Source organism: Mobula birostris, chromosome 3 (genome assembly GCF_030028105.1).
Source record: "Mobula birostris isolate sMobBir1 chromosome 3, sMobBir1.hap1, whole genome shotgun sequence".
NCBI lineage: Eukaryota > Metazoa > Chordata > Chondrichthyes > Myliobatiformes > Myliobatidae > Mobula > Mobula birostris.
In genome coordinates this window covers 226,761,270-226,833,358 of record NC_092372.1, presented here as the reverse complement: position 1 = coordinate 226,833,358, position 72,089 = coordinate 226,761,270, and the positions used below count along the sequence as shown (strand labels likewise).

Genomic DNA, 72,089 nt, shown 5'->3' with positions numbered 1-72,089 from the left:
CGCTGAGTGTAGCGTTACAGATACAAAGAAAGTAGAGCACATGGAAACGAATAAAGTGCAAGGGCTGCGATGAGGTAGATTGGGAGATCGAGTTCGTCTTCACTGTATGAGAGTTCAGTTCAAATGTCTGATAGCAGAGAGGTAGAAGCTGCTCTCGAGCCTGGTGGTCTTTGCTTTCAGGCTTTTGTATCTTCTGTCCAGTGGGAGAGGGGGGAAGAGGGGAAGTCCAGGGTGGCTGGGGTCTGTCTTCACACTGAGACAGGCAGGCGGACAGAACTCATGGAGGGGAGGCTGGTTTGTGTGATGGACCGGGCTGTGTACACAATTCTCTGCAGTTTTTTACGGTCTACGACAGAGCAGCTGGTGTACTGTACCAAGCTGTCTTAGGACCATAAGACATAGTCACAGTATTCAGCCATTCAGCCCATCGAGTCTGTTCTGCCATTCCATTGTGGCTGATTTATTATCCCTTTCAACCCCATTCTCCTACCTTCCCCCTATAACCTTAGAGGCCCTGACAAATCAAGAACCTATCAATCTCCACTTTAAATATACTCAATGACTTGGCCTCCCCAGCCATCTGCAGCAATGAATTTCACAGATTCACCACCCTCTGGCTAAAGAAATTCCTTCTCATCCCTGTTATAAATAGAAGTCCCTCTATTCTGAGGCTGTGCCCTCTGGTCCTAGACTCCCCCACTATAGGAAACATCCTCTCAACATCCATTCTATCTGGACCTTTCAATATTTTATCAGTTTCAGTGAGATCCCCCTCCCCTTATTATTCTAAACTCCAGCAAGTACAGGCCATCAAGTTCTCTTCATACATTAACCCTTTCATTCCCAGAATTATTCTTGTGAACCTCCTCTGAACCCTCTCCAATGCCAGCACATCTTTTCTGAGATAAGGGACCCAAAACTGCTCACAGTATTCCAAGTGTGGTCTGACCAATTCCTTGCAGACCCTCAGTGTCATACACCCAGATTTGTAGAACCTGGGGAGAGCTGATGAGATTCTTGGGAGAATAAAAATGATATTAATGTAGGATTAGTGTAAGATAGGTAGCTGATAGGTAAGCTAGGGTGGTCTTGATGGGCCGAATGGTCTGCTTAGGTATGGCATTTCCCAATGACTATGTCTCTAAATCACCATCACGTATTGTTGGCCTGTTGTTCTTACGCCCTCCAGAAGGTGGCGGCATTGCTGGGGTGTCTGGAATCCTCACTGCCATCCAGAGATGGCGACAAGACCTCATCTGACAACTAGCATGATTATAAAGGCCATTCAGCCCAAGCGTCATCAATCCATGCTATCCAACTTATATTTTGGGCCCAGGGTCTCCTTGTCCAGAAGCAGCAAAAGCAAACTGCAGGTGCTGGAAATCTGGCACGCACCAGAGAATGCTGGAAACACTCAGCAGGTCTGGCAGTATTGGTGGAGAGGGAACCAGACTACATTTCCAGTCAATGGCCTTTCACCAGGACTAGGAAAGCTTGGAAAGAAGTTGGGGGGGAGGGGGAATAAGTAGTTGAAAATGAGCAGAGACCAAAAAATTGAAGCTGGCAATATCAATACTTATCAACCTATGGACTTGCCTTCAAGGATTCTACAACTCATGTTACTAGTAGTCTTTCTTTCTATCTTTCTCTATTTCTCTTTCTTTCTTTTTGGACAAATTGTCTTCTTTTGCACATTGGTTGTTTATCATTTCATTTCATTTATCATCATTGTATACAACTCTGAAATTCTTCTTCAGATAGTCAAGAAACCAAGAAAGAAAAGAAAGGTAGCTTGATCATCAACCCCCAATTCACTCCTCCTGCCTGTACGAAAAATGGAACAGGCATATTGACCCCCAAATCCTTCCCACCCCCCACACACAAAAAAAAAAGCGAGAAAGACTGGGCAAAAAACACAGAATACAAATAAATCATAAGACTGGAAAAAGTCCACAGTCCAAGTCCACATCCAAAACGCAGAAAATCTGGGCAACATTCTCCCTCTCTGTCAGTTTTTGTGTGTAGTTTTTCATTGATTCTATTGTATTTCTTTGTTCTACTGTGAATGCCTGCAAAGAAATGCATCTCAGGGCGGTATATGGTGGCATATACAGAATGTAATTCGATAAGAAATTTACTTTGAACTTTTTTCAATAAGGGAAGTTAGGGCGATATACTTAGACATTCAGAAGGCAAAGTTCTCTTTGCACAGATCAAACATTGCTCTGAGCAGGAAATTTTTACACAGCCTGAAAACAATGTGGCACTTCAACAGTTTTTTTGTAATATGCATACTATATATAGTTATAATGAATATTGAAAAATCACATGTTTATCTTTGATTTATTAATTGAATGACATCGTGAAATGCAGTACAACAAAGAAAATCTTTCACATTTTGTAAACTTCTTCTTGTCTGTCTTTATTCTGGCTGCACACCAACAATGTGCGCACGGGCATTTCAGTTACAGCACGGCCGAGCACCCGAGCAGCTTAGTGGGAACAGTAGTGTTAATAGAACATATAGAACATAGAATAGTACAGCACATTACAGGCCCTTCAGCCCACAAAGTTGTGCCCACCCTCAAACTCTGCTTCCCATATAACTCCCCACCTTAAATTCCTCCATATACCTGTCTAGTAGTCTCTTAAACTTCACTAGTGTATCTGCCTCCACCACTGACTCAGGCAGTGCATTCCACACACCAACCACTCTCTGAGTAAAAAACCTTCCTCTAGTATCCCCCTTGAACTTCCCACCCCTTACCTTAAAGCCTTGTCCTCTTGTATTGAGCAGTGGTGCCCTGGGGAAGAGGCACTGGCTGTCCACTCTATCTATTCCTCTTATTATCTTGTACACCTCTATCATGTCTCCTCTCATCCTCCTCTCCAAAGAGTAAAGCCCTAGCTCCCTTAATCTCTGGTCATAATGCATACTCTCTAAACCAGGCAGCATCTTGGTAAATCTCCTCTGTACCCTTTCCAATGCTTCCACATCTTTCCTATAGTGAGGCGACCAGAACTGGATACAGTACTCCAAGTGTGGCCTAACCAGAGTTTTATAGAGCTGCATCATTACATCGCGACTCTTAAACTCTATCCCTCGACTTATGAAAGCTAACACCCCATAAGCTTTCTTAACTACCCTATCTACCTGTCAGGCAACTTTCAGGGATCTGTGGACATGTACCCCCAGATCCCTCTGCTCCTCCACACTACCAAATATCCTGCCATTTGCTTTGTACTCTGTCTTGGAGTTTGTCCTTCCAAAGTGTACCACCTCACACTTCTCCGGGTAATATACCCAGCTTTCCTGAGGACACAAAGCGGGATAGAAATGTGAGCGATGAGGAAGTTGCTGAGGTACTCCAGGGAGGATATGGACAGGCCACATGAATCGGCAAGGACACAGAAGATGGAAATTAGAATGATAGAGTCATTTAGCATGGATGTGGGCCCTTTGGCCCAACTCATTCATGCTGGTTGTATTGCCCAGTGAGCCAGCCCCACCTGCCCATTGCCCTCTGAACCTCTCCCATCCATGCACTTATCTAGACGTCTTTCAAATGCTGCTAGTGTGCCCTGCCTCGACCACTGTTTCTGGCAGCTCATTCCAAAAGTCTGGAGTGGGAATGATCCTTGATTACCTTAGCTGGATTCCTGAGGTGGAAGGGGGAGTGTAGATTGAGCTCTTGGAGGAGAGGCTGGTTTGCATTATAGACTGAGCTGTGTCCACAACTCTCTGTAATCCTTTTGTGGTCTTGGGCAAAGGAGTTTCTGTAGCAAGCTGTGATGCAGTTGGATTGGTAGAATCCGGAGAAACTGATGAGATTCTGGGAAGAATAAAAATTGGGATTTTAATATAAGATTAGTGCTGGGGGTTAGCACGATTTCAATGGGCTGAATGGTCTGTTTATGTGTTGCATCTCTCAGTGACTCTATGATTTGATAATTCATAAAATGCTGCAGAGAATTGAGGACTCTGCTCATACACCATGGACACGTCCCTCCCCACCCTCGGGAGTATCTACAGGAGGTGCTGCCTCAAGAAGGCAGCATCCATCATCAAAGATCCCACCACCATCTTCTGACAGCTTCCATCAGGCAGGAGGAGCAGAAGCCTGAGGTCCCACACCACCGAGATCAAGGACAACTACTTCCCTTCAACTACTCAGTTCATGAAGATCCAAGATTCAGGATTGTTTGATGTCATTTCCGGTACACGAGTGTAAGGGAGAACAAAATAATTGTTACTCCAGATCTGATGCAGCACAAAAAAACACACAATGAGATAAAGAACACAAAAATTTAAAAAAACACAAGATAGTTTATATACACAGATTGATTGTATGTCCATAGGTGACACTAGGCAGAGGAGTGTCTGTACACAAGGTGACTGACAGGAAATGATAAAGTAGTGGTGGTTTGGGGTGTGGAGGGGTGGGTTAGTGGGTGGAGGTGTTGATCAGCCTTACCGCATGGGGAAAGTAAATGTTCTTGAATCAAACCGCAAAACCCTAATTGCAACCTCAATAACTCACTCCACAATCCACTTACAGCCGAAACAATCTCATCCCTCACATCCTCAGCAGCCTGGTATAAACAGGAGCCTTCGTACTCATCTCGGGAGTATCTGGAGAGCAGGGGAACCTCTGTGCCTTTACTCAAAAAGGTGGGCTGAGAGCAGAAGGTACCCGCAGCAACGAGCTGAATGCCAAGAGAGCTCGCCAGATGGAGAGGGCCACTCCAACCAGATGCCCGTCTCCCTTCATCTGTGGCCAGACTGGCAGAGACTGTCGCTCCAGAGTGGGATTCCTGATCTACCATAGGAAGCACACCACATCAGCTGATGTTTCCCGTGGGCTACCCACCGTCTTTCGAGACGGAAGGAGGCCAGCGCAAACCTGTGTCGTCTGGTTGTTGGTTCCCCAACTCTGGGGAAAAGATTATACGCATTCACCTTGTCTTTATCCTGCTGAAGGATCTCGGCCCAAAACGTCGACTGTTTATTCATTTCCATAGATGCTGCCTGGCCTGCTGAGTTCCTCCAGCATTTTGTCTTTATTCCTCATGGCTTTATACACCTCTATAAGGTTAGCCTTTTTACACTCCAAAGAGTGATGTCCTAGCCTGCCTTTATATAACTCTTTATAACTCATGCCCTCGCGTCCTCGCAACACTTGCAAATGATGTTAAAGCTGGACGTTGTACAGAGAGAGAGAGAAGTAGGCGGTGAAAGTTGGGGTGGAGGGAGGTCAGGGCTGGCGAGTGGCTGGGGGAGAGACGGAGTCGCTGAGCAAACAAAAGCCCCTGAACAAGGAGTGGTGATTTGCCACAAGCACGTTGCTATATGGGACGTTGCTCTCACCCTTCAGCCATCAGACCCCTGAACCAGTGTGGATAACTTCACCCACCACAACTCCGAACTGACTCCGCAACCTACACGCTCACTTTCAAGGACTTACAACTCATTTCTCAGTATTATCATCTATCTATCTATTTATTTTTTTATTATGTTGCCATCAGGAAGAAGGTACAGGAGCCTCAGGACCCACATCACCAGGTTCAGGAACAGTCAATACCACTCAACCACCAGGCTCTTGAACCAGAGAGGATAACTTCACTCAATTTCACTCACCCCATCAATGTACTGTTCCCACCACCTCTGGACTCACTTTCAAGGATTCTTCATCTCATTTTCTCGATATTTATTACCTAGTTCTTCTTTTTGTATTTGCAAGGTGTGTTGTATTTTGCATACTGGTTCAACACTAAATGACAATAAACGAGGACTGAGTGTCCTCATAATCTTAAAAAAACACGCAAGTTGGTGCAGTCTGTTATGGTTATTAATTCTATTATAAAGTATGCCCACAAGAAAGTGAATCTGTGGGTTGTATATGGTGACATATATGTACTTTGATAATAAATTTACTTTGAACTTTGTTTACTGCCCTGACTCACCCCAGCACCTCTCTACCTGCACCTGGGTCCAGCCGTGGCTGTAGACCTCCCCTTCAGTGGGTCGCTGTGACGGGGAGCTTCCTGATGAGAGGTTGCTCAGAATTAGCTCCACTTGTAACCAGAATTCCTGTGGGTTTCCAGAGAGGTTTCTGCTTTTGACACGGCTCCCTACACAAATCCCCCTGCCCACACCCCTCCTCTGGTCCCTGCTGGCCTGCTGAACAAGCAGCTCGCCGGCAGGGGGGAGCTCAGCTCGCACTGTGGTGTGTTGTTCAGTAATTCTGACAACAGGGGCTGGGTGAGATCCCAAAAACAAAAGGGTAGAATTACCTCTCAATAGCATGCAGACAAATAGGTGTGTGTGTGTGTGTGTGTGTGTGTGTGTGTGTGTGTGTGTGTGTGTGTGGGAGAGCGAGAAAGCAAGTCTATGTGCGTGTGAGTGTGAGAGAGAGAATGTGTGTGCATGAGTGTACGTGTTTGTGTCAGTGTGAATGTGTATTTGCTCTACAGTAACAAAGGGGCTGGTGATGAGGAGTTCCACTAGCTGTCACTGTAATGTTTCAGAATGATCCAGGATATTGAGGGTTAAACCAAGAGCTGTCTCAGACCGCAGTGGTGTTCTGAGTGAGAAGAACACCAGCAGAGAGACACTGGCAACAGAAGGGATGCAGAGATACCAGCAGAATCACACTATCCCCGGCAGAGACACAGACACCCCCAGCGGTACAGAATTACCAGTAGAGGCACGCTGACACCAGCAGAGACTCACAGACACCAGCAGAGACACAGAAATTGTCAGAGCGCCACAGACACCAATAGAGACACTCAGACATCAGCAGAGACGCAGACATCATCAGAGAACCACTGACAGCAGCAGGGACACCCAGACACCAGCAGAGAAACACTCTGGCACCAGCAGGGATCCCCGGACACCAGCAGAGACGTAGGTTTACATTTGCCTGGTTAAAACAGCCGATTTATTTGGTTCCTGTCATATCATAATTCCGTGTGATCCACAGGATGCCCAGAAGCTGCTGGGATTTCTGCTCGAATGGCTGACTGTCCTTCAGCAGCTCTTCCTGCTTGCCAACTCCTCGCACGCACTCTCCTCCCTCCCCCGTCCCGACTCTATCCCCATCCCCTCTCTCCCTTACTCCCCCACCTTGACTCTCCCCCCTCACTCCCCTCCCGACCCCAATCCCCAGTCTCCCCTCTCCTACTCCCCACCCTCTCCAACTTCTGCTGTTGAGAGAATCAGCAGTTTTCCAGCCTAGAAATATCTCTGCTTCTTGTAAATATTTTGCAATATTTTAAAAAATCTTCTTTGTTCACTTGCCAGACGTTACAGCACCCATCCCCTCACTGATTCACCACTCGCCAGTACAATCTTCTCTGCGGTGGTGTGCTGGGGCAATGGCATCAACACAGGTGATGCCAACAGGCTCAATAAACTGATCAGAAAGGCTGGCTCTGTTACAGGAGTCAAACTGGACACACTGGAGGCTGTGGTAGAACAAAGGACCCTCCGGAAAATCCTGACAATTCTGGACAATGTTTCTCACCCTCTGCATCACCCCCCCCCCCGCCCAGAATCGACCTCTCACTCACACACAAGGGACAATTTACAGCGGCCAATCAACCCATCAATTTACCTGTCTTTGAGATGTGAGTACTCGGGGAAACCCAACACGGTCACAGGAAGAGCCGACAAACTGCATGCAGACAGTGCCGGGAGCTGGGAATGAACCTGGGTCTCTGGTGGGAGCGGCAGCAGCTCTACCCACTGCGCCAGCGGGCCACCGACCGCTTCTTCTCAACTCCAAGTGAGCTCGATCTTCCTCTCCACTCCTCACATTATCTCAAGGTCTGCTGACAAAGCACAGTCAGAATCAGCAGCTTATAGGATATCCATGTCTGTGCCTTCTGCTGGCTGATGTGAATAAGGAACCAGCTAACTACACATGGCAGTCAAGGCCAAGCAAAGGAGACCTTTGCAACACACAAAATGCTGGAGGGAGTCAGCAGGTCAGGCAGCATCTGTGGAGAGGAATAAAGAGTCGACGTTTTGGGCCAAGACTGGAGAGGGAGGGGGAGGATGCAAGAATAAGAAGGTGGGGGAGGGAGAGGAGGAGAAACTAAAAGATGATAGGTGGGTGGGGAAGACGGGGTGTAGGAAGGTGGGAGGTGATAGGCGGAAAAGGTAATGGGCTGAAGAAGGAGACATCTGATGGGAGGAGAGCGGACCTTGCGAGAAAGGAAGAAGCGAAATGGATGGATGACTGTGGCGGAAAGTGAAGCCCATAAGATCATCAGACATAGGAGCAGAATGAGGCCATTCAGCCCATCCAGTCTGCTCTGCCATTCCATCATGGCTGATCCCAGATCCCACTCAACCCCATACACCTGTCTTCTCACTATGTCCTTTGATGCCCTGACTGATCAGGAAAATATCAACTTCCGCCTTAAATATACCAACGGACTTGGCCTCCACTGCAGTCTGTGGCAGAGCATCCCAACGATTTACTACTCTCTGGCTAAAAAAAAATTCTTCCTTACCTCTGTTCTAAAAGGTCGCCCCTCAATTTTGAGGCTGTGCCCTCTAGTTCTGGATACCCCCACCATAGAAACATCCTCTCCACATCCTTCCCATCTAGTCCTTTCAACATTCAGTAGGTTTCAATGAGATCCCACGCATTCTTCTAAATTCCACTGAGTACAGGCCAAAAGCTGGCAAACACTCCCCCTATGTTAACCCCTTCATTCCCGTAATCATCCTCATGAACCTCCTCTGGACTCTCTCCAATGTCAACACATCCGTCTGAGATATGGGGCCCAAAACTGTTGACAATAATCCAAATGCCTGACTGGTGTCTTATAAAGCTTCGGCGTTAATTCCTCGCTTTTATATTTTATTCCCCTTGAAATAAATGCCAACATTGTATTTGCCTTCTTTACCACAGACTCAACCTGTAAATTAACCTTCTGGGAGTCTTGCACCAGGACTTCAAAGTCCCTCTGCACCTCTAATGTTTGAACCTTCTCCCCATTTTGACAATAGTCCACACTATTGTTCCTTTTACCAAAATGCATTATGATACATTTCCCAACACTGTATTCCATCTGCCACTTTTTAGCCCATTCTTCCAATTTTTCTAAGTCCTGCTGCAATCGCATTGCTTCCTCAGCACTACCTACCCCTCCACCTATCTTCATATCATCTGTAACCTTTGTCACAAAGCCATCAATTCCATTGTCCAAATCATTCACAAACAATATGAAAAGCAGCGGTCCCAATACTGACCCTGAGGAACACCACTGGTCACTGGCAGCCAACCAGAAAAGGCCCCGTTTATTCTCGCTTGCTGCCTCCTGCCTGTCAGCCATTCTGATATCTATCTGTAATCCTAACAGATTTGTCAGGCAAGATTTCCCTTAATAGAAACCATGCTGACTCTGACTTATTTTATCATTAGTCTCCAAGTACCCCGAAACCTCATCCTTAATACTAGACCCCAACACTGGGATTAGGCTAACTGGCCTATAATTTTCTTTCTTTTGCCTTCCTCCCTTCTTAAAGAGTGGAGTGACATTTGCAATTTTCCAGTCCTCCGGGACCATGCCAGAATCAAGTGATTCTTGAAAGATCATGACCAATGCATCCGTTATCTCTTCAGCAACCTCTCTCAGGACTCTGGGATGTCGTCCACCTGGCCCAGGTGACTTATCCACCTTAAGACCTTCCAGTTTGCCTCACACTTTTTCCTTTGTAATAGCAACGGGACTCATTCCTGCTCCCTGACACTCACAGATCTCTGGCACACTGCTGGTGTCTTCCACAGTGAAGAAAGATGCAAAGTACCCATTAAGCTCATCTGCCATTTCTTTGTCCCCCATTCCTACCTCACCAGCATCATTTTCCAGCGGTCCAATATCAACCCTCACCTCCCTTTTCTCAGTATATAAAGAATAAACTTTTAGTATCCTGCTTTATATTTTCAGTTAGCTTGCCCTCATATTTCATCTTTTCCTTTTTTACAGCTTCTCGGTTGCCTTTTGTTGCATTTTAAAAGCTTCCCAATCATCCAACTTCCCTCTCACTTTTGCTGCCTTATCTGTCCTTAATGCCCTTTGTCAGCCCCAGTTGCCTACCCCTGCCATTTCAGAACTTCTTCCTCTCTGGGCATATCTGTCCTGCGCCTTGTGAACTATTCCCAGAAACGTCAGCCACCTCTGCTCTGCCGTCATCCCTGCCAGTATCCCCCTCCAATCCTCCTGGGCAAACTCCTCTCTCATGCCTCTGTAATTCCCTTTATTCCATTGTGATACTGATACAACTGACATGCTTCTCCCTCTCAGATTGCAGAATGAATTCATATGAAGGAGGGTGGCACTCCTCCTTCGATACCCCCGCCCCCAGCTTCTTATTCTGGCTCCTTTCTCCCAGGACTGAAATATCAAAAGCACAGGAGATTCTGCAGATGCTGGAAGTCCAGAGCAACTCACACAAAATGCTGGAGGAACTCAGCAGGACAAGAAGCATCTATGGAGAGGAATAAACAGTCGATGTTTCGGACCGAGACCCTTCATCAGGACTGGAAAGGAAGGGACAAGAGGCCAGAATAGGAAGCTGGGAAGAGGTGGAAGAGTACTGTTGTGTATTTAGTATTTCAGAAGTACTTGAATAATTTTTATACATATTGGTTGATTAAGCATTCTTGCGCTTTAAATAATTCCTTACAGGTTATATGTAAAAATACATTAATTGCCTACGTCATCACACTACCACATGATACGTGCACACCTCACTTAAAGTAAACTTGAAGTTAAACTCACAATTTAGACTCCCATGTCTTCCTTTGAATTAAAATAATACTTTGAACAAATAAAAGTTAGCAGGTGATAGGTGAGACTGGGTGAGGGAGAAGGTGTGTGGGTGGGGCTTGGGAAATGTAGTAGGAAGCTGGCAGGTGATAGGTGGATAAGGTAAAGGGCTGAAGAAGAAGGAATCTGATTGGAGAGAAGAGTGACCCATGGGAGAAAGGGATGGAGGAGGGTTCCTCTCCACACCACTTTCTTCTGGTGTGAGTGTCCAGAGAATGGAAGGGTTTGGACATTTTCTGCTGTCTTAATAAACCAGACCAAGAACTAAAGGGGGGAGAGAGGGGATTGTTCAGTTAGGCGTTTAATTAGCTTGGCATAACTTGTGGGTCAACAGGTCTGTTCCTGTGTTGTACCGTTCCTATGTTGTATAATCTTGAGGGTTAACTCTTTCACCCAGGGGTGGTCGGTATCTGGGACAAGCTGCCAGTGGAAGTGTTTGAGGCAGGAACATTAACCACTGTAACATTCTCTCTTCTCCCCCTTCCAATCGGGCAGACGGTACAAAAGCCTGAAAGCATGTGCCACCAACTGAAGAACATCTTCTACCCCGCTGTTAAAAGACGATTGAATCATCCTCTAATACAAAAAGATGGATTCTTGACCTCACAGTCTACCTTGCACCCTATTGCCTGCCTGCCCTGCACTCCCCTCCCTCTGCAGCTGTTGCACTTTGTTCACACCTGTCTCTGTAGATGTCCTGAATCATGGGAAGTTCACATCTACAGATGCGCTGGGCTGTCCACACCACTCTCTGCAGAGTCCTGCGATTAAGGGGAGGTACGGTTCCCATACCAGGCAGTGATGCAGCCAGTCAGGATGCTCTCAATTGTGCCCCTGTAGAAAGTTCTTAGGATTTGGTGGCCCGTATCAAACTTCCTCAACCGTCTGAGGTGAAAGAGGAACTTTTACCTCAGAGGAAAGAGGAACTGTCTGCCTGCACTGCATTCTCTCTGTAGCCGTCACACTTCATTATGCACTCGGTTATTGCTTTACCCTTGTTTTGCCTCAGTAATGAAATGATCTGTACATTGTTGTCATCAGCATTATGTAACGTGTCGTACGACGTGGCCAATCCTGATCTTTCCCTCACCATAATTGTTCTCAGCAAGTTCTTCTTCTGCAGAAGTGGTTTACCATTGCTTTCTTCTGGGCAGTGTCTTTACGAGACAGGTGACCCCAGCCATTATCAGAGATTGTCTGCCTGGCGTCAGTGGTCACATAACTAGGACTTGTGATGTGCACCAGCTGCTCATACGACCATCCACCACCTGCTCCCATGGCTTCACATGACCCTGACTGGGGGCTAAGCAGGTGCTTTACCTTGCCCAAGGGTTACCTGCAGGCTAGTGGAAGGAAGGAGCTCCTTACACCTCCTTTGGCAGAGACCTATCTCCTCCCCGCCGCACAACCTTGGTATATTTGACAAAAGTAAACCAATATCCAAAACAGAAACAATATTTACGAAGTACCTGGACAGCTACATGGATATGAAAGAGGGAGATGGGTCAAAGGCAGCCAAATGAGACTAGTGTAGATGGGGCATCATGGACTCGATGGGCTGAAGGGCCTATTTCCATATTGTATGACTCCTATGAATCTACACTCAGTAACCACTTTATTAGGATGTTTCCTATGGTGAGGGAGTCTAAAACCAGAGGGCAATGACTCAGAATAGAGGGACATCCATTTTAAATGGAGATGAGGGGGGATTTCTTTAGCCAGAGGGTGGTGAATCTGTGGATTTCATTGCCACGGGCAGTTGTGGAGGGCAGATCATTGGATATATTTAAAGCAAAGGATGGTAGGTTCTTGATTAGTCAGGGTTACGGGGAGAGGGCAGGAGAATGGGGCTGAGAAGGATATGGATCAGCCAAGATCAGACTCAATGGGCCAAATAGCCTATTTCTGCTCCTATATCTTATTGTCTTATGGTCTTACACCTGTACACCTGCTTCTCAATACAGATATCTCATCAGCCAATCAGGTGGCAGCAACTCAATACATAGAAGCATGCAGACATGGTCAAGAGGTTCAGTTTTTGTTCAGACCAAACATCAGAGTAGGGAAGAAATGTGATCTAAGTGACTCTGACAGTGGAATGATTGTTGGTGCCAGATGGGGTGGTTTGAGTATCTCAGAAAATGCTAATATCCTGGGATTTTCGCACACTACAGTCCCTAGGGTTTACAGAGAACAGTACAAAAAAACAACCAGTGAGCAGCAGTTCTGTGGGTGAAAACGCCTTGTGATTGAGAGAGATCAGAGGAGAATGGTCGGACTGGTTCAAGCTGACAGGAAGGCGACAGTAACTCAAATAACCACACGTTACAACAGTGGTGTGCAGAAGAGCATCTCTGAATTTTGAAGAAGGTTGTCTACAGCAGCAGAAGACCGTGAACGTACACTCAGTGGAAAGGGAGAGATAGAGAGGGAGAGATGCTGAGAGAGAGAGAGAGAGAGAGGATCCCTGGGGAAGTGTGTGAGAGATTGAGAAGGAAATATTTACAGAGATGCAGAGAGAAAGAGAGAGACAGAGAAAGATAGAATATCTGGGAAAGAGTGTGAGAGATACAGATGGACAGATGCAGAGGGAGTGAGAGAGAAAGATAGAAACAGACCGGGAGAGAAGGGATACGTGGAGAAGGGATGAGAGATATAGAGGGAGAGACGTACAGAGATGCGGAGAGGAAAGAGCGAGAGAGAGAAAGAAAGGATCTTTGGGAAAATGTGGGAGAGCTGTAGAGGGAGAGAAAAGGGATATCTGGGGAAGTGTGTGAGAGATGGCGAGGGAGCTGAGAGAAAGAGAGGATCTGTGGGAGAGTGTGGGAGAGATATAGGAATGACTGAGAGAGAATGAGAGAGAGGAAGATATGGATGTTGAGAGAAGGCGAGACAGACAGAGAGAGAGAGGGAAAGGGAGGGACATAAAGGGAGAAAAATGGGACCTCTGGAGAAACTTGTAAAAGATGGAGATAGAGAGGGCTGTAGAGGGAGAGAGGGAGGGACATCAGGGCAAGTGGGTGACAGATGTAGACAGAGACATGTAAAGATAGATTGAAAGGGAGAGAGAGAATGAGAGAGAGGGGGAAAGAGATAGAGGGTGAGAGAGAGAAAGAGAGAGAGGGGGAGAGAGTGAGAGAGAGAGACAGAGAGAAAGAGAGAGAGGAGGGAAGTGATAGATAATGAGAAAGAGAGAGGGAGAGAGTGTGTGTGAGAAAGAGAGAGAGAGAGAGTCGTATTCTCTAGGGAAACGAGTGAGAGATGGACAGGGAGAGAGGGAAAGTGACAGAGTAATGCAGAGGGAGAGAATTCATGAACTCAGATGTTTTCAGGAGTGTTAATAAAAGCATATTATGGGCTGGTTATGAATAAACAATGATTGACAAAAAGGCTTTTATTGACCATTTGTCACATATTGATTGAGGGGTTGACGAGCTCCCTGTGAATTACAGAGCCTCATCCCCCTGCCCCTGCCCCTGCATCGGGCTCTGTCTGGCGCTGGTGAAATAATGACTCTCTTTTTGTGGTGAATTTTGATTTAATTTGGTTGGTAGAGCGTTCCTATCAGGACGAGGCAGAGGGAGAGGGGGAGGGCTGTGTGGGAAGATAAGGCCCATTCCTGGCTCGGGCTGGGGGAGGGGAGGCTGGGATTTGCCTCTGACACAGCGGTGAACGGGAGGAGGTGAGAAGAGCAGTGGGATCAGCCCAACAGGGTCTTTTGTCTGTGTGAGATCAACAGAGGGGTGAGGAGAGAGGGGAGGGGAGTGACAGGAAGGAGGGGGAGGGAGGGGAGAGGAAGAAATAGAGGGAGGGGTGTGAGAAGAACACTGGTAGAGTAACCAGGTGTCTGTCCCTCACCCCATTCCACCTCTGAGTCGGATAATACACACACACACACACACACACACACACACACACACACACACACACACACACTCACAGGCATGCACGCACACGCACCCGCACACACATTCATACACTCATATATACACACACACTCTCACACACATATACATATATCAAATGATGCCACACACAAGGAATTCCCCACAACCCCTCACCCACCCACTCTCCTTCCCCCGTCTCACTCCCTCGTCCCCTTTTTAACAAACACTCTCCTCCCGTCTCTCATCCCGCTGTAGGGCTTTCCCTCTCCGCACTAAACTCCCGCCCCTCACACCTTCCTCTTGTCTCCTTCCCCTCACCCTCCACTTTTCACATTCCCCCCGTTCCTTTCCTCCTCTTCCTCTCACCTCAGCTCTGCTCCCTTCTCCCTCTCCTGCCTCTCTCCCCTCCACCTCCTCCTGCTTTCTTTCCTCCACTTCCTCCCTCTTTCTCCCCCCACCTCCCTCGTGTCCCCCTCCACTTTGTCCCTCTCTCTCCCCTCCACAACTTCCTGTTCTCCCCCTCCAGCTCCTACCCCTGTCCCATCCACCTCCTCTCTCTGTCCCCTCCATTTCCCCCATGTCTCCCACTACGTCCTGTCTGTCTCCCTGCACCTCTTTCCTCCCTCTGACTTCCATTTGCTCTGTCTCCCCTCTATCTCCTACTTCCCTCTCCCCTCCAACTCCCTCCTTGTTTTCTTCCTTCCCTCTTTCCTCACCTCTTCCGCCTCTCTCTCCTCCACCTTCTTCCTCTCTCCCTGTCTCCCTCCAACTCCCTCTCTCCTCTTGACCTCCTCAAACCCTCTCCCCTCTCTCTCCACTCCACCTCCTCCCTTTCCCTCCTCTCTCTCCCCCTCCAATTCGCCCCTCCCTCTCCTCTCCACCTAATGCCTCTCCACTCTAACTCCTCCCTCCCTCTACCTCCAACTCTCCCCACCACCTCCTCCCTCTCTCCCCTCCACTTCCTTACTCTCTCCCCTCCACCTCCTACGTCTCTCCACTTAACATCCTCCTCAACATCCAAACCTCATCCTCCCTCTGCTTTCTCCACCTTCCCCCTCTCTCCCCTCCATCTCCTCTCTCCCCTTTCCCTCTCTCCCCTCCACTTCTTCCCTCTCTCTCCACCTCCTCAATCTCTCTCCTCTCCATCTCTCCCCTCCACCTCCATACCCCCAACACCTCTCTCACTCACTTGACCTTCTTCCTCTCCCTTCCCTTCTTCCGCTCCTTCTCTCCTCTCCACCTCCTCCCAAACTCTCCCCTCCAATTCCTCCTTCTCACTCCCTTTCACCACCTTCCAATCTCTCCCCTCTACCTACTCTTCCTCCCCTGCATATCCTCCCTCTCTCTCTCCCTCCAGCTCCTCACACTCTCTCCCCTCCAACTACTCACTCTACCCTCCACCACCCACATCTCTCCTCTCAACCTCATCCTTCTCTCTCCATTCCACGTCCTCCCTCTATCACCTCCACCTCCTCTCTCTCTACCTCCACTTCTCCCACTTTGTCCCCTCCATCTATTCCCCATCTCCTCCACTTCCTCTGTCTGCCCTCCACCTCCTCCCTCTCCCTGCCCTTCACTTTCTCCCTCTTTCCCATCCACATTCTCTCACCCCTCCAATTCCTCTCACTCCCTCTTGTCCTGTCCATACTGGACCAACAGCCGCCACTGGGCTATAAACATGCAGGAGTGATGTGTGGTTAAGTGCCTTGCTCAAGGACACAACACGCTGCCTGAGCTGAGGCTCGAACTAGCGACCTTCAGATCACTAGACAACGCCTTAATCACTTGGCCACGCGCCACATCCTCCCCTCCAACTCTTCACTCCACACCCCTCCCTCCCACACACACACATACACACATAGACACACTCACATACACACATTTATGCGCACACACTCAAACATAAACACAGTCACACAAACATATATACACACACTCACACCCACACATACAAACACACACACACATAGACACAAGCAAACTCACGCACACAAATACACTCTCATACACGGACACACACACACACACACACACACACACACACACACACACACACACGCACACACGCACACATAGACACACACGTGCAAGCAGAAGCACAGACACACACAAACACACAGACACTTCACACAAATGCACATACACACACGCACACACATACACACTCACAGCCAGACTCACACACACACGGTGGGAGGAGAAGATGGCGGCGCGACGCAGTGCGCGCAGCTCTCCGGTGAAATGATATCGTATTTGTAAGTAGGATGCCGTGCACAATTCTGATTTGATGGAGACAGATGTGAGAAGGCACAGAGGAACATCTGGAGAAATTTCTGAAATGCCCGGTTCGCTGCCGCTGCTACTGTGCGATCGAGAATCTCCGGAGAGAAGGCCCCAAAATCCCTGGCTTTGCCTGCTGCTGGCGACCGAGGTTGGGGTCGAAGTGTTCAGCAGAGATGGTGCTCTGTACTCGGTGTAGGAGGGCTAATCGGAGCTCAAAGTTTTTGGACAACTCAGAGTCGGACTGTGGTCGGGCATGGCAGGGAGAGGGAGGAGGTGGAGGGCAGACAGAGGAAGTGGAGGAGATGGGGAATAGATGGAGGGGACTGTCTGCGTGAGATGTGGGACTTTCAAGAGACTTTGAACTTTTTTACCGTGCCCATGGCCTGTTCTTCATCAAGTTATGGTATTGTTGCACTGTTGTAACTATATGTTATAATTATGTAGTTTTCGTCAGTTTTTCAGTCTTGGTCTGTCTTGTGTTTCTGTGATACCACACCGGAGGAATATTGTATCATTTCTTAATGCATGCATTACTAAATGACAATAAAAGAGGACTGCGTGTCCTCATAATCTAATCATACTGACACATTCACATAGACAAACTCACGCACAGACACACAATCACACAAACACACTCACCCGCACATACACACTCAAGCACAGATACACACACATACATACACACTGACACACATAGAGGCATGCACAAACACACTCACAAATTCACACACACACACACACACACACACACACACACACACACACACACACACACACACACACACAGAGAAAAACTGGGAGAACAGTGGCCCTCCAAGAACTTGAGTGTCTTGTCCATAATAGTAATCGCATTTTAATTTGAAATCATTAATGGCTTTGTGAAGCCCTGATTATTGTATGTATTTGTGACAGTGATGTTTGTATGTTTGTATTAAAAGAAAAGGCAGCCATAGTGGAGAGTGGACGCAGACTGGGACGTCCCAAGCCCACTGCTAAGTTCCTCCAGCACTTTGCGTGTCTATCCGCTGAGCAGAGGCTGGTTTCCGTGGTGTGCTGAGCTGTGTCCGTGATCCACTGCGGTTTCTCGCGGTCATCGTAACAACGTAAACTGTGAGGTAGAAGGTCCATCTTATCACACTGGGGGACAGGTTAAAAATCCTGGTTTCCTAATTTGGCAAGAGTCCAAGGTGGGACCAATGGGAATTTCAGAAGGTAGACATTGATCGTAAGACTATTACACCGTAAATCATTTGAGCAGAATTAAGCCATTCAACCCATCGAGTCTGCTCCGCTATTCCAACATGTCTGATTTATTTTCCCTCTCAACCCCATTCTCCTGCCTCTCCCCGTAATCTTTGACACCCTGATTACTCAGAAACCTCTCAGTCTCCACTTCAAGCAAGTTTGGAAAAGCACCGGGGCAGTGGGTTTCACAGTGTGTGCCGGTGATGGTGGTCCTTACTCTGAAAGTCCAGGTGCGTTGGTCACATGGTGTGATTGGTGTGCACGGGCTTGTTGGGCCGGAGTGGCCTGCTACCTTTCTGTATCTGTAAGTGAATAGATAGGCCACATGGGAACATACAGAACACTGACGAGATGGGCTGATTACTTTCCTATAACATTGTAATTAAATATGAAAGGACAATCCCTGAGAATGGGCGAACCAGTATGGAAACGTCTTCTTCTTCCTAAGCACATCACTCCAACAGCAGTTCACCAGAGTCCACTGTCCTGGGCCAAAGGTCGATTGGCCCTGTGGCCTCTGCTTTCACCACACAACTTCATGCATCTTCTAGGTGAAGACCTTCCTCTCCCAGGGATGAGATTCTGTAGCTCAGGGTTTTTACAGGGTGGGGTTGTTAACCCTATACAGTACCTAACCTTCTTCCTTTCGCAGTCGGGTCTGGGCCCGTCTATGGCGGAGTTTTCGAAAGGTCAGCTTCTGTGTAAACAATACGCCTTCACTAATGGGGATCTTCACACAAAGGCAACATCAGCGCCCCAAGTCCTTGCAAGGGTCCAGCTGTTGTCCCCAGACAAAGAGCCAGAGGACGCGGCAGGCTGATGTTTCACTTGCTGGGAGGCAGGAACCATCTTTCTTCAACATCCCTAATTATCCCTTGTACCTCATTATTCCAATCATCAGCACCTTCAAGTGAAATGAGGAGACATCTGGCTCCTCGGTGTGTAGAGACGTGCGTGCCAGTGCTCCCTGCCATCGCTCACCTTGCTCCAGAAGTCTCCCTGTTCTGTCAGCTGCTCTTTTGGGTTACCAGATGGGCCAGATGTTTGCGGCAGATCCTCTCCACTGCTTCCAACTGGCGAGCCGACAGAATCAATGAAGATCACAAGCTCACAAGTCAACCTTGCTTTCTCTCCCCTTCTCTGCAGAGAAGAATCTTTGAAAGAGATTTTTTAAAAGTGATTCTGCAGATGGTGGAAATCTAGGGTAACACACACAATGCTGGAGGAACTCAGCAGGTCAGACAGCATCTACGGAGAGGAACAAACAGATAAAATTTTGGGCAGGGACACTTCATCAGGACTCACACTGCCAAGCCGCTGCATTCTGGTGTGTGTTTCCCTGACTTTTTCCAGGAAGGAGCTGGTTGTCTTGGAGGGGCTGCAGAGAACGTTGACTGGAATGGAGTGTTTCAGATCAGAAGAGACTGGGTTTGGATAGACTGGGCCAGGCACATGAAAAGCCCATTCTTTGCCACGGACGTCTGTGGAGGCCAAGTCACTGAGGATCTTTAAAGCAGAGATTTATAGGTTCTTGATTAGTCAGGGCATCAAATTAAATAAGTAATGCAACAAAGTAATGAGGTAGTGTTCACAGGTTCACTCAGAAATTGTAGTAGCTTTCACAACATTGCGTCCAGATATAATCGTATGGTCTGACACCAGTAGAGAAGCGGTTATTGGTAAACTCACAGTCCTCTGGGAAGACAACATCGATGAAGCCCATGAGCGCAAGTTAACCAAGTATGCAGAATTAAGATCAGAGTGCAGAGACAGAGAGTGGAAGGTGTCATGCTATCCATTCAAAGTAGGCTGCCGTGGGTTTATTGCATACACTCTCCAGAAGTGGCTGCGTGACCTTGGCTTCACTAGAAGACAGATCAAGTCAACCAGCAGGGCTGTAGCTGAGGCAGCAGAGAAAGAATCAGCATGGGTGTGGACCAAGTATGTCCAGAGGGGCAGATAGTCAGACAGTGTATACACATCTTGCAAACCCTTCAGTAGTTGCATAGACACCTGAAGAGTAGACTATCTGTTGGATGGAAGTGACCAACAACTCTGATAGAGGCAGATGCCAAGTTTTTAAGCTCACCAGTGGGAGGTGGTGCTTTAGCACTGCTGGCCCACCACCTCGAGGGAGCCTTGATCATAAGCGGGCCGAAACTCCTGAAGACAGGTGGCAGATCAACTGATGATCCCACTGGTGATAGCACAGGGCAGTTAACATCTTAGTCCAGCTGTATTTTGTAACTCTATGGCAGAGGGGAAGAAGCCATTCCTGGATCGTTGAGTGTGTGTCTTTAGGCTCCTGTCCCTCCTCCTGATGGTAGCAGTTGAACAGGGCCTGTCCTGGGTGATGGGGGTCCTTAATGGTGGATGTCCCTCTTTTGAGGCATCACTCCTTGAGGGTGTTCTGGGTGCTACGAAGGCCAGTACCCATCGTGGAGCTGACTATTCACAACTTCCTGCCGCTTCTTTCGACCCTGCGCCGGGCCCCTCCCCACCCATGTACCAGATGATGATGCAGCCAGGAGGAAAGCTCTCCACGGTACATCTGTACAAATTTGCAAGTGCCTTTGGTGACATACCAAATCTCCTCGAACCCCTAATGAAACACAGCCACTGCCCTGACTTCTTTGTAACTGCATCGAAATATTGGGCCCAGGATAGACCCTCAGAGATGTCAATGCTCAAACTTGAAATTGCTCACTCTCTCCACTTCTGATCCCTCTACGAGGGCTGGTGTGTGTTCCCTCATTTTACCCTTTCGAAAGTTCACAATCAGTTCTCTGGTTTTACTGACGCTGAGTGTAAGGTTGTTGCTGTAACACTGCTCAACTAGCTGGTGTATCTCGCTCCTGTACGCCCTCTCGTCACCATCTGAGATTCTACCAACAATGGTTGTGTCATCAGCAAATTTATAGATGGTATTTGAGCTGTGCCTAGCCACACAGTCATGGGTGCAGAGAGAGTAGAGCAGTGGGCTAAGCACACACCCCTGAGGTGCACCAGTGTTGATCGTCAGTGAGGTGGAGAGATGTTATTTCAGATCTGCACAGACTGTATTCTTCTGGTTGCAGAGGGAGGTACAGAACCCCAGCTTCTGGATCTTTTCCATCAGAATTGTAGGAATGATTGTGTTAAACGCTGAGCTGTGGTCAATAAACAGTGTCCTGACACAAGTTTTAGTATCGTCCAGGTGATCCAAGGCCGTGTGAAGAGTCAATGAGATTGCAGAGCCCTGCCAGGTACTCCATTGGGTCGGCAGTGAAAGACAATCTGATGTCCGCCTCTGAGGCAGAGGTCACAGGCTCACCGGATGCTGCAAGGATCCTTACAGCTTTAGTTTTATCCTCCCTTTCAGAGAGAGCATAAAGGGTGTTGAGTTCATCTGGAAGAGAAGCATCACAACCACTCATGACAGGCCAGGCAGCATCTCTAGGAAGAGGTACCCAAATGGAATATAAGGTGTTGTTCCTCCAACCTGAGTGTGGCTTCATCTTTACAGTAGAGGAGGCAGTGGATAGACATGTCAGAATGGGAACGGGATGTGGAATTAAAAGGCCTCCTGTCCCATGATCCTCTCGTACCCCTTTTGCCAATCACCTGTCCAGCTCTTGGCTCCATCCCTCCCCCTCCTGTCTTCTCCTATCATTTTGGATCTCCCCCACCCCCTCCAACTTTCAAATCCCTTACTCACTCTTCCTTCAGTTAGTCCTGACGAAGGGTCTCAGCCTGAAACGTCGACTGTACCTCTTCCTAGAGATGCTGCCTGGCCTGCTGCGTTCACCAGCAACTTTGATGTGTGTTGCTTGAATTTCCAGCATCTGCAGAATTCATCATGTTTGCAGTCATTCACGATGTTAGGTTTTGCTTTGTAGGAAGAAATGGCCTGCAAACCCTGTCAGAGTTGATGTGCATCCAGTTCTGCCTCTATTCTCATTTGGAGCAGTTCTTTCTCCTCCTATGTGTTCTTGTTTTATGATCATTGTAGCCTAGTCCCACGGGGAATGGATGACTGGTTCACAAATCTGACAGCACTGGTGGAAGAAAGTACTGGGCTTTTATCTTCTTCTTATGGGCTCCCATAAGAGAGAAAAGGAAATGGCCAGGGTTGTGGGCATCCTCGATGCCACTGGTAGCCTTCTGCTGAGGAAGGACCGGATGGAAGGAAGTGAGGATAGGAATAGAATGAGCTGGCAGATAAATGCATGGCTGAAGAGACAGAGAGAGAGGGAGAGAAAACGAGAGGAGAGGAATAGGAATGAGGTGGCAGATAAAGGCTGAAGAATTGGAGCAGGGATCAGGGAATCAGATTCCTGGATAACTGGAACCTCTTCTGGGGCAGGTGGGACCTGTACAAAAGGGGCTGGTTGCACTTGAATCCGAGGGGGACCGATATTCTTGCGGGCAGATTTACTAGAGCTGTTGGGAGTGGTTTAAACTAATATGGCAGGAGGATGGGAACCAGGGTGATAGAGCTGAGGATGAGCCAGCAGGTTTACAAGTAGATGATGGATGTAACATGAATGTAAGGAAGGACAAGCCAATGATTGGGTATAAACACAGACAGAGCAAAGAATTAAATTGTACTACAGGGAAAAATTCAAAAGGACAAAGAATGCAGAACTGAAGGTGCTGTATTTAAATGTGCGTAGCATTCAGAATAAGGTGGATGAACTCGTGGCTCAATTAGAGATTGGTCGATATGACGTTGTGGGCATCACTGAGTCGTGGCTGAAAGAAGGCCGTAGTTGGGAGCTTAACATCAAAGGATATACTTTGTATCGAAAGGACAGGCAGGAAGGCATAGGGGGTGGTGTGGCTCTGTTGGTAAGAGATGGGATTACATCTTTAGAAAGAGGTGACACGGGGTCAGAGAATGTTGAATTTTTGTGGGTGGAGTTAAGAAACTGCAAGGATAAAAAAAACATTATGGGAATCCCATACAGGCCACAGATAGTAGCCAAGATGTGGGGTTGGGATTGCAAAGGGAGCTGGAAAAGGCATGTAATAAGGGTAATGTCACAATTGTACTGGGGGACTTCAATATGCAAGGGGATTGGGAAAATCAGGTTGGTGTTGGATCGCAAGAGAGGGAGTTTGTTGAATGCTGAAAAGATAGCACTTTAGAGCAGCTTGTGCTTGAGCCTACTCGCAGAAAGGTTGTCTTAGATTGGGTGTTGTGTAATAACCCAGATCTTATTAGGGAGCTTAACATAAAGGAACCCTTAGGAGGCAGTGATCATAATATGATTGAATTCATACTACAATTTGAGAGGGAGAAGGATATCTCACGTGTATCAGCATCACAATGGAATAAAGGGAATTACAGAGGCATGAGAGAGGAGTTTGCCCAGATGGACTGGAGCAGTATACTGGCCGGATGACAGCAGAGCATATATGGCTAACGTTTCTGGGAATAGTTCACAAGGTGCAAGATCGATATGTTCCGGAGAAGAAGAAGTTCTCAAATAGCAGAGATAGGTAACCGTGGATGACAAGGAAAGTTAAGGACTGCATAAAAGCCAAAGAAAAGGCATATAAGGTAGCAAAAGTGAGTGGGAAGATGACATATTGGGAAGCTTTTAAAATCCAACAAAAGGCAACTAAAAAGCTATAAGAAGGGAAAGGATTAAATTTGAGGGAAAACTAGTAACTAATATAAAGCAAGATACTAAAAGTTTTTTCGGTTATATAGAGTAAAAGGGAGATGAGAATTAATATTGGACCACTGGAAAATGATGCTGGTGAGGTAGTAATGAGGGACAAAGAAATGGCAGATGAACTTAATGAGTACTTTGCATCAGTCTTCACAGTGGAATACACTGGATGTATGCCAGAAGTCCATGAATACCAGGGAGCAGGAATGAGTGCCATTGCTATTGCGAAGGAATACTGTTAGGCAAACTCAAAGGTCTTAAGGTGAATAAGTCACCTGGACCAGATGGACTACAACCCAGAGTCCTGGGAGAGGTTGCTGAAGAGATAACAGATGCATTGGTCATGATCTTTCAAGAGGACTGGAAGATTGCAAATGTCACTACACTCTTTAAGAGGGGAGGAAGACAAAAGAAAGGAAGCTAGTTAGCTTAACCTTAGTGGTTGGGAACTTGTTGGAGTCTATTATTAAGAATAAGGTTTTGGGTACTTGGAGACTAATGATAAAGTAAGTCAAAGTCAGCATGGTTTCTGTGAAGGGAAATCTTGCCTGACAAATCTGTTAGAGTTCTTCGAGGAAGTAACAAGCAGGGTGGACAAAGGAGAAGCAGTGGATGTCATTTACTTGGATTTTCAGAAGGCATTTGATAAGGTACCATACATGAGGCCACTTAACAAGATAAATTCCTATGGCGTTACAGGAAAGATACTGGCATGTAGCAGAATGGCTGACAGGCAGGAGACAGTGAGTGGGAATAAAGGGGCCTTTTCTGGTTGACTGCCAGTGACTAGTGGTGTTCTTCAGGGGTCAGTATTGGGACCCCTACTTTTCACGTTGTTTGGATAATGGAACTGATGGCTTTGTGGTAAAGTGTGTGGATGATATGAAGATAGATTGAGGGGTAGGTAGTGTTGAGGAAACAATGCGATTGCAGCAGGACTTAGACAAATTGGAAGAATGGGCAAAAAAGTGGCAGATGGAATACAGTGTTGGGAAATGTATGATAATACATTTAGGTAAAAGGAACAATAGTGTGGACTATTATCTAAACGGAGAGGAGGTTCAAACATCAGAGGTGCAGAGGGACTTGGGAGTCCTCGTGCAAGACTTCAAGAAGGTTAATTCACAGTTTTTGTCTGAGGTAAAGAAGGCAAATGCAATGTTGGCATTTATTTCAAGGGGAATAGAATATAAAAACAAGGAGATAATGCTGAGCCTTTATAGGACTCTTGCCAGGCTGCACTTGGAGTATTGTCAACAGTTTTGGGCTCCATATCTCAGAAGGGATGTGTTGTCATTGGAGGAAGTCCAGAGGACGCTCACAAGAATGATTCCAGGAATGAAGGGGTTAACATATGAGGAGTGTTCGGCAGCTTTGGCCTGTACTCACTGGAATTGAGAAGAATGTGTGGGGATCTCATTGAAACCTACCGAAAGTTGAAAGGACTAGACAGGGTGGATGTGGAGAGAATGTTTCCTCTGGTGGGGGTATCCAGAACTAGAGAGCACAGCCTCAAGATTGAAGGTCAACCTTTTAGAACGGAGGTAAGGAGGATATTTTTAGCCAGAGAGTGGTGAATCTGTGGAATGCTGTGCCACAGATTGTGGTGGAGGCCAAATCCATGGGTATATTTAAGGAAGAAGTTGATCGTTTCCTGATTGGTCATGGGAAGAAGGCAGGTGTATGGGGTTGAGTGGGTTTGGGATCAGCCAAGATGGAATGGTGGAGCAGACTCGATGGGCTGAATGGCCTAATTCTGCTCCTATGCGTTGTGGTCTTTTGGATGAGCCTGTAAGGGCTGGGCAGTGTTTCCCACTCTCTGCAGTTCCCCCTGGTCCAGAGCAGCTGTAATACAAGACTGACTGCTGACCAACAGGATACCTGTACTGCATCGGAGACATTCTTGTGCAAAATCCTCACGGAAAAGCCAAATTTTATCAGACACCTCTTCACTGCCCACAGTACCTGAATTAGTATGTGTCAACAGATCAGAATATCAGAATCAGGTTTAATATCACTGGCATATCCTGTGAAATTTGCTGTTTTGTGGCAGTAGGGCATTGTAAAACATAATAGTAAAAACTGTTAATTACAATAAGAAATATATTTTTAAAAATTAAGTTAAATAATTAGTGCAAAAAAAAAAGCAAAATAAACAGCGAGGTGGTGTACGTGGGCTCATTGTCCATTCAGAAATCTGATGGCGGAGGGGAAGAAGCTGTTTCTGAAACGTTGAGTGTGGGTCTTCTGGCTCCTGTACCTCCTCCCTGATGGGTGGTTGTGAGGAGATACGTCTCTACCAAAGGTGCTGCCCTGCAGGTCACCCTTGGACAAGGTGTAGCTCCTGCTTAGCCATTCGATCAGGGTCATGTGAAGCCATGGGAGCAGCTGGTGGACATCGTACGAGCAGCTGGTGCAGATCACAAGTCCTGGTTATGTGACCACTGACGCCAGGCAGACAATTTCTGAAGAGTATTGATAATGGCTGACGTCACCCGTCTTGTAAAGACACTGCCCAGAAGAAGCCAATGGCAAACCACTTCTGTAGAAAAAATAGCCAAGTCCAATCATGGTCAAAAGACCATAAAACCATAGGGCTTTACTCTTTGGAGAGAAGGAGGATGAGAGGAGACATGATAGAGGTGTACAAGATAATAAGAGGAATAGATAGAGTGGATAGCCAGCACCTATTCCCCAGAGCACCACTGCTCAATACAAGAGGACATGGCTTTAAGGTAAGGGGTGGGAAGTTCAAGGGGGATATTAGAGGAAGGTTTTTTACTCAGAGAGTGGTTGGTGTGTGGAATGCACTGCCTGAGTCAGTGGTGGAGGCAGATACACTAGTGAAGTTTAAGAGACTACTAGACAGGTATATGGAGGAATCTAAGGTGGGGGCTTATATGGGAGGCAGGGTTTGAGGGTCGGCACAACATTGTGGGCCGAAGGGCCTGTACTGTGCTGTACTATTCTATGTTCTATGTTCTATAAGATATAGGAGCAGAATAAGGCCATTTGGCCCATTGAGTCTGCTCTGCCATTTCATCATGGCTGATCCACTTTTCCTCTCAGCCCCAATCTTCTGTCTTCTCCAGTATCCCTTCATGCCCTGACCAATCAAAACTCTATTAACCTCTGCCTTAAATATATATAAATGCTTGGCCTCCACAGCTGCCTTTGGCAAAAAATTTCACAGATTCACCTCCCTCTGGCTAAAAAAATTCCTCATCTCCATTCTAAAAGGATGCCCCTCTATTCTGAGGCTGTGTCCTCTGGTCTTAGACTCTCCCACCACAGAAAACATCTTTTCACATCCATGCTATCAAGACCTTTCACCATTCGATAGGTTTCAATAAAGTCACCCTCATTCTTCTGAATTCCAGTGAATACAGGCCCAGAGCCATCAATTGCTCTTCATATGACAAGCCACTCAATCCTGGAATCATTTTTGTGAACCTCCTTTCAACCCTCTCCAGTTTCAGTCCATCCTTTCTAAGATAAGGGGCCCAAAATTGCTCACAATACTCCAAGTGAGGCCTCACCAGAGCCTTAGAACCATAGAACCATAGAAACTACAGCACAGAAACAGGCCCTTTGGCCCTTCTTGGCTGTGCCGAACCATTTTCTGCCTAGTCCCACTGACCTGCACACGGACCATATCCCTCCATACACCTCCCATCCATGTATCTGTCCAATTTATTCTTAAATGTTAAAAAAGAACCCGCATTTACCACCTCTTCTGGCAGCTCATTCCATACTCCCACCACTCTCTGTGTGAAGAAGCCCCCACTAATGTTCCCTTTAAACTTTTCCCCCCTCACCCTTAACCCATGTCCTCTGGTTTTTTTCTCCCCTTGCCTCAGTGGAAAAAGCCTGCTTGCATTCATTCTATCTATACCCATCATAATTTTATGTACCTCTATCAAATCTCCCCTCATTCTTCTACGCTCCAGGGAATAAAGTCCTAACCTATTCAACCTTTCTCTGTAACTGAGTTTCTCAAGTCCCAGCAACATCCTTGTAAACCTTCTCTGCACTCTTTCAACCTTATTTATATCCTTCCTGTAATTTGGTGACCAAAACTGAACACAATACTCCAGATTCAGCCTCACCAATGCCTTATACAACCTCATCATAACATTCCAGCTCTTATACTCAATACTTTGATTAATAAAGGCTAATGTACCAAAAGCTCTCTTTACGACCCTATCTACCTGTGACGACACTTTTAGGGAATTTTGTATCTGTATTCCCAGATGCCTCTGTTCCACTGCACTCCTCAGTGCCTTACTATTAACCCTGTATGTTCTACGTTGGTTTGTCCGTCCAACGTGCAATACCTCACACTTGTCAGTATTAAACTCCATCTGCCATTTTTCAGCCCATTTTTCCAGCCGGTCCAAGTCCCTCTGCAGCCTCTGAAAACCTTCCTCACTGCCTACTACACCTCCAATCTTTGTATCATCAGCAAACTTGCTGATCCAATTTACCACATTATCATCCAGATCATTGATATAGATGACAAATAACAATGGACCCAGCACTGATCCCTGTGGCACACCACTAGTCACAGGTCTCCATTCAGAGAAGCAATTCTCTAACACCACTCTCTGGCTTCTTCCATCGAGCCAATGTCTAATCCAATTTACCACCTCTCCATGTATACCTAGTGACTGAATTTTCCTAACTAACCTCCCATGCGGGACCTTGTCAAAGGCCTTACTGAAGTCCATGTAGACAATATCCACTGCCTTCCCTTCATCCACTTTCCTGGTAACCTCCTCGAAAAACTCCAATAGATTGGTCAAACATGACCTACCACGCACAAAGCCATGTTGACTCTCCCTAATAAGTCCCTGTCTATCCAAATGCTCGTAGATTCTGTCTCTTAGTACTCCCTCCAATAACTTACCTACTACCGATGTTAAACTCACCGGCCTATAATTTCCCGGATTACTTTTCGATCCTTTTTTAAACAACGGAACAACATGAGCCACTCTCCAATCCTCCGGCACTTCACCCATAGACAGCGACATTTTAAATATTTCTGCCAGGGCCCCCGCAATTTCAACACTAGTCTCCTTTAAGGTCCGAGGGAACACTCTGTCAGGTCCCGGGGATTTATCCACTTTAATTTTCCTCAAGACAGCAAGCACCTCCTCCTTTTCAATCTGTACAGTTTCCATGATCTCACTACTTGATTCCCTCAATTCTATAGACTTCATGCCAGTTTCCTTAGTAAATACAGACGCAAAAAACCTATTTAAGATCTCCCCCATTTCCTTTGGTTCTGCACATAGCCGACCACTCTGATCTTCAAGAGGACCAATTTTATCCCTTACAATCCTTTTGCTCTTAATATACTTGTAAAAGCTCTTTGGATTATCCTTCACTTTGACTGCCAAGGCAACCTCATGTCTTCTTTTAGCCCTCCTGATTTCTTTCTTAAGTATTTTCTTGCACTTCTTATACTCCTCAAGCACCTGATTTACCCCCCTGTTTCCTATACATTTCATACAACTCCCTCTTCTTCTTTATCAGAGTTGCAATATCCCTTGAGAACCAAGGTTCCTTATTCCCATTCAATTTGCCTCTAATCCTGACAGGAACATACAAACTCTGCACTCTCAAAATTTCCCCTTTGAAGGCTTCCCACTTACTGATCACATCCTTGCCAGAGAACAACCTGTCCCAATCCACGCATTTTAGATCCTTTCTCATTTCTTCAAATTTGGCCTTCTTCCAGTTCAGAACCTCAACCCTAGGACCAGATCTATCCTTGTCCATGATCAAATTGAAACTAATGGTGTTATGATCACTGGAACCAAAGTGCTCCCCTACACAGACTTCTGTTACTTGCCCTAATTCGTTTCCTAACAGGAGATCCAATATTGCATCCCCTCTAGTTGGTCCCTCTATGTATTGATTTAGAAAACTTTCCTGAACACATTTTACAAACTCTAAACCATCTAGACCCCTAACAGTATGGGAGTCCCAATCAATGTATGGAAAATTAAAATCCCCTACCACCACAACTTTATAAAGTTTATAAACCTTATAAAGTCTCAACATTACATCCTTGCTTTTATATTCTAATCCTCTTGAAATGAATGCTAACATGGATTTTGCCTTCCTCACCACAGTCTCAACCTGCAAATTAATCTTTAGGGAATTCTCCACAAGGACTCCCAAGTCCCTTTAAATCTCAGTTTTATGTATTTTCTTTCCATTTAGAAATTAATAAACCCTTTCATTTCTTCTACCAAAGCGTATGACCAGACACTCACACTGTATTCCATCTGTTATTTCTTTGTCCATTCTCCTAATCTGTATAAGTCCTTCTGTAGCCTCTCTACTTCCTTAGAACTACCTGGCCCTCCACCTATCTTCATATCATCTCCAAACTTTGCAACACAGTCATCAATTCCATTATCTAAATCATTGACATATAACATAGAAAAACGGTCCCAACACAGACCCCTGTGGGACACCACTAGTCACCGGCAGCCAGTCAGAAAAGGCTCCCTTTATTCCCACTCTTTGCCTCCTGCCGATCAGCCACTGCTTTATCCAAGCTAGAATATTTCCTGTAATACCATGGGCTCGTAACTTGTTAAGCAGCCTCATGTGTGGCACCTTGTCAAGGGCTTTCTGAAAATCAAAGTACACAACATCAACCGATTCTCCTTTGTCTATCCTGCTTGGTATTTCTCCAAAGAATTCCAACAGATTTGTCAGGCAAGATTTTCTCGAGGAAACCATGCTGACTAAAGCCTATTTTATCATGTGCCTCCAAGTACCCCGAGACCTCATCTTTAATAATCGACTCCAACATCTTCCCAAGAATCGAGGTCAGACTGACTGGACTATAGTTTCCTTTCTTCTGTCTCTCTCCCTTCTTGAAGTTTGGAGTGACATTTGCAATTTTCCAGTCTTCTGTAACCATTCCAGAACCTAGTGATTCTTGAAAGATCATTACTAGTGCCTCCACAATCTCTCCAGTCACCTCTTTCAGAACACTGAGTGTACACCATCTGGTCCAGGTAACTGATTTATCTTCAAACTTCTCAGTTTACCAAGAACTTTCTCTCTTGTAATGGTAGCTTCACACACTTCATGACTTCGACAGCTGGAACTTCCACCATACTGCTAGTGAAGACTGACACAAAATATTCATTCAGTTAATTTACCATTTTGTTGTCCGTCATTACTACCTCTCCAGCGTAATTTTCCTGCAGTCTGATATGTATCTGAAGAAACCTTTGGGATCCTCTTTCATATTATTGTCTAGCTTACTTTCATATTCCATCTTTACCTTCTTAATGACTTTTTAATTGCCTTCTGTTGGTTTTTAAAAGCTTCCCAATCCTCTAACTTACCACTAATTTTTGCTCTATTATAAGCCCTCTCTTTGGCTTTTATATTGAACTTGACTTCCTTTGTTAACCACGGTTGTGTCAACTTTCCTTTGGAATACTTCTTCCTCTTTGGGATATACATGTCCTGTGCCTTCCAAATTGCTTCCAGAAATTCCAATCATTGCTGCTTTGCTGTCATCCCTGCTCATGACCTTCTCCAATTATTTCTGGCCAACTCCTCTCTCATGTCTCTGTAATTCCCTTTACTCCACTCTAATACTGATGCATCTGACGTTAGCTTCTCCCTCTCAAATTTCATGGTGAATTTGATCATGTTATAGTCACTTTCCCCTAAGGGTTCTTTTACCTTAAGCTCTCTAATCAATTCTGGTTCATTGCACAACACCCAATCCAGACCTGATCGTCTAGTGGGGATCTGGTCTAAAAAGTTGTCTCGTAGGCACTCTCGAAATTCACCCTCCTTGAATCCAGTGCCAACCTGACTTCCCCAATCTGTCTGCATATCAAAGTCCCTTACGAATATTGTCATGTTGCCCTTTTGGCATGCATTTTCTGTCTCCATGACTGAGACCACGATTGCCCACATCGTACGACATGGCACGTAATGATGATGACCAGCTCACTGACGGTAGCAATGAGAACAAGGCAAGACCTGGGTGATGGGCATCCTTAATGATGGATGCTGCTTTTTTGAGGCATCGCCTTTTGAAGGTGTTGTGGATGCTGGGGCTAGAGCCCATGATGGAGCAAAGCACAAAAGATTGGATTGGAAAAATGGTAAATGGATTCTCCCTCTTCAGGCAAAGGAAGGAGTTGAAAGCACATACCACCAGGCTCAAAGGCAGCTTCTACTTATATTCTTATAAGACTATTGAGTGGACTGTTTGTAAAATAACGATGAATCTTTGACATCAGCACCTACCTCTTCTTAACCCTTGCATCTTACTGTCTACCTGCCACAGTACTCTCTCTGTAATGACTGTGCAACACTTTATTCTGCAATTTGTCATTGCCCTTTCCATGTACAATCTCAGTTATTCCCATTTGGAACGACTTGGATGGACAGCAAGCAAATCCAAGTTTTTCACTCTATCTGAGTTGTGGTTGTCCGTTGTATCCGATGATGACAGGAAACCTGTGCGAGCAATATTTTAAAGTGGAAAAACCATTGCACTGGGCATTTCCACTCCCTCCACCTCGGAAGTCTGGGTCCAGTGGCTCAAGTAGTCGTCACGACTGGGGTCTTCCTTGGTTGCAGTGGATGACCGTGACTTTTTCTGTGCCTTGTCATTGACAACAGACAATAGACAATAGGTGCACGAGCCAGCACCACCATTCACTGTGATCATGGCTGATCATCCACAATCAGTACCCTGTTCCATTGCCTTCGCTCTCCATGCAGTGTTGCAGAACAGCCTTCCTGGCCGTTAGATCTCACAGTAGATCTCATCCGCCCAGTCCACCAGAGCTGACTTCACACGCTGGGACAGGCATGTCCCTCTCTCACTGAAATGTGGGGCCGCCGGCTACCCTCACCTGGTTTAGCCTGCCTGTCGAAATGGTGTACCAGGGTGTGGCTGCTGTTGCATGCACACAGTTACTTGGAGACACAGTTGAGAGCTAAGTGTCCAGTGGGGGCAAAAGGCGAGTGAGCTGCCCGGAATGGACACGACAAGCCCCTTCACCAGAGGTGCTACCCCTCCCCAGACACCCCATACACCTGAGTTGTACAGGTAACACTGATAAAGCAAATCTATTTTTAACTCCACCCAAAATAATGACACAGATTGAGAATAATTGGGAGTCCAGCATCATTGCTACAGAACCACAACCTACCATCCCGGGACATAGTTCAGGGATTTAGAGAAACCGGGGGAAAGCTGACCGCAAAGAGAAGATCTTATAAAGTTTGCAGCAACTTACACAGACTGCTGGAGGAACTCAGCAAGTCACACAGCTTCTATGGAGGGGAAGCAGGCAGTTTGAATGGTTTGGCATGGAATAGATGGGCCGAAGAGCCTGTTTCTGTGAAGTACTTTTCTATATGTCTAATGACCAGTTTTGGGCCGAGACGCTCTCTCACAGAACGTTTATTTATCCCCATGGATGCTGCCTGACTTTCTGAGTTCCTCCAGCAGTTTCAAACTCCTGGGAGTACACATCTCACTCATGGTCCGAGAGCACATCGGACACGGTCAAGAAAGCCTCTGCTTTCTGAGAAGGCTGCGGAAAGCTGGACTATGCACATCCATGCTCATGTCATCCTTCAGAAGCATAATAGAGAGCATCCTAACAAATTGCATCACTGCATGGTACAGTAACTGTACTGTGATGGACAGGAAGGCTGTACAATGGGTGGTGAAAACTGCCCAACACGTCACCAGCACCAGCCTACCCACCATCAAGGGCATACAGTGCCGGTAAAAAGAATTCACCCCCCCTCCTTGGAAGTTTTCATGTTTTATTGTTTTACAACATTGAATCACAGTGGGTTTAATTTGGCTTTTTTTGACGCTGATCAACAGAAAAAGACTCTTTTGTGTCAAAGTGAAAACAGATCTCTCAAGAGTGATCTAAATTAATTACAAATATAAAACACAAAATAATTGATTGTGTAAGTATTCACCCCATTTAATATGACACATCAAATTATCACTGGTGCAGCCAATTGGTTTTAGAAGTTACATTGGAGATCACCGTGTAGTCAAGATGTTTCAATTGATTGTAGTAACAATACACCTGTGTCTGGAAGGTCCAACTGCTGGTGAGTCAGTATCCTGGCAAAAACAGCACCATGAAGACAAAAGAACACTCCAAGCAACTCCACAAAAAGGATATTGAAAAATCACAAGTCAGGAGATGGATTCATGAAAATTTCCAAGTCGCTGAATATCCCTTGGAGTACAGTTAAGTCAGTCATCAGGAAATGGAAAGAATATGGCTCAGCTGTAAATCTGCCCAGAGCAGGCTGTCCTCAAAAACTGAGAAACCATGTAAGGAGGGGACTAGTGAGGGAAGCCACTGAGAAACCTATGACAGCTCTACAATCTTCAGTGGATGAGATGGGAGAGACCGCACATAAAACAACTAACACACATCAAAGTTGCTGGTGAACGCAGCAGGCCAAGCAGCATCTGTAGGAAGAGGTACAGTCGACGTTTCAGGCCGAGACCCTTCGTCAGGACTAACTGAAGGAAGAGTGCTTACTCTGCTCGGTACCAATGAACTTCAGTGGATTTGACCACTTTAATTTATTCACGACAACTGAGGCTGGGACGGGTGAGACTAGAATTAGAAGTCGTAGGTTAAGAATGATAGGTGAAATATTTAAGGCGAACTTCAGGGGTGCGGAATGAGCTGCCGGCGGAGGTGACGGGTGCGAGTTCGATTTCAGCATTTAAGAGAAGTTTGGTTAAGTACATGGATGAGACGGGTATGGAGGGCCATTGTCCAGGGGCGGGACGATGGGACTAGGTAGAAATAATAGTTAGGCGTGGACTAGATGGGCCGAAGGACTTGTTTCTGTACTATTGTGTTCTATGACTCTGTTTATTGTGATAGGGATACATACCCAAGACATACCTAAATGACAAGATGCTTCCTTCAGTTAGTCCTGACGAAGGGTCTCGGCCTGAAACGTCGACTGCACCTCTTCCTACAGATGCTGCTTGGCCTGCTGCGTTCACCAGCAACTTTGATGTGTGTTGCTTGAATTTCCAGCATCTGCGGAATTCCTGTTGTTGTACATAAAACAACTGTTGCCCGGGTGCTTCACCAGTGGCAGCTTTACGGGAGAGTGGCAAAGAGAAAGCCATTTTTGAAAAAATCTCAAATGCAATCTCAACTAGAGTTTGGCAGAAGGCATGTGGGAGACTCTGAAGTCAGCTGAAAGAAAGTTCTGTGGTCTGATGAAACCAAAATTGAGCTTTCTGGCCATCAGACTAAACGCTATGTTTGGCACATCACCAAAAACACACCATCCCTACCGCGAAGCATGGTGGTGGCTGCATCTTGCTGTGGGGATGCGTCACTGCAGCAGGTCCTGGAAGGCTTGTGAAGGTAGAGGGTATAATGAATGCAGGAAAATGCAGGGAAATTCTGGAGAAAACCCTGATGCAGTCTGCAAGAGAGCTGTGACTTGGGAGAAGATTTGTTTTCCTGCAAGACAATGACCCCAAGTATAAAGCCAAAGCTACACAGGAATGGCTTAAAAACAACAAAATTAATGTCCTGGAGTGGCCAAGACAGAATCCAGACCTCAATCCCATAGAGAATTTATGGCTCGATCTGAAAAGGGCTGTTCACTCACCATCCTCATGCAACCTGACAGAGTTTAAGCAGTTTTGTAAAGAATGGGAAAAAATTGTGGTGTCCAGATTTGCAAAGCTGATAGAGGAACTACTTAGCATCCACTCCAGGATCACCAGACTCAAAAACGATTACTTTCCCCAAGTAGTAAGGCCAATCAACACCTTCACCCATTAACTCACCCACCACCACTGCATTCACATCACCTGGCTTCACTTCATAGACGTACAGTCAGTCAATGTATATACAATAGTTGTGTTTTATAGATTGCTTTTATATTTATATTTATTGTGTTTTTTATGCTGCAGCAGATCCAGGGTAAAATCATTTCGTTCTCCTTCTCAGTCGTGGACTGAAGAATGGTAATGAACAATCTTGAAGAATTCCAGCAGCTGGAGAATCCCGATGAAGGGTCTCAGCCCGAAACGTCGACCGTCTATTCATTTCCATAGCTGTTGCCTGACCTACTGAGTTCCTCCACCATTTTGTGTGCGTTGCTTTGGATTTTCAGCAACTCCAGAGTCTCGTATGTTTCGAGTTTGCAGTGCAGTGGGGGGTGGGGGTGGGGGGAGGGCCAGAGAGGTTGATGCTACACAGAGCAAGTGTGTTGCGAATGGGCCGAAGGGCTTTGCTCACTGCTGTGGCAGATTCAGTTCCCTGAAGGGTGCGAGAGGACCAGATGTATCCCCCTAAACAGCCACGGTCACCGCCCCAGATATCAGCTGTCACTTTACACATTCAGTTAATTACTTCGTTGTGATTCCCCCAGGAGCTGAGGGGAGATTACCACTCACATCTCCTCAACGGCAGCCTGGTAAGTTAACCTTCCTTCTCCCGCTCTGAACTCAATTTCAGCCAGGTACAGGAGTTCAGAGTAAATGTGGGCATAAAGACAGCTTTATAAACACAAGCGATAAAAGAGGGTGGAAAAAAGCTTTATAAACACAAGAGATGTGAGCAATGTTTGATGTCTCTGGGCTTGTACTCTCTAGAATCCAGAAGTCTGAGTGGGGGGGGGGGATATCATCAAAACCTATTGCATATTGAAAGGCCTCGACAGAGTGGACATAGAGGGGATGTTTCCTGTGGGGAAGGAGGGCGGGGGGAAGAGGATCTAGGACTAGAGGGCACAGCCTCAGATACGTCCATTTAGAACAGAGATGAGGAGGAATTTCTTCATCCAGTGAATGGTGAATCTGTGGAATTTGTTGCCACAGGTGGCAGTGGAGGCCAAGTCATTGAGTATATTTAAGGCCGAGGTTGATAGATTCTTGATTGGTCAGGGCATGAAGGGATATGAGGAGAAGGCAGGAGATTGGGACTGAGAGGAAAATAGAGCAGTTCTGATGAAATGGCAGAGCAGACTTGATGGGCCAAATGGCCTAACTCTGCTCCTGTATGTTATGGTCTTAGATTCTACAGCTGCTGGACATCCAGAGCTTCACACACAAAATGCTGGAGGAACTCAGCAGGTCAGGCAGCATCTATGGAGAGGAATAAACAGTCGACGTTTCAGACCCAGACCCTTCTTCAGGACTGGAAAGGAAGGGCAAGGAAGCCAGAATAGGAGGGGGCTGGTGGGGGTGTTGGGGTGAAGGAGTACAGCAGGTGATGGGTGAGACCAGGAGAGGGGGAAGGTGGGTGGGATGAAGTGAGAAGCTGAGAGGTGGTAGTTGGAAAAGGGCCGATGAAGAAGGAGTCGGATAGGAGAGGAGAGTGGACCGTGGGAGAAAGGTAAGGTGGGGAAGTCTGAAGTAGATGCATGGGCTGGGTTATTTTTAGAGAGGGTGGTGTGTGCCTGGAATGTACTGCCTGGGGTGGGCGGTGGAAGCAGATACAATAAAGGTGTTTAGGAGACCATTAGATAGGCACACGAGGTGCAGTGGACAGAGGGATATGGACATTGTATAGGCAGAAGGGATTCGTTTAGTTAGTTGGGCATAACTTGTGGGTTGAAGAGACTTTTCCTGTACTATTCTATTCCACGTTCTATAACTGTAGGGTTAACTTTTTCACCTAAAGGACAGTCAGTATACCAGACAAAGTATTTGAGGCAGGTACAGAAATGATCTTAAGTATTCTCTCAGGAAATGGAGGGATGTGGATCACTTCAGGCAGACAGGCTCTAGTTTAATTTGGTATTGTGTTATGCACAGACACTGAGCTGAAAGGCCTGATCCTGTGCTGTACTGGTCTGTGTTTGACAAATGATCCACCCAGCATCCATGGCTGTTCTCTGGGCATCTTCCCCCTTCCTTCCCAGTCCTGATGAAGGATCTCAGCCTGAAACATCAACTGTTCATTCCTCTCCATAGATCTGCCTGGCCTGCTGAGTTCCTCCAGCATTTTGTGTGAGTTGTTCTGGATTTTCAGCATCTGCAGAATCTCTGTCTAATGATCTGATCTGTATGAACAGTATGCAAGAAAATCTCTTCACTGTATCTTGGTACATGTGACACTAATAATAAAAATACTATTTACATCTCCTTCAAACTTCCCCAACCCCTCCTAAAATCTCTGTATGTGATATTTATACTCTGGGAAAACAATTCTGTCTGTCTACATTATCTGTCTCTCATAATTTTATAAACTTCTTTCAGATTTCCTCTCCACCTTTGCAGCCACAGACAAATAAACCAAGTTTGTCCAAACTCTCCTTGTAGTACATGCCCTCTTATCCAGTCAGCATTCCCCCTTCTCCAGCCCTTTATCTCTTTCACCAATCAGCGTCTCAGTTCTTTACTTCATCCTCCCCCCCCTCCTGGTTTCACCAATCACCTGCCACCTTGTACTTCTTCCTTTCCTCTTCCCACCTTCCTAGTCTGACTTACTTCCCCCTTCCTGACGAAGGGTGTCAGCCCAAAACATCGACTATTTACACTCTACCATAGATGCTGCCAGGCTTGATGACTTCCTCCAGCATTTTGTGTGTGTTATCTTGTAACACCCTGGAAGACCATATTGCCACAGTCAGCATCGAGGACAGATCATAATCAACCTCAGGTTTGTCGATGACATTGATGGGCTGGCGGAAGTGAGGATGAATTGGCCTGCCTTGTGAACCATCTGGGTGATACATCCACCAGATATAACATGGAGGTCAGCACAGAGAAAACCAAGTTGGTGAGAAACAGTGAGGAGCCAATCACGACAAAAATCAGAGTCAGTGGACATGAGCTAGAGACTGTCAACCATTCAAGTATCTTGGCACCATCATCAACTGAGGATCAAAGCCTGATGTCCTTGCCAGGTCGGCCCAAACAACAGCAACACTGCCTAAACTACAACCAATCTGGAGAGACAATAACATCGCTCTCAGATCCAAGCTGAAACTTCTGCATGCACTTGTGCTTTCCATCTTCTTGTATGCATATGAAACATGGACTTTAACAAAAGAACTGCAAATGAAGATCCAGGCAATAGAGGGCTCCTCGGCATCTCCTATACAGACCACGTCTCAAATAATGAAGTACCATCACCCAGCACATGAGACACTACAAAGATCCACTGTCCACAGTAGAGAGGAGGAAACCTGAGATGGTAGGGCTACATAACAAGATCAAGTGGACTCTGAAGACCATTCTTCAGGGGAAAAGAAAAAGGGGCAGGCAGAGGAAGAAATGGACAGACCATATAGCAGAGTGGACCGGAGAGAGCTTTGCCACAACCTAGGCACTCGCCCACAAGCGTGGGAAATGGAGGCATCTGGTGCAGAGCTCATCTGTACAGAGCCCCTACAACCCAGGTGGGTTGCGGGATCTGTAACCGTAACTGTAACCATAATCTGGCAAACCTCTCCTGCACCCTCTCGAAATTCTTCGGCACGTCTGGAGGCCAAAGGCCCAATGTCAGTGAGTCTGAGAGAGTGGGGCCAAGGACTGCAGGTCAGAAGCATGAAGGCAACCAGAACTGGGTTGAAGGCCTGTCAGGAAGTTTAGAGGAGGCTTTGAAGAGAATAGAACTTTACAGTCTTTGCTTAAGACAACAAGACTGCAGTGGCTTTAAACTTGACCCAAAAGCAGTGCAGCAGTGAGTGAGAACTTTAATAATAGACCGCAAATAACAAACCACAAGGGCCCAGGAATGAAGAGAGAGCAGAATCTAACCACGACAGGCAAAAAGGTCACCACAGTATTGTAGCGGTCAACGCAACGCTATTACAGCTCAGGGTGTCGGAGTTCAGAGTTCAATTCTGATGTCCTCTGTAGGGAGTCTGTACGTCCTCCCTGTGGAACACACGTGTTTCCTCCGGGTCCTCCAGTTTCCTCTCACAGTCCAAGGGCGTACTGGTTAGCAGGTTAATCGGTTATTGCAGATTGCCCCATGGTGAGGCTAGGGTTATATCGGGGGTTGCTGGGCAGTGCAGGTCAAAGGGCCAGAAGAGGCTGTTCTGCGTTTATCTCTAAATAAATATTAAATAAACTTTCGGCAGGAAGAGTGAAGGTTAGGAGCAGCTTCTTGAGGCCAGCTGGTTCGAGGAGTGAACAAGGACTGTGGATGAAAACTGGGGTTAAATAGGCTGCCGGTGACGAGTCTGGAGTGAGCGGCAGGTGAATCCTATTAGCCGGGTGGCGACTGGGATGGGCGCCTGACCAAGTGTGTGTGTGTCTGTGTCTGTGAGAGTGATTGGGTGCAAAAGGGGCTTTGTTTTGGCTGTTGTTTTTATTTTGTTGCTTGCTGTGTTCTGTGCTGTTCTGCTAAGCATTGTGAGCATGCTATGTTGGTGCCAGAATGTGTGGTGACACTCGAGGGCTGCCCCCACACATCCTTGGGTTGTGTTGGTTGTTGATGCAGACAACACATTTCACTGTATGTTTCAGATAAATGAATCTGAATCTAGATTTTTATGTCTTTCTCTGTACAGGTACAAAACAGTAAATTTCACACCCTGTGTCAGGGATTTAAAAAAACCCTCGTTCTGGGATCACCACAACTGAAGTAGTGAACTGTCTATGAATCCATGAACTCTGTGTGTCTGTTTATCATTTGATTGCAACTTATAGTCATTTTTACTATAGTAATGACAGTACTGCTGTCACAAAAACAACAAATTTCGCGGCACATGTCAGCGATTCTAAGCCTGGTTCTGAAACCTGGTTCTTGATGCTGTCCTGAATCCCACCAGCAGGGGGAGCAGGTGACACAGCTGACAGACTTTTTGTCTCATTTCACCCCCTGCTGGCGAATGTGCTGAACTGCAACTCCACACTTCGAGGAATGAGGCAAACAGGAGCAGGGCGAGACTTTTAGCCCTTCCAGACTGCTTACCCCCTCAATATGATCCTAGCTAATCATTGAAGTTCAGTATCCCATTCCCATTTTAGAGTCAGGGACTTGTACAGCACAGAAGCAGGCTCTTCAGCGCACTGGCTCACACTGACCAAGTTGTTTACTTAAGCCAGACAGTAATAAAGCACTACAGCACAGAAACAGGCCCTTTGTCCCATCTAGTCTATTCTAAGATGTTATTCTGCCTGGTCCTATTGACCTGCACCTGGACCATAGCTCTCCACACCCCTCCCATCCATGTACTTATCCAAACTTCTCTGACTGTAAATGTTGCAATCGAACCCACATCCATCACTTCCACTGGCAGCTTGTTCCACACTCTCACTATCCTCTGAGTGAAGAAGTTCCCCCTCAGGTTCTCCTTAAATATTTCACCTTTCACCCTTAACCTATGACATCTAGTTCTAGTCTCATCCAACCTCCATGCAAAAAGCTATTTGCATTTACCCTACCTATATGCGTCATAATTTTGATTATCTCTATCAAATCTTTCCTCATTCTCCGACACTCCAGAGAATAAAGTCCTAATCTATTTAATCTTTCCCCGTAACTAGGGTTCTCAAGTCCTAGCAACATCCTTGTGTATCTTCTCTGTACTATTTCAATCTTATTTACATCTTTCCTGTAGGTAGGTGACCAAAACTGCACACAATACTCTGAATCAGGCCCCACCAACATCTTAGATAACATCCCACCTCCTGTACTCAAAACTTTGATTGATGAAGGCCAATGTGCCAAAAGCTTTCTTTATCACCCTATCTACCTGTCACCCCTACCTTCAATGAACGATGTACCTGTATTCTCAGATCCCACAGTAGAAATGGTTCCACCACCTTTGCCCCTTCTCCTTTCAATAAAAATGGTTCTGCTTGCCTCTGCCCCTTCTCCTGCCAGTGGGAATGACCCTGTGCTTTGATGCTTTATATCCTGTATTTTTTGCCTGCTTTTTTTGCCATTTGCACGATTTGTTCTTTTCTTTGCACAGTAGGTGTTTGATGTTTTTCTTTGAACAGGTTCCATGGTGGTTCTTTGTTTCATGGCTGTCTGTGGGAAGATGAATCTCAGGGTTGTACACTGCACATGTACTTCGATAACAAATACACTTTGGATCTCTGAGTCTGTACATCCTACCCGTGGAATGCGTGAGTTTTCTCCAGGTGCTCTGGTTTCCTCCCGCAGTACAAAGGCACACCAGTTAGTAGGCTAATTGGTCATTGTAAATTGTCCCGTCACTGGGCCAGGGTTAAATCGGGACTTGCTGGTGGTGCAGTTTGAAGGGCTGGAAGGCTTTAATCCATACAGCATCTCAACAAGTAAAAAAATAACTTCCAGAGTGGTTTCGTTATGTGGAATTCCCGTTTTATTTTATTGCCCATCTCATTTCCCACAGTAGTGCAAAAGCCACCACAAACTATTTTGCTTTGATAAACACAGGCGATTCCGCAGATGCTGGAAACCCAGAGCAACACACACAAATGCTGGAGGAACTCAACAGGTCAGGCAGCATCAATGGAAATGAATGAACAGTTGATAATTCAGACCGAGACTCTTCATCAGGACTGGAAAGGAAGGGGCAGGAAGCCAGAATAAGAAGGTGGGAGAGGGGAAGGAGAGCAAGCTGGCAGGTGATAGGTGAGACCAGGTGAGGGGAAGCTGGCAGGTGATAGGTGAGACCAGGTGAGGACAAGCTGGCAGGTGATAGGTGAGACCAGGTGAGGGGAAGCTGGCAGGTGATAGATGAGACCAGATGAGGGGAAGCTGGCAGGTGATAGGTGAGACCAGGTGAGGGGAAGCTGGCAGGTGATAGATGAGACCAGATGAGGGGAAGCTGGCAGGTGATAGGTGAGACCAGGTGAGGGGAAGGTAGATGGGTGGGGATGGGGTAGAGAATGAAAAGAGAAGCTGGGGTGTGACAGGTGGAATAGGTAAAGGGCTGGAGAAGATGGTATCTGATAGGAGAGGAGAGTGGACCATGGAAGAAAGGAAAGGAGGAGAATTCCTCCACCCCCAATCACCTTGTTCTGGCTTCTGGCCCCTTTCTTTTCAGTCCTCATGAAGGATCAAGGTCTGAAACGTCAACTATTCATTCATTTTCATAGATGCTGCCTGGCCTGCTGAGATCCTCCAGCATCTTTTGTGTGTTGCTCTGGATTTCCAACATCTCTTGTGTTTGTGAGGCTAATAATCCAGGTTAGCTGCACCCAGTGCTGTGTAAGGAACCATCAGAAGCTGGCATGGAGTGGTGCACAACAGGCAAAACACAAGCTGAGCAGAGGGTTTTATTCTGATACGGGTCCCGTTGTAAATGCTCGCTCCTTCCCTGGGTCTCTGTCCACTTAATGCGGCCACTGTTTAATGTTGTGTCTGGTTGAGACGTCAGAACAATCAAAGTAGTTCAGATTTAACTTCGTAGCCAGGCGCAGGCCCAGTTTCTCAAGTTTCTGGAGAAAGAAAATTGTTATCACAGGTTTAGCTTTGAACTCCGACATGGACGGGCCTGGCTGTGAAAGGAGAAGGGTTTTGTACGGGGTTAGTAACCCCATCCCGTAAAAAAACCCAGAGCTACAGAAACGCCAACAGAAGCTCCAGGGACCTCACCCCTGGGAGGGGAAGGATCTTCGCCTGGAAGACGTATGAAGTCATGTGGTGAAATTGGAAGCCTTCTACTGTCCCAGGACAGAGGACTCTGGTGAACTGGTGTCAGTAGCCTATGCCCCAGTAGGGGTGATGGGCTTGAGAGGAAGTTTGACTTTGGGGTCTAAAGGCCCGATGTTTGATTGATACCATTGATACCATGCAATGGTATTAGAACTTTGGTGTAGTGGTTATACTTTATACTTTATTGTAGCCAAACAATTGATACTAGAACGTACAATCATCAAAAGCGATATGTGATTCTGCGCTTCCCGCCCCCTGGATTACAAATGTTAAATATTAAAAATAGTAAAAATTAGTAAATATTAAAAATTTAAATTATAAATCACAAATAGAAAATAGAAAAGTGGAAAGTAAGGTAGTGCAAAAAAACCGAGAGGCAGGTCGGGATATTTGGAGGGTAGGGCCCAGATCTGGGTCAGGATCCGTTCAGCAGTCTTATCACAGTTGGAAAGAAGCTGTTCCCAAATCTGGCCGTACGAGTCTTCAAGCTCCTGAGTCTTCTCCCGGAGGGAAGAGGGATGAAAAGTGTGTTGGCTAGGTGGGTCGTGTCCTTGATTATCCTGGCAGCACTGCTCCAACAGCATGCGGTGTAAAGTGAGTCCAAGGATGGAAGATTGGTTTGTGTGATGTGCTGGGCCGTGTTCACAACCTTGTGCAGCTTCTTTCGGTCTTAGACAGGACAACTTCCATACCCGGTTGTGATGCACCCTAGAAGAATGCTTTCTACGGTGCATCTATAAAAATTAGTGAGGGTTTTAGGGGACAGGCCAAATTTCTTTAGTTTTCTCAGGAAGTAAAGGTGCTGGTGGGCCTTCTTGGCAGTGAACTCTGCTTGGTTGGACCAAGTCAGGTCATTTGTGATATTGACCCCGAGGAACTTAAAGCTTTTGACCTGTTCCACTTGCGCACCACTGATGTAAATTGGATCGTGCAGTCCGCTACTCCTTCTGAAGTCAACAACAAATTCTTTTGTCTTGCTGACGTTGAGGGATAGGTTATTGTCTTCGCACCATGCCTCCAGGTTCTTAATTTCCTCTCTGTACTCAAACTCATCATTACCCGAGATACGACCTACAATTGTTGTGTCATCAGCAAACTTATATATTGAGTTCGATGGAAACTTGGCTACACAATCATGGGTGTACAGGGAGTAACAGGAGGGGGCTGAGTACACAGCCTTGTGGGGCACCGGTGCTTGAGTTAGCAAAACACTTTACAGTGCTGGTGATCTGGGTTGAGTTCCTGGCTTTGTCTATAAACAGTTTGCAATTTCTGCCCGTGACGGCGTGGGTTTCTTCCCACTGCTCCGGTTTCCTCCCACATTCCAAAGACGTACAGGTTTGGCTTAATAAGCTGCATGCACAACTCGAATGCCGAAACAATGGAGACTACAACGAGATGAGGGAGGATTTGGCCAGTGTAGACTGGGAACACAGGCTGTATGGTGGGACGGTTGAGGAACAGTGGAGGACTTTCAAGAGGTTTTTCACGGTGCTCAGCAAAAGTATATTCCAGTTAAAAGCAAGTAAGGGTGGGAAGACCCAGCCTTGGATAACTAAGGAAATAAAAGAAGGCATCAAAGTAAAAGCTCGTGCTTACAAAGTCACCAAGAGTAGTGGGACACTGGAAGATTGGGAAAACTTTAAAAAGCAACAAAGTACCACTAAGCGAGCAATAAAGAAAGAGAAGATGGATTATGAAAATAAACGAACATAAGGTATAAACATGGATAGAAAAAAGTTTTTCTAATTATATAAAGCAGAAAAATGTGGCTAAAGTGAATGTTGGTCCCTTGGAGGACGAAAAGGAGGAATTGATATTAGGAATGAAGAAATGGCAGAGGCTTTGAATGACTATTTTGTGTTGGTCTTCACAGTGGAGGACACGCCTAACATGCCAAAGAGAGATGTTATAGATGCGGTGGGAGGTGAGGACCTCGATACAATAGCTATCACTAAAGAGGTAGTATTGAGAAAACTAGTGGGCCTGAAGATCGATAAATCCCCTGGACCTGATGGAATGCATCCCAGGGTACTGAAAGAAATGGCAGAAGTTATAGTAGAGACTTTGGTGATAATTTACCAAAATTCTCTGGACTCTGGGCAGGTCCTGGCAGATTAGAAGATGGCAAATGTCACACCACTGTTCAAAAAAGGATGCAGGCGAAAGGCAGGTAACTATAGGCCAGTTAGTTTAACATCTGTAGTTGGGAAAATGCTTGAAGCTATCATTAAAGAAGAAATAGCAAGGCATCTGGAAAGAAATAGGTCCATCAGGCAGACGCAGCATGGATTCAGCAAAGGCAGGCCCTGTTTGAGAAAGTTACTGGAGTTCGTTGAGGACATTACGAGCGCAGTGGATAGAGGGGAACAGATGGATGTTATTTTCTTGGGTTTCCAGAAAGTGTTCGATAGGTGCCACATAAAAGACTTATCCATAAGATAAGGATGCATAGAGTTGTGGGTGATGTATTGGCATGGATAGAGGATTGGTTAACTAATAGAAAGCAGAGAGTTGGGATACATGGGTTGGCAATCGGTGGTGAGCGGTGTTTCGCAGGGGTTGGTGCTGGGCCCACAACTGTTCATGATATAATTAACGATCTGGAAGAGGAGGCCGAGTGTAGTGTATCTAAGTTTGCTGATGATGTTAAATTGAGTGGAAAAGTAAATTGTGCAGAAGATATGGAGAGTTTAGATCTAGATAGGTTAAGTGAGTGGGCAAGAGTCTGGCAGACGGAGTACAATGTTGGTAAATGCGAGGTCATCCACTTTGGAAGGAAAAATGAAAGAACAGATTGTTATTTAAATGGTAAATAACTGCAGCATGCGGCTATGCAGAGGGACTTGGGAGTGCTTGTGCATGAATCACAAGAGGTTGGTTTGCAGGTGCAGCAGGCTATTAAGAAGACAAATGTAATGTTGACCCTCATTGCTAGAGGAATTGAATTTAAGAGCAGGGAGGTTATGCTGCAACTGTACAGGGCACTGGTGAGGCCACACCTGGAGTACTGCATGCAGTTCTGGTCTCCTTACCTGAGGAAGGATATACTGGCTTTGGAGGCAGTGCAGAGGAGGTTCACCAGGTTGATTCCAGAGATGAGGGGGTTAGACTGTGAGGAGAGATTGAGTCGCCTGGGACTGTACTCGCTGGAATTCAGAAGAATGAGAGGAAATTTTATAGAAACATGTAAAATTATGAAAGGAATAAATAACATAAAGGCAGAAAAGTTGTTTCCACTGATAGGTGAGATTAGAACTAGGGGACATAGTCTCAAGATTTGGGGGAGTAGATTTAGGATGGAGATGAGGAGGAACTGCTTTTCCCAGAGAGTGCTGAACCTGTGGAATTCTCTGCCCAATGAAGCAGTGGAGGCGCATCAGTAAATAATTTTAAGACAAGGCTGGATAAATTTTTGCATAGTAGGGGAATTATGGGTTACAAGGAAAAGGCAGGTAGGTGGAGATGAGTCCATGGCCAGATCAGCCATGATCTTATTGAATGGCAGAGCAGGCTCGACGGGCCAGATGGCCGACTCCTGCTCCTATTTCTTATGTTCTTATGTTCTTACACATGCAATGTTGGCGCCAGAAGTGTGGCAGCACTTGTAAGCTGCCCCCAGCACGTCCTTGGACTCTGTTGGTCGTTGACATAAAAATAAGCATTTCACTGTATGTTTCGATGTACATATGACAAATAAAGATAACCTTCAAAAAAGCTGGATACATCACCAGCTGGTTACATCCAGGTTATTGACTCCTGTTGGGATCATGGATCTGACAAACTTGTCGACCAAGCTCCTGGGCACTCGGCCCAATACATCACGGGTGTGTCCATCCCCACCCTCGGGAGTATCACAGGAGACACTGCCTCAAGAAGGCAGCATCCAACATCAAAGATCCCACCACCTGGGCCAGGCCATCTTCTCACTGGGGAGGAGGTACAAAAGCCTGAAGTCCCACCTCACCAGCATCAAGAACAGCCACTTCTCTTCAATTCACACAAAGTGCTGAAGGAACTCAGCAGGTCAGGCAACAGCTCTGGAAATGAATAAACAGTCGATGCTTTGGACTGAACCCCCCCCCCCCTTCTGAACTGGAAAGGAAGATGGCAGAGTAACAAGGTGGGGGGGTGGGAAGTAGAAGAAGCTAGAAGCTGATAGGTGAAGCTAGGTGGGTGGGGGAAAGGGGATGAACTGAGAAGCTGGGTGGAAAAGACAGAAGAGGGGATCTAATAGGAGAGGGGAGTGGATCAAGGGAGAAAGGGAAGGAGGAGGACTACCAAGGAGAGGTAATAGCCAGGTGGGAAGAGGTAAGATAGATAAATACTTTATTGGTCCCAAAGAAAATTACAGTGACACAGTAGCATTACAAGTGCACAGATACACAAATATTAAGAGAAGAAAGGATAAAAAAATTAAGTTACCTTAAAAACAAGATGTACTGCAAGATTTCCAAGTTCACACGGATAAGATGATAGCATGAGTTACCGTAATATTGTGCAGTAATGGTGCACATTCACGCTGTGCGGATAAGAAATGATGGTAGTATTGCACAGGGTGTCCGCGATAGCAGGGTGTGGTGAACAGAGCTAAACAGAGGTTAACAGCAGTCTAACAGGAGGTAGTCATCACTTGCCTGGCTATAGGTTAATTCTTTATAGAGCCTAATGGGCGAAGGTAAGAGTGACCTCATACAGCGCTCTCGGGAGCAGCACAGTTGTCTTAGTCGATTACTGGCAGTGCTCCTCTGTTCAGCCAAGATGGCATGCAGAGGGTGAGAAACATTGTCCAGAACTGCCAGGATTTTCCGTAGCGTCCTTCTACCCCAGCCTCCAGTGTGTCCAGTTTGACTCCTATAACAGAGCGGGCGTAGGAAATTGAAGAAGAGGAAGGGGCAGAAATCGATGTTCGTGCCATCAGGTTGGAGGCCACCTAGACAGAACATGAGGTATTGCTCCCCAAACCTGAGAGTGGCCTCATCGTGGCAGGAGAGGAGGTCAGGTACCGATACGTCTGAATGGGAATGGGGAGAAGAACTAAAATGGTTGGCCACTGGGGGGAAATTCTGTTTTTTGTGGACAAAGCAGATTCCGCCCCTCCCCAGTGTATGTTGGGTCTCAATGTGCACCATAGATGCACAATTTGTTCCATCAAATCTCACATTCCTAAGTTGCTAGAAGTACATTACCATACTTAGGACATTGTGTTCAGTTCTGGTCACCTCATTATAGAAAGGATGTGGAATATTTAGAGAGGACGCAGAGGAGATTCACCAGGAATCTGCCTGGATTAGGGAGCAAGTCTTGTGAGGAAAGGGTGGGTGAGCTAGGGCTTTTCTCTGTAGAGAGAAGGATGAGAGGTCACAAGATAGAGGTGTACAAGATGATAAGATTGTTATGAGCCCTGTGGGCCTGTGCACCGGTATTTGTCAATTGTTGCCTTATCTAGACTTGTTAGCCCTTGTGCCTTCTGTTTAACTTTGTCAAGTTTATTTTGACTGGCACGGGTTTTCCGTGTACTGTGATTACTTAAAGCAGTCTCCCGATTAGCACTTATCGCAGGGTCCTTGTGTTTCGACAATGATTTGTGTTGCAATGTTGCTCAGTCGAGCCATCGATGTCCTGTTGCAATTCCTATGAATACACTTTGGTTTCTATCTCTACATGCAAGCTTTTCATTCCTCCACGCAGAGGTTCAGACATTTGCCAGCACTCCAGCTCCTGATACTTTCCTTGGCGTTTACTCCCCAAGCCTTCCCCATGAGAGGGTATAGCCGCAAGCCTGCGGAGGTTTGAGATCAGAGTTTTCCTTCCCCTAGGTGAGCTGCCAACCACGGCTGACGAGTCCCATCTGTCCGAAGTGACTGGTTTTGAGGCACCAGTAACCTGCCTTCCCTCCTTCTCTTGTCAGTAGAAACAGTTACGTCAGGCTTCATAGCTAAGCCACACGTGAAGGCCAGGAGCTGGACTCGGTTGTCAGAGGCTATTTGAAGCGCATGCCGTTGGGAGCATTTAACGGGTAGTGGGAGCTTGTCCCCGTCACCACCCTGGTTATAACAACCTTCAGGAACATGGAGTATTGTGCGTTCTATGAAAATAGAAAGTTTACCTCTGCGTTCTGGGTCAGCTTGGTACCGGTCAGGTTCAGTAACTCAATGTGAGGCCCATTGAGGATGAGCCTATAGTACAGCACCCCCTGACCTAGGGGAAAACAAGAGAGAAGTTTCAGTAATCTCTGCTGGTCTCGCAACACCACCTCTTCACTCAGGTAGGCACAGCAGCATCTCTCCTTCCTGAGGAGATTGAGGTGAGTGAGGCTCCCCCACCCCCATTTTAACCAGTTTTTACAGGAGCACCATCGAGAGCAGCATCACAAGATGGTACAGGAAATGCTAAACATTTGACCACAAGTCCCTACAAAGGATTTCAACGACCGCTGATTGAATCATTAACACAAAATAATCTGCAGATGCTGGGGTCAAAGCAACACTCACAACACGCTGGAGGAACTCAGCAGGTCGGGCAGCATCCGTGGAAAAGATCGGTCGATGTTTCGGGCCAGAACTCTTCATCAGGACCCAGGTTCCGGCCCAAAACTTCGACCGATCTTTTCCACGGATGCTGCCCGATCTGCTGAGTTCCTCCAGCGTGTTTTGAGAGAATCACTGGGGTCTGTCTTCCACCATTAAAGATATATCAGGAGTGCTGCATATGCAGGGCCTTTAGCACTGTCAGTGATCCCTCCCGTCCATCCAACAATCTCTTTCATCCCCTTCCATTAGGCAGGAGGTACTGTGGTATTAAGACAAGAACTGTTTGGATGGGAAACAGCTTCTTCCCCCAGGCTGTGAGAGGACTGAACTCCCTACCATCACGTATGGAGGGCCAGCAGTATTCTACTTTTTAACTTGTGTCATAAATACACATTGTGCTAAATGTCAATCTTCTGGAATATATTCTGTTATTGGTTAATTTATTTGCAGTACTATTACTTTGTACGTGAGCTGTATGTACTGTGAGTGTACCTTGGTCCAGAGGAACATCGTTTCATTTGGTGGTACACATGTACGGCTGGGTGACCACAAACTTAACTTTCAATTCAATTCACTTCAAGATTAATCGTCATTTAACCATACATGAATACTCACGAATACAGCCAAACAAGACAGTGTTACTACAGGGTTAGGGTGCAAAGACGTTGACACAGTAAACTCACACAAGATCACAATCACGTAATAAGAGTCCGAAGGCCCACGTCCCACCCACGACGCTGCGGCTTGATGCGTACAAGTCAACAGGCCCCCGCCAACCCACCGATATCATCTGTCGACTGGCCCCTGACACCCACTATGCAACACTGCAGTCGGCCACAACAGAGCTTGTCTTCTGCCCAGTGAATCCCTGGTAGGGCAGCTCCAACTCCATTCGGGATACCATGCCACACCGCCACCCCCGGTGAAGTGCATCGGCTTCATCCCCTCACTCCAGGCGATTGAAACAGGCAACACTGTGATTTCAGGCCTAGTCCTCGGCCCCCTCCATCTATCCCTGCTCACATCCAATAAGTCAGCAAATGGAACTTGCGGCGTACCAGATTAACAATGTCCAAAGAGTCTTGCGTGTTGGCCACTCACTATTTGCCTGTAAGCCTCCATCGACTCGGGCAGCAGCATGTTGTGCAGTTCCTTCATTATCTCCACCAGTGATGGTGTAGACCTGCGGTCCTTTGAGTTCTGAACGTATAGCAGGATCTATTAGACGTGTGTTCAAGTATAACGGTAGCACCTTTTGTTGACCCTGTAGAAGCTGCTGCGACCAGTCACGCCACCATCTTGTTGAACTTGAAACTGAATATGTTCCAGTGCAGAAATGCCAGAGGGCACGCAGGGTCTGACAGTGAATGAAATGCCAGGGGGCACGCATGTCTTTCCTCCTGAAGGGCAGCTACCCAGAATCAGAATCAGAATCAGGTTTATTATCACCGCCATGTGATGTGAAATTTGTTAACTTAGCAGCATCAGTTTAGTGGAATACATAATCTAGCAGAGAGAAAAAAAATAAAGTATATCAATTGCGAATACTCAATAGATTAAAAAACCCTGCAAAAACAGAAATACTGTATATTAAAAAAAAGTGAGATCCAAAAATTCAATGTCCATTCAGGAATTGGATGTCAGAGGGGAAGAAGCTGTTCCTGAATGGCTGAGTGTGTGCCTTCAGGCTTCTGTATCTCCTACCTCATGGTAATAATGAGAAAAGGGCATGCCCTGGGTGCTGGAGGTCCTTAATAATGGACACTGCCTTTCTAAGACACCGCTCCCTGAAGATGTCCTGGGTAGTTTGTAGGCTAGTACCTAAGATGGAGTTGACTAGAATTACAAACCTCTGCAGCTTCTTTCAGTCCTGCGCAGTAGCCCCTCCATACCAGACAGTGATGCAGCCTGTCAGAATGCTCTCCACGGTGCAACTATAGAAGTTTTTAAGTGTATTTGTTGACATGTCAAATCTCTTCTAACTCCTAATAAAGTATAGCCATTGTCTTGCCTTTTTTATAACTGTATTTATATGTTGGGACCAGGTTAGATCCTCAGAGATCTTAACACTCAGGAACTTGAAGCTGCTCACTCTCTCCACTTCTGATCCCTCTATGAGGATTGGTACGTGTTCCTTCGTCTTGCCCTTCCTGAAGTCCACAATCAGCTCTTTAGCCTTACTGACATTGAGTGCCAGGTTGTTGCTGCGGCACCACTCCACTAGTTGGCATATCTCACTCCTGTACACCCTCTTGTCTCCATCTGAGATTCTACCAACAATGGTTGTATCATCAGTAAATTTATAGGTGGTATTTGAGCTATGCCTAGCCACATAGTCATGTGTATATAGAGAGTAGAGCAGTGGGCTAAGCACACACCCCTGAGGTGTGCCAGTGTTGATTGTCAGTGAGGTGGATTTGTTACCACCAATCCACACAGACTATGGTCTTCCAGTTAGGAAGTCAAGGATCCAATTGCAGAGGGATGTACAGAGGCTCATGTTCTGGAACTTCTCAATCAGGATTGTGGGAATGACAGTGTTAAATGCTGAGCTATAGTCAATGAACAGCATCCTGACGTAGCTGTTCCTGTTGTCCAGGTGGTCTAAAGCTGTGCGGAAAGCCATTGAGATTGCATCTACTCTTGACCTTTGTGGCAATAGGCAAATTGCAATGGGTTCAGGTCCTTGCTGAGGCAGGAGTTCAGTCTAGTTATGACCAACCTCTCAACGCATTTCATCACTGTCGATGTAAGTGCTACTGGGTGATAGTCATTAAGGCATCTCACATTATTCCTCTTAGGCACTGGTATAATTGTTGCCTTTTTCAAGCAAGTAGGAACTTCCGCCCACAGCAGTGAGAGGTTGAAAATGTCTTTGAATACTCCCTCTAGTTGGTTGGCACAGGTTTTCAGAGCCTTACCGGGTACTCCATCGGGACCTTTGGCCTTCCAAGGATTCACTCTCTTTAAAGACAGTCTAACATCGGTCTCTGCGACAGAGATCGCAGGGTCACCGGGTGCAGCAGGGATCTTCACAGCTGTAGTTATGTTCTCACTTTCAAAGCGTGCAAAGAAGGTGTTGAGTTCATCTGGTAGTGAAGCATCGCTGCCATTCATGCTATTGAGTTTTGCTTTGTAGGAAGTAATGTCTTGCAAACCCTGCCGGAGTTGTCGTATATCCGATGTCGCCTCCAACCTCGTTCAAAATTGTCTCTTCACCCTTGAAATAGCCCTCCGCAAATCATAGCAACACACAACAAAGTTGCTGGTGAACGCAGCAGGCCAGGCAGCATCTCTAGGAAGAGGTACAGTCAATGTTTCAGGCCAAGACCCTTCGTCAGGACTAACTGAAGGAAGAGTGAGTAAGGGATTTGAAAGTGAGAGGGGGAGGGGGAGATCCAAAATGATAGGAGAAGACAGGAGGGGGAGGGATGGAGCCAAGAGCTGGACAGGTGATTGGCAAAAGGGATACGAGAGGATCATGGGACAGGAGGTCTGGGGAGAAGGAAAAGGGGAAGGGGGGTAAAACCCAGAGGATGGGCAAGGGGTGTAGTCAGAGGGACAGAGGGAGAAAAAGGAGAGAGAGAGAAAGAATGTGTGTATATAAAGAAATAACGGTTGGGGTACGAGGGGGAGGTGGGGCATTAGCGGAAGTTAGAGAAGTCAATGTTCATGCCATCAGGTTGGAGGCTACCCAGACGGAATATAAGGTGTTGTTCCTCCAACCTGAGTGTGACTTCATCTTTACAATAGAGGAGGCCATGGATAGACATATCAGAATGGAAATGGGATGTGGAACTACAATGTGTGGCCACTGGGAGATCCTGCTTTCTCTGGCGGACAGAGCGTATGTGTTCAGCAAAGCGGTCTCCCAGTCTGCGTTGGGTCTTGCCAATATATAGAAGGCCACATCGGGAGCACCGGACACAGTATATCACCCCAGCCGACTCACAGGTGAAGTGTCGCCTCACCTGGAAGTACCGTCTGGGGCCCTGAATGGTGGTAAGGGAGGAAATGTAAGGGCAGGTGTAGCACTTGTTCCGCTTACACGAATAAGTGCCAGGAGGGAGATGCGTGGAGAGGGGCAACCTATGGACTTAATTTCAAGGTCTCTTCATCTAATTTTCTCAATTTTTTTTTTTTGTTCCTTTGTATTTACTGTGAATACCTGCAAGAAATTGAATCTCATGGTTGTATTTATATAGCTAGGGTGCCTAGGACTTTCTGCACAGTGTTGTAGTAATTGTATGTATTGCACTGTACTGCTGCCACAAAAAAAAATGTCATAACATATGTGAGTGATGATAAACCTGATTCTGATATGGGTCTCTGTTGTGGACTGAGAATGGGAAGGGGGCAGGGAGAGGGAAATCATGGTTGGGAAATGGGAGGGAGCAGGAAGTACTAGAGAGACATTGTGTAATAATCAATAAACCATTTGTCTGGAATCAAACGACCTTGCCTGGTATCTCAGGGCTGGGTGTATCTGCACCTGCACCACTCCCCGTCCCTGGCACTCCCTCTTTGCCAACAGTCCCACAGCCCTCCTTCCGCACTCCACCCTCGCCATTCACAATGTACTTTGCTCCCAACAAATCACCAATTTACAGACTTGCTCTCTGATCCACATTGACAAAAGACTTAGGCACCCTAGTTACTCTGAGTGTGTGTATATTTATATAGAAACACAGAAATCTACGGCACATTCCAGGCCCTTTGCCCCACAATATTGTGCCAACCATGTAACCTACTCTAGAAACTGCCCAGAATTTCCCTACACATAGCCGTCTATTTTTCTAAGTTCCATGTACCTATCTTAAAAGACCCAATTGTATCGCCTCAACCACTTTCGCTGGCAGTACATTCCACACACCCACCACTCTCTGTATGAAAAACTTACCACGGCATCCCCCTTATACTTATTTCCAAGCACCCTAAAACTCTGCCCCCATGTGTTAGCCTATTCAGCCCTGGGAAAAAGCCTCTGGCTATCCACACGTTTAATGCCTCTCATCATCTTATACACCAATATGATAAAGACTTTGCACAGTACTGTACATAGATTGACCGTAAGATTGCCACAACATTGTGGGCCGAAGGGCCTGTGCTGTGCTGTAATGTTCTATGTTCTGTGCTAGTATGACCACATGGGATCCGGTTTCACTCACCTGTCTTCTGAGACCTGAGACGGATGTAGATTTCATGCAGGGGCCCCTTGTGCTCCAGGTGGTGACGGATGTAGAACTCATACTCATTCTCGTTCAAACTGATGATAAGTCTTCGCCTGCCTGAGGATGTGAGGACGAGCCACAGTCCCAGCAGGAGGGTAAATATGAACAAGCCGGCCATTTGGGTATTGCCCTGGAAGCCATGGGTGGGGACAACAGAGGTAAAGCTTATCTCAACTGATTCAGTCTGAAACACTTCCCACTTCCTTCTCTGGGAATACCTATCCATAATTCCCTGAAAGTGACATCACAGGTAGATAGGGATATAAAGAGAGCTTTTGGTACTTCATAAATCAATGTATTGAGTACAGGAGATGGGATGTTATGTTGAAGTTGTATAAGAAGTTGGTGAGGCCTAATTTGGAGCATTGTGTGCAGTTTTGGTCACCTACCTACTGGAAAGATATCAATAAAATTGAAAGAGTACAGAGAAAATTTACAAAACTGTCACTGGGACTTGGGAACCTGATTTATAGAAAAAGATTGAATATCTTTGGACAACACACATTAAAGTTGCTGGTGAATGCAGCAGGCCAGGCAGCATCTCTAGGAAGAGATACAGTCGACGTTTCGGGCCGAGACCCTTCATCAGGACTAACTGAAGGAAGAGTTAGTAAGAGATTTGAAAGTGGGAGGGGGAGGGGGAGATTCAAAATGATAGGAGAAGACAGGAGGGGGAGGGACGCAGCCAAGAGCTGGACAGGTGATTGACAAAGTGGATATAAGAGGATCATGGGACAGGAGGCCCAGGGAGAAAGACAAGGGGGGGGGGGAACCCAGAGAGAGCAGAGTTGATGGTGGAATTAGAGAAGCCCCTTTCTTTAAAAAAGGAGGGCATCTCCCTCGTCCTGGAATGAAAAGCCTCATCCTGACAGCAGATGCGGCGGAGACGGAGGAATTGCGAGAAGGGGATGGCATTTTTGCAAGAGACAGGGTGAGAAGAGGAATAGTCCAGAAAAATATTCAAAACACGGACTCCAGCAATGACCATGGAAAAAACTCCGCTCTCAAACACATCTCTCCCATTTCACGCACATCTGCTCTCACTCCATCCTCCCGCCACCCCACTAAGAATAGGGTTCCCCTGGTCCTCACCTACCACCCCACCAGCCTCCGGGTCCAACATATTATTCTCTGTAACTTCCGCCACCTCCAACGGGATCCCATCACTAAGCACATATTTCCCTCCCCCTCTTTCTCTGCTTTCCGCAGGGATCGCTCCCTATGCAACTCCCTTGTCCATTCGTCCCCTCCATCCCTCCCCACTGATCTCCCCCCTGGCACTTATCCTTGTAAGCGGAACAAGTGCTACACATGCCCTTACACTTCCTCCCTTACCACCATTCAGGGCCCCAGACAGTCCTTCCAGGTGAGGCGACACTTCACCTGTGAGTCGGCTGGGGTGATATACTGCGTCCGGTGCTCCCAATGTGGCCTTCTATATATTGGCGAGACCCGACACAGACTGGGAGACCGCTTTGCTGAACACCTACGCTCTGTCCACCAGAGAAAGCAGGATCTCCCAGTGGCCACACATTTTAATTCCACGTCCCATTCCCATTCTGATATGTCTATCCACGGCCTCCTCTACTGTAAAGATGAAGCCACACTCAGGCTGGAGGAACAACACCTTATATTCCGTCTGAGTAGCCTCCAATCTGATGGCATGAACATTGACTTCTCTAACTTCCGCTAATGCCCCACCTCCCCCTCGTACCCCATCCGTTATTTATTTTTAATTCACACATTCTTTCTCTCTCTCTCTCCTTTTTCTCCCCCTGTCCCTCTGACTATACCCCTTGCCCATCCTCTGGGTTCCCCCCGCCCTTGTCTTTCTCCCTAGGCCTCCTGTCCCATGATCCTCTCATATCCCCTTTGCCAATCACCTGTCCAGCTCTTGGCTCCATCCCTCTCCCTCCTGTCTCCTCCTATCATTTTGGAGCTCCCCCTCCCCCTCCCACTTTCTAATCTCTTACTAACTCTTCCTTCAGTTAGTCTTGACGAAGGGTCTCAGCCTGAAACGTCGACTGTACCTCTTCCTAGAGATGCTGCCTGGCCTGCTGCGTTCACCAGCAACTTTGATGTGTGTTGCTTGAATTTCTAGCATCTGTAGAGTTCCTGTTTGCATTGAATATCTTTGGACTTTATTCCTTGGAGTGTAGGAGAATGAAGGAGGGGAGATTTGATAGATATATACAAATAATGAGGGTTATAGATAGGGTAACTGCAAGTGCGCCTTCTCCATTGAGGTAGGGTGAGACTAGAACTCGAGGTCGTACTGTAGGTTAAGGGTGAAAAGTGAAATGTTGAAGGGAACCTGAGGGGGAACTTTTTCACTCAGAGGGTGGCGAGAGTGTGGAAGGAGCTGCCGGTGGGAGTGGCGGATACAGGTTCAATGGCAACATTTAAGAGAAGTTTGGAAACTGTGGGTATATGGATGGGAGGGATATGGATGGCTATGGCGGATAGGACGACGCCGATTCAGTATGTGCTAGATGGGACAAAAGGCCACCTTCTCTGCCGTACCGCTGTATGATTCCTCCATTTCATAAATGGGTCCAAAGTGAGGTTTAAGCTTTATACAGGCATCCCCCGCATCACAGCCATTTGAGTAATGGAAATTGTCCTTGCAAGATTCATATGGAATGAATAAATCAATGTTCATTGCTTATTTATTTACTATTATAATTTCTTTCTTTTTGTGCTTGCACAGTTTGTTGCGTTTTGCACTCTGGTTGAATGCCCAAGCTTGATGTGCACTTTCAGTGATTCTGTTATGGTTATTATTCTATAGATTTATTGAGTATGCCTGCAAGAAAATAAATCTCAGGGTTGTATATGGTGACATATCTGTACTTTGATAATAAATATACTTTGAATTTTGAAAGGGAGAAGGGAATAGGACAAAAATTAGAATAAGATTTATCATGACTGTTTAAAATGGCATGAGATTTGTTAATTTGCTCAGTAGTACAGTGTGTTGAGTTACACACCATGGAAACAGGCCCTCCATGCTTACCAACATTCTCCATTCAAACTAGTCCCTTTGGCCCATAACCTTCATAACTTTTCCAATTCACGTACCTGTCCCAATGTCTTTTAAAAGTTGTTATTTTATCTGCCTCAACTGCTTTGATTCCGCGCAAATGCTACCCTTTATGTAAAAATATTGAGAGGAAGATTGTTGTCTTGACATTAATTAAGATCAGATAACCAACCATTCCAGTTCACGTTCTGATGAAGAGTAATCAACTTGCAGTCATAAACCTGTATTTCTGTTCTCTCCATGGATTTTGCCTGTCCCACTTACTTCCGAAATTATCTTTTACTTCAAGTTCAAATTTAATTGTCATTCAAACATACACATGAATACAGCCAAATGAAACAGCGTTCCTATGTGGTCAAGGTACAAAACACAGTAGCAACGGTTAGACACAGCACACAGCATACAGTATATAATTATGATGGCAGAGAGAAACAAACAGTTACAAAAAATAAAAAGCCCAAGTTCCTGAGTGTCATTTCTGTGATTGATTGGTGCATGGATGTTGTCCTGGAGCCATGTTTCTACAAGAACATAGCTGCTGCAGTTCCTCATCTCACACAAGTGTGGCTACAGATGAACACAATCCAGCTTGCCTTCCACTGAGTGACCACGGGAGGAATTTTTGATTTACTGTAAACTTTCTCATGTCCTGGTTACACCTTGTTCTGTCTGATTAACTGTGATTAAGAAGCCTCCCCAGCCTCTCTCAGCCAACACCTGTTCATTCTCCCTTGGTGTCCACACCTTCACTGACCACCCCTTCATTCATTCTCCTCTCCCACTTAAAACATGCCTGTTTTATAGCCACACACAAAATGCTGAAGGAACTCAGCAGGCCAGGCAGCATCTATGGAAAAGAGTAAACAGTCAATATTTCGGTCTGAGATCCTTCATCAAGACTGGACCAGAGAAAAAGATGAGAAGTAGGGAGGTGGGGGGAGGGGTGGAAGAAATACAAGGTGGTAGGTGATAGGTGAAACCAGGAGAGGGAGAGGGATAAAGTAAAGAGCTGGGAAGTTGACTGGTGAAAGAGATAAAGGGCTGGAGGAGGGGGGAATCTGATAGGAGAGGGCAGAAGGCCATGGAAGAAAGGGAAGGGGTAAGAGCACCGAATGGGCAGGTAAGATTGGGAAATGGGAATGGGGAATGGTGAAGTGGGGGGTGGGGGGTAAATACCAGAAGTTTGACAAATCAATGTTCCTGCCATCAGGTTGGAGGCTACCCAGACGAATATAAGGTGTTGCTCCTCCAACCTGAATGTGACCTCATCATGGCAGTAGAGGAGGCCATGGATTGACATATTGGAATGGGAATGGGAAGTGGAATTAAAATGGGCGGCCACTGGGAGATCTCGTTTTTTCTGGCGAATGGAGCATGGGTGCTCAGCGAAGCGGCTTCCCAATCTATGTTGGGTCTCACCGATATAAAAGAGGCCACACCAGAAACACCAAACACAATGTATGACCCCATCAGACTCACAGGTGAAGTGCTGCCTCACTTGGAAGGACTGTTTGGGGCCCTGAATGGTAGTGAGGGAGGAGGTATAGGGGCAGGTGTAGTTCTGCTTGCAAGGATAAGTGTCAGGAGGGAGGTCAGTGAAGAAGGATGTGTAATGTATGGATCTATTTCTTTTAGAGCAATAACCCCTCCCATTAGCACAATGTATTGATTTGTTGTCTACGCATGCGCTCTGCTTTCTCTCTCTCTCTCTCGCTGCAATGTGAATACACCAGTTAAAGCCATCACCCTTGTGCATGCTTTTATTTAATTAATATGTAGCTGTGCACAGACACAACAAATTGACAAGTATGATCCTGAATGTCAGAGAATATCACGAACTGCACTGACAGTTACAGGGTGAAACAGTGAGAATTGAACAGTACAAGAAAGCCGGAGGACCTATGAGTAACAATAAAAGATGCGCTGAATTTAACGTGAAAAGAATCTGGCCATGGCTTCACTTGGGAAAGTTGACAAATTTGATAGCACTAATGAAGGCTGGGAGTCCTCTATCGAGAGTGTTGAACTGTATTGTAACATGAACAACATGGAGGAGCAAAAGGAAGCCCCTACACTTCTTAGCTTAATGGACCCAAGAACATACAGTCTCTTATGCAACTTATTAACCCCTGCAAGATGAAATAGTTACAATTTTACAAAATCACTTGAGCCCTAAACTGGTGGTAATAGCTGAGAGATTTAGATTTTACAAAAGGAACCAGTCAAAGGATGAAAGCATTTCTGATTACATTGCAGAACTGCACAAACTTTCTTAACACTATGACTTTGGAGATGGACTTTCTGATGCATTAAGGGACATGTTTGTATGTGGCATGTATAGTCAAAGCACTCAAAGGAGGCTACTGTCCAAAAGAGAGCAAACTTTAGAATGAGCATTGACCATTACAATATCATTAGAAACTGTAGCAAAGAATGCAGCAAAACTACAGAAAAGAGGTTAGAATGTGAAATGCACTAAATGTCCCTGAATGGTGCAAAAAGCCAAAGATGTTATTGATGTGGCAAATCCTCTCATGATGCAAATGACTGTTGGTTCAGAGAAAGAGTTTGCAGAAAGTGTCACAGACAAGGCCACATAGAAAAAATGTGCAAGGCAGACAAAAAACACAACCGATTAGAAGTCTCAAACACAAAGCTAAGCAAATACATAGTTACTGAATGTAAAACAGAATTAGACAACATAGAGTCTGATAAAGGTGAAGTCTCATGCCTAGAACTGCATCGTATTACTGAAGCAGATCACAACATCATATGGATCACAATAGATGTGTCTGGTGTAAAACTGAAAATGGAGCTGGATACAGTGTCAGCTTGGTCTATAATTCCAGAGGATGACTACAACGGACTTTTCTAAGATACTATTAGAGAAGACCTCAGTGATGTTAAAGACTTACACAGGAAAACAAGTGTCTCCCAAAGGCAAACTGAAATTAAATCTAACATATGGAGGTCATACACAACAGTTAAAGATTTATGTATGGAAAAATGGAGTGTCAGCACTTTTCAGACATGAATGGTTGAGAAAAATCTGACTAGACTAGAACCCAATCAAAGCTCTCAGTGTCACATCAACAGGTAACAGCAGCCCAAATGGTGGCCTTGACCAGATACCGGCACAGCTGCTTAATGCTATTGAAGGCATTTGAGAAGGGGATTGGTAAACTTAAAGGCATGAAGGCCAGAATTGAACTGGATGAAACAGCAACATCAAGATTCCATAAATGGCATCCAGTGCCTTACATACTAGGTCCTAAAGTGGATGCTGAACTGCAGAGCTTGGAGGCATATGGAATTCTCTCTAAGGTTGAGTGGAGTGAATGGGCCACACTAATTGTCCCGGTGATCAAGAATGGCAAGTCCAGAGCCATTCACATATGTGGGGATTTCAAGGTGAGCATCAACCCAGTGCTGTGTACTGTGCAGTATCCCCTGCCTTGAATAGAAGATATTTTGGCATCTTTGGCAGGTGGGGAGAGTGTTTCAAAGATTGACTTGTCACAAGCCCATTTGCAAATGGAGATTGAGGAGTCAATAAAGAAGTTCCTCACAATCAACACTCACAAGGGATTGTTCCAATATAATCATCTCACCTTTGGCGTCGCATCAGCTCCTGCAATTTTGCAAAGAGCAATGGATCAAGTGATCCAAGATACGCCAGGAATACAATGTTACCTTGATGACATCATTGTGACTAACAAAAATGATGAAGAACACCTCCAGAAGCTTGGTAAAGTGCTTACCAGGCTGAGTGAGTATGGTCTGCGTGCAGAGAGAGAGAAATGTGAGTTTTTCAAGAATGAAATCTCATATTGTGGACATGTTACTGACAAGCAGGGCTTTCATAAGTCACAAGAGAAGATTGAAGTGATGCTACAGGCAACCAAACTGGAAAATGTGTCACAACTCAGGTCATACTTGGGCCTTGTAAACTGCTACCACCGGTTTCTCCCAAACATTGCTACATTGCTGCACCCATTGAATACACTGTTACAGACAAGAGCAAAGTAGGAAATGTCACAAGATGTGAAAAAGTATTTAAGGAACAAAGAGACTAATAACATCCAATGAACTGCTCACCCATTATGACCCATCTCTGCCCATTAGACAGAGGTGTGATGTGTCCCTTTATGGCATTTGAAGCCATTTTGTCACACCTTGTGAAAGCTGGATCTGGACGCCCAATTGCACTCCCTTCAAGATCACTGAGAAGCACGGAACATAACCATGCACAGATCGACTGAGAGGCCATTAGTCTAATAAGCGGAATAAAGAGGATGGGGAATATGGGGAAGTTCCACCACTACCTCTACAGACACAAGTTTATGCCAGTGACAGATCACCACCCCCTTGTGTCCATTTTCAATCCCGGGAGGGGAATCCCAGTGACGTCTGCGACCCGGTTACAATGTTGGGCACTGTTCCTAGCAGCCCACTCTTATGACATAGAGTGCAAGGGTAACAAACAACACAGCAACACTGACAGTTTATCACATCTTCCACTACTGGCAACTGAAGAGGAGAAGTCTTCAGACTGTGCCAGTATGAAGTGCTCCACACCACATTGGTAGACCAGTTGCTGGTTGAAAATTCTGAAATACACAGTAAAAGGAAACAAGGAATAACCCAACATTGTCAAAAGTCTATGACCACCCTGCAAGGACGGCCAGCTCATGGTCACCCTATGTTTCCAGAGTTCTCAGTGAGACAAGACCTACTGTTGGTATGTCAAAGAACGCTGATGTGTGGATCTCGTGCTGTGGTTCCCTCTAAACTGCACACCAGAGTGTTAGAACATCTACATGAAGGACACCTGGGTACAGTCAAGTTAAAGGCTCTCACCCGGAGCTAATGTTAGCATTCATTTCAAGAGGTTTAGAATACAAGAGCAGGAATGTGATGCTGAGGCTTTATAAGGCACTGGTGAGGTCTCACCTTGAGTATTGTGAACAGTTTTGGGCTCCTATTGAAGAAAAGATGTACTGGCATTGGAGAGAGTTCAGAGGAGGTTCACAAGGATGATTCCAGGAATTAAAGGGTTATCAAATGAGGAACGTTTGATGGCTCTGGGTCTGTACTCACTGGAATTTAGAAGGATGGTGGGTGGGGGGTTCTCATTGAAACCTTTCGAATGTTGAAAAGCCGAGACAGAGTAGATGTGGTAAGGATGTTTCCCATGGTGGGGGAGTCTAGGACAAGAGGACACAGCTTCAGGATCCAGGGGTGCCCATTCAAAACAGAGATGTGAAGAAATTTCTTTAGCCAGGGAGGTGAATTTGTGGAATTTGTTGCCACAGGCAGCTGTGGAGGCCAGATCACTGGGTATCTTTAAGGCAAAGATTGATAGGTTCTTGATTGAACATGGCATCAAAGGTTATGGGGAGAAGGCAGGGAAATGGAGTTGAGGAGGAGAAAAAAAAGGATGGTGGAGCAGACTGGATGGCCCAGATGGCCTAATTCTGTTCCTATGTCTATGGTCTTATGTGGTGGCTGGAAACAGATAAACAGATTGAAGACTTGGCCAAAAGCTGTTTGGAGTGCCAAAAAGTTCAAAATGCAGCCCCATAAGCATTGTTACACCATTGTCACCGTGGCAAAGAGTACATATTGTCTTTGTTGGGCTATTCATGGACTCCATGTTTCTGATTGCTGTGGATGGTCATTCAAAGTGGCTGGAGGTCATTCCAATGAAGTCAATCACCTCAGCAAAGACTGTCTCCGCTCTGAGGACAATCTTCACCAGAAATGGCTTACCAGAACAAATTGTGAGTGACAACGGACCACAACACACATCAGAGGAATTCTGACTGTTCATGAAGAAAAATGGCATCAGACATTTCAAGTCTGCTCCTCACCACCCAGCAACGAATGGGTTAGCTGAATGGTTTATCTAAACCCTCAGAAAGTCCATTAAAGTGATGGAGAAGGAGGACATTTCTCTCCAGCACAAGGTGGACAATTTCCTTTTCGTGTATCAGAATTCTGTTCATGCGACGACAAATCAAGCACCTGCAATGCTGTACATGAACAGGATTCTGAGATCTCACATAAACCTCCTGAAACCAGATCTACAGAGGGAAGTGCAGAATAAACAGCTCAGCCAGTTGCCAAGTGAAGCAGCAAGGAGCTTCGAGATTTGACAGGAAGTCACAGTTCATGAATATCAGGAAGACAAGTGGACACCCGGTAGGATTGCTCCAAGAACTGGACCTCTGATGTACACAGTGGATGTTGGAGGTCAAACATGGAGATGTCATGTGGACCAGATACTGGATGCTCAACTGAAGAGCACACCTCAGTTGATTGCATCCAACAAGATGGACACAATACACCCATTGGACTTAACTCTCAGTGATGATCATGTCACTGACAACAACGAGACACGGGAAACCAAGAACGTAGTTTTAGACAAGACACCTACCAAACCCAATGGCACTCCACAAGACCAGGGGCGCTATCCTGAAAGAAAGAGAGCACTACCCAAAAGGCTGAACCTTTGGGACTCTGAAGTTCGTTATGGACTGTTATTGTGAAAGCATGTTTATTTGGAATATGGGTTTATAAAAGGGAAATTGAATGTTTTGTACATATGCAGTTTTATGGTGCATTACTCTAAAGAGGAGTGTGGGCACGTGGTCAAGTGGTTAAGGCGTTCAACTAGTGATCTGAAGGTCGTGAGTTCGAGCCCCAGCCAAGGCAGCATGTTGTGTCCTTGAGCAAGGCACTTAATCACACAGTGCTCTGCTACGACACTGGTGCCAAGCTGTATGGATCCTAATGCCCTTCCCTTGGACAACATCAGTGTCATGGAGAGAGGAGACTTGCAGCATGGGCAACTGCCAGTCTTCCATACAACCTTACCCAGGCCTGCGCCCTGGAGAGTAAAGGCTTTCCAGGCGCAGATCCATGGTCTCGCAAGACTAACGGATGCCTTAAAAAATCTAAAGAGGAAGATAGGCAGTAGATGGATAGGTAGATACTTTATGATCCCAAAGGAAATTATAGTGTCACAGTAGCATTACAAGTGCACAGATATTTAGACGAAGCAAGAAACAATAAAAAAATTACTTCAAACAGTCTAGCGGGAGGGGGTCATCACAGTGCTCCTCTGTTCAGCCAAGGTGGCATGCAGAGGGTGAGAGACATTGTCCAGAATTGCTAGGATTATTTATAGGGTCCTTTGTTCTACCACAGCCTCCAGTGAGTCCAGTTTGACTCCTATAACAGAGCCAGACTTTCTAATCAATTTATTGAGCCTGTTGGCAACACCCGTGTTGAGGCCATTGCCCCAGCACACCACCATATAGAAGATTGTACTGGGGACAACAGACTGGTAGAGCATGTGAAGGAGAGGTCTGCATACTTCAAAGGACCTCAGTCTCCCCAGGAAGTCAAGGCGACTCAAGCCCTTCTTGTTCACAGCCTCTGTATCAGTGCTCCACTCAAGTCTGTCATCCAGGTACACCCCCAGGTACTTGTAGGTCCTCACCACATCCATGTCCTCACCATCAACAGTAACAGGGAGCAGTTGTACAAGGCCTTGGTGAGACCGCACCTGGAGTATTGTGTGCAGTTTTGGTCCCCTAATCTGAGGAAAGACATCCTTGCCATAGAGGGAGTACAGAGAAGGTTCACCAGATTGATTCCTGGGATGGCAGGACTTTCATATGAAGAAAGAATGGATGAACTGGGCTTGTACTCGTTGGAATTTAGAAGATTGAGGGAAGATCTGATTGAAACGTATAACATCCTAAAGGGATTGGACAGGCTAGATGCAGGAAGATTGTTCCCGATGTTGGGGAAGTCCAGAACGAGGGGTCACAGTCTGAGGATAGAGGGGAAGCCTTTTAGGACTGAGATTAGGAAAAACTTCTTCACACAGAGAGTGGTGAATCTGTGGAATTCTCTGCCACAGGAAACAGTTGAGGCCAGTTCATTGGCTATATTTAAGAGGGAGTTAGATATGGCCCTTGTGGCTACAGGGGTCAGGGGGTATGGAGGGAAGGCTGGGGCGGTGTTCTGAGTTGGATGATCAGTCATGATCATAATAAATGGCGGTGCAGGCTCAAAGGGCCGAATGGCCTACTCCTGCACCTATTTTCTATGTTTTTATGTTTCTATGTCTTCCTAAAGTCCATCACCATCTCCTTTGTCTCACTGATGTTGAGCTGCAGATGACTCAGCTTGCACCATTCAACTAAGTCCTCCACCGGGGCCCTGTATTCATCCTCCCGTCCTCCCTTTATACACCCACCTGTTGCTGAATCATCAAAGAATTTCAGCAGATAACGGGACTCAGTGTTGTCTGAGGTATACAGGGTAAACAGGAAAGGAGCCAATGCAGTCCCCTGTGGGGCCCCAGTGCTGCTTATAGCCATAGAACAGAACCATAGAACATTACAGCACAGAAACAGGCCTTTTGGCCCTTCTTGGCTGTGCCGAACCATTTTTCTGCCTAGTCCCACTGACCTGCACCTGGACCATATTCCTCCATACACCTCCCATCCATGTACCTGTCCAAGTTTTTCTTTTTCTGTTTTTTTGTAATTTATTTTTTATTGAATTTCATCATTAAACATTTCCATAAGATGTATTTCAGATACTGTACATATATCATATAATCATATTTGTCACAAATCTCCACATAATATTTATCTGATAGAAAGGAGAGGAAAGCTGACACACTGTTCTGAGACCGCACAAACTGTGGTCTGGAATGTATGGATCTATTTCTTTTAGAGCAATGACCACCACCCCCCCCCCCCATCCAGCACGACATGTTGATTTGTTTTTGCACATACACTGTTGTCTGCGCATGCACATTGTTCTCTCTCATTCTCCTTCTCCCTCTCACTGCAATGTGAATGCACCAGTTAAAGCCATCACACACGTGTGTGTTTTTATTCAATTCATATGTAGTCATGCACAGGCACAACAGGATGAGTCGCATAGGGAGATAGGGAGAGATCCCTGTGGAAAGTGGGAAGTAGTGGGGGAGGGAGGGAAGGATGTGCTTGGTGGTGGGATCCCATTGGAGATGGCGGAAGTTGCTGAGAATTATGTGCTGGATGCAAAGACTGGTGGGGTGGTAGGTGAGGACAAGAGGAAACCTATCTCTGGTAGGGTGGCGGGAGGATGGGGTGAAGGCAGATATGTGAAAAATGGAAGAAATGCAGATCAGGGCAATGGTGGAGGAAGGGAAGCCCCTTTCTTTGAAGAAGGAAAACATCTCCTTCGTTCTGGAATGAAAAGCCTCGTCCTGAGAACAAATGTGGCAGAGGCAAAGGAACTGAAAGAAGGGGATGGCATTTTTACAAGTAACAAGGTGGCAAAAGATATAGTCCAGGTAGCTGTGAGAATTCGTGAGATTATAAAAGGTATCAGTAGATAAGCTGTCGCCAGATATAGAAGTGTTTTTTCTTTGTTAAATGTCTTTTTTTGTGATTGCAAGACTTTCCTGGACTCCAAGAACTTTGAGTACTACAGGTCTACCAAATCTGCTCTTTGATGAGTGTCAGAGGAGCTGGCTGGGGTGTCGGAGGAGTTGACCTCGATGTCAGTGGAGCCCACTGGGGTTTCGGCAGAGTTGGCTGGGGTGTTGGAGGAGCTGGCCTGGGTTTAGAGGAGCTGGCCTGGGTGCAGACCGTGTTTTTGTCTGCTACTCAAGGGCATCAGAATTGGCGCACAAAGGCAGTGTGCGGTGTAACCACAGGTGATTGACTTGGACATTTCTCTTGCAATCGCAAAACCCTGTTGGACGTTGATAATGTAAGATGCTGCAGGACTGTTTCCCTTGTTTTGTGGTGCAACAAGTGGTGGGGAAGCCACGTTGCCTCAGCTATAGCAAGGACTAGGACTCAAGGCGCGGGTTTGCCTGCAGCTGCAGTCTGGGAGAGGGAATGCCAGAAGCGGTGCAGCGTGCTGTCCATGTTTGGTTGGGGATTGGCCTCTTGTGTCAGTGCTTCCTTCCAGTGTTCGATCGGTGGAATGACAGGCTGGATTGCAGTGGCACTGCCAGGAACTGTACCACCTTTTGGCTCACTATCTTGAACGTCCTGTGTGTGTTTTGCACCTTGACCCCAGAGGAAAGCTGTTTCATTCGGCTGTGTTCATGCGTGGTTGAAAGATAATTAAGCTTGAACTTGATTTGATTTGATTAGAATTTTATGATCTAAGTGCGTGCAATACCACAAGCACGGTCTAACCAAAGTTTTATACTAACATTTTACATAGTGTTGCAACTTACCGGGAAAAATGTTGAAAAGGAAAGTATTGATCCGCAGAAAGAAACCACTATCAAAACAGTGCCGAGGTACAAGTTATCATTCAGGTAGTGGAATTCATAAACTGGTCTCAACATCATCGCCGCAGAGGGAAGAGAGAGAAAAGAGTTAGGGATGCTCATTCATCACTTCAACCAACAAGAGATGATGAGGCATACGAAGAATCACTCTGGGGCACAACATTGGTGTGGCAGGTACTGCTGATTCCTCACAGATCCAGTGTCCCGGGGATTGGTCCCGACCTTCACCACTGTCTGTGTGGAGTTTTCAGATTCTCCCTATAACTGTGTGGGTTTCCAACACGTCCCTATAGGTATGTCCTCACCTCCCAAGGGCATGTGGGTCGGTGGGTTAACTGTCCAACATCTCTCCCCTAATGGTCCCACTATTGTGGGCAGTTTTGATTCGAGATTGTTTAATGCCATTTGCAGTACACAAATATAAAGGAGAGGAAAACAAAATAATTGTTACTCTGGCTCTGACGCAGCACAAAAAAATAACCACAATAAGATAAAGAACACAATAATAATAATAATAATAAACCATTGCTCTGAGCAGGAAATTTTTACATGGCCCCGAGAACTGTGCAGCACTTTGAATGTTTTTGTTTGTAGGCATTGTCAGCGGGCCAGCGGTTTATTAACAATGAGCTACCAACTTCCATTCTGTGTTTACAATGTTCTAACTTGAAACACTGACAATTTAAATACATTGATGCTCAAAAATGTTTCAAAGTAAAGTCTGTGGTATGTTTATTGTTTAGAAAATGTATGGATTCTATTCATGAACACAAAATTAATTACAGGGTATTTCACAATTATATTAATGTAGTTTCAAAACTATATTAGCATAATTTCAAAAATATTAACATATAAAAAACTCGAGCTGCATGGCAACAAAGGCTATGTGCATGCCTGCGCAGCTTAGAGGGAACATTGATTCTGATGCTGTGTATTCAAATCCTACTTATGGGAAAATCCCCTCCATGTTTGCTCCATCCAAGCCTTTCAGTATCCGGCAAGTTTCAATGAGATTCCCACTCATCCTTCCGAATCCCATTGACTACAGGCCAGGATCACTCTTTGAACCTTCTCTGGACCCTCTCCAATGCTAGCACATCATTTCTTAGATAAAGGGCCCAAAACTGCTCACAATACTCAAAATGCAGTCTGACCAATGCCTTATAAAGCCTCAGAATTACACCCTTGCTTTTATATTCTAACCTTTGCGAAATGAATGCACCTTTTTTTCTGAATTTGCTCCCCATTTAAAAAGCAGTCTTTACTTTTATTCTTCCTAATAAAGTGGATAACTACACTCTCCCGCGTGTTGTATCCCATCTCATGCTTCTTTGCCCATGCTCCCACCCTTTCAAAGTCTTTCTGCAGACTCTCTGCCTGGAGTCAGTGCTGGTGTGGTGGTGGAGGCAGACATATTAGGGACTCTGAAGTAGGCACATGGTGTGTATGGGATGTCCAGGGAGGATTAGCACCTTTGTTAAAGGGGCTCGTCACGTCCGTTCCGGGGAAGTTCACCCACCGGACCCTCAACTCTCATCTATGGCTCCAAGTAGCTGTTTGCATGTCATAGCAACCACACCCTGGTACACCGCTTCGGCAGGCAGGCTAGGCCATGTGAGGGTAGCTGGCAGCCTCATACCCCGGTGAGATGGGGACATCCAGGAATGGGCAATGAAATCTACAGTAGGATCCACTGGCCAGGAAGGCGGTTGTGCAACCCTCTGCGGAGAGCAAAGGGCACAACAAGGCTCAGAAGATGTCATGGTCATCCCTGCCACCAAGGAAGAGCCCAGTCTGTGACACTTGTTTGAGGTTGAGAGAGTGGAACTGCCCCAGTGCAATGGCTTTTTCACCTTAAGCACTCTCCCATACAGGTCTCCTATCGGATATGGCGGACAGCCACCATAGACAGGTGCATGGATGATAGTAAAAATGGAGCATGAATGGAGTGCAAGGAAGGGTTAGATTGATCTTGAAAAAGTTAGCAACACACATCAAAGTTGCTGGTGAACGCAGCAGGCCAGGCAGCATCTCTAGGAAGAGGTACAGTCAACGTTTCAGGCCGAGACCCTTTGTCAGGACTAACTGAAAGAAGAGCTAATAAGAGATTTGAAAGTGGGAGGGAGAGGGGGAGATCCAAAATGATAGGAGAAGACAGGAGGGGGAGGGATGGAGCCAAGAGCTGGACAGGTGATAGGCAAAAGGGAGATGAGAGGATCATGGGACAGGAGGTCCAGGGAGAAAGACGGGGGGGGGGGGGGAAACCAGAGGATGGGCAAGGGGTATAGTATGACTCCTGTCCCATGATCCTCTCGTATCCCCTTTGCCAATCACCTGTCCAGCTCTTGGCTCCATCCCTCCTCCTCCTGTCTTCTCCTATCATTTTGGATCTCCTCCTCCCCCTCCCACTTTCAAATCTCTTACTAACTCTTCCTTCAGTTAGTCCTGACAAAGGGTCTCGGCCTGAAACGTCGACTGTACCTCTTCCTAGAGATGCTGCCTGGCCTGCTGCGTTCACCAGCAACTTTGATGTGTGTTGCTTGAATTTCCAGCATCTGCAGAATTCCTGTTGTTTACGTCTTGAAAAGGTTAATGGGTTGGCACAACGTAGTGGGCCAAAGAGCCTGAACTGACCTCCCTCTATGCTCTACGTTATAATCTGATGGTGAAAATGAATATTAAAAACACCAAGTCATTGATGGTACAGCTCTGGCACACTCACCATTAGGCTGCCTAATTGTAAATGGATAGTATGAGTTGTTCTTCAACTTCCTCTGTAAAATCTCCTCTGAGGAGATCCAAATATTCTCCCAGTTGCTCAACATCCTCTCTGGAAGGTGGTGGCTACACTTGAAGCTCTCTCTGAAAGACTAGAGCTTACTGAATGGGGTTTTTACCTTCTTTTGCATCTATTCACCTTCAGGCAAAACAACATTCTATCTGTTATAGTCCTTGCCTTTTCACCTGCTCCCGCACTTTCAAAGTGTGGGCTCAGGGAACATCCATTTTTGTTTCAAAATCTTTAAACTCACTGGTGCCCTGACTGCAAATGTAAGTCCACAATATAGAAAGAATTAACAAGAGAAATGCTTGAAGTAATCCGGCCTCACTGCTTTGCTACCTGAATGTCGTCACAGAGAAGCTGCACGTGACATCACAATCAGAATCAGAATCAGAATCAGGTTTAATATCATCAGCCTATGTCATGAAATGTGTTGTTTTGTGGCAGTAGTAAATTGTATGCATAAAACTAAATCTATAACTTCCAATAAGAAGTATATATTTAAAGAAAATTAAGTTAAGTAAGTAGTGCAAAAAGAGAGAGAAAAAAAGTGAGGTAGTGTTCATGGGTTCACTGTCCATTCAGAAATCTGATGCTGGAGGGGAAGAAGCTGTTCCTGAAATGTTGA

The 72,089-nt window shown here is 46.1% G+C and overlaps 1 protein-coding gene across 1 annotated transcript; it reads right to left on the bottom strand.

Moving 5' to 3' along the window:
• Positions 1 to 43,229: 43,229 nt before the first annotated feature.
• LOC140195737 (cation channel sperm-associated auxiliary subunit TMEM249-like) lies at positions 43,230 to 55,433 on the bottom strand. Its single transcript, XM_072254442.1, has 3 exons — positions 55,253 to 55,433; positions 49,661 to 49,752; positions 43,230 to 43,334 (listed from the first exon to the last, which is right to left on the bottom strand). Exons 1-3 carry the CDS (start codon positions 55,431 to 55,433, stop codon positions 43,230 to 43,232), a joined length of 378 nt encoding a protein of 125 aa, XP_072110543.1.
• Between the last annotated feature and the right edge of the window lie 16,656 nt (positions 55,434 to 72,089).

Excerpts from the sequence above, each read along its gene's own strand:
- LOC140195737 (XM_072254442.1), bottom strand. The coding sequence starts at position 55,433 with ATGGCCGGCTTGTTCATATTTACCCTCCTGCTGGGACTGTGGCTCGTC. Across the intron at positions 49,753-55,252 it reads TCTCAGGTCTCAGAAGACAG|GTCAGGGGGTGCTGTACTAT; the intron begins GTGAGTGAAACC and ends GTTTTCCCCTAG. Across the intron at positions 43,335-49,660 it reads AGCTGACCCAGAACGCAGAG|AAACTTGAGAAACTGGGCCT; the intron begins GTAAACTTTCTA and ends TTCTTTCTCCAG.